General features: G+C 42.1%; 3 protein-coding genes across 6 annotated transcripts in view; 1 reads left to right on the forward strand and 2 right to left on the reverse strand.

Moving 5' to 3' along the window:
- LOC109906495 (insulin receptor substrate 1-B-like) overlaps positions 1-9429 on the reverse strand; it is a 53970-nt gene extending 44541 nt beyond the window's left edge. The window contains exon 1 of the mRNA XM_020504204.2: positions 8199-9429. Coding sequence (XP_020359793.1) covers positions 8199-8547 — 349 coding nt within the window. The 5' untranslated portion in view covers positions 8548-9429. The remainder of the gene's footprint in view (positions 1-8198) is intronic.
- Positions 9430-13068: 3639 nt separating this feature from the next.
- agfg2 (ArfGAP with FG repeats 2) lies at positions 13069-24472 on the reverse strand. Of its 2 annotated transcripts, XM_031792005.1 has the most exons (14): positions 23858-24426; positions 22911-23004; positions 21744-21859; positions 21337-21484; positions 20809-20941; positions 20470-20574; positions 20282-20314; positions 19333-19569; positions 18647-18719; positions 17453-17496; positions 17099-17191; positions 16552-16671; positions 15925-15995; positions 13069-15056 (listed from the first exon to the last, which is right to left on the reverse strand). In XM_031792005.1, the coding sequence occupies exons 1-14, from the start codon at positions 24022-24024 to the stop codon at positions 15009-15011; spliced, it is 1482 nt and encodes a 493-aa protein (XP_031647865.1). In that variant the 5' UTR covers positions 24025-24426; the 3' UTR covers positions 13069-15008. The 2 variants fall into 2 exon arrangements, with proteins under 2 accessions (XP_031647865.1, XP_031647866.1); XM_031792006.1 differs by lacking the exon at positions 20282-20314 and having other exon boundaries at positions 23858-24472.
- On the forward strand, positions 21335-58236 carry acap1 (ArfGAP with coiled-coil, ankyrin repeat and PH domains 1). Of its 3 annotated transcripts, none has more exons than XM_020504211.2 (23): positions 21335-21573; positions 40410-40467; positions 41011-41130; positions 41772-41825; positions 41993-42051; positions 42179-42362; positions 42897-42941; positions 43104-43199; positions 47711-47785; positions 48962-49074; positions 51071-51122; positions 51244-51344; positions 51455-51566; positions 51928-52130; positions 52209-52278; positions 52725-52819; positions 53850-54046; positions 54261-54311; positions 54479-54657; positions 54775-54884; positions 54968-55078; positions 55177-55238; positions 57324-58236. In XM_020504211.2, exons 3-23 carry the CDS (start codon positions 41032-41034, stop codon positions 57419-57421), a joined length of 2166 nt encoding a protein of 721 aa, XP_020359800.1. In that variant the 5' UTR covers positions 21335-21573; positions 40410-40467; positions 41011-41031; the 3' UTR covers positions 57422-58236. The 3 variants fall into 3 exon arrangements, with proteins under 3 accessions (XP_020359800.1, XP_020359801.1, XP_020359799.1); XM_020504212.2 differs by lacking the exon at positions 21335-21573 and adding an exon at positions 24449-24547; XM_020504210.2 differs by lacking the exon at positions 21335-21573 and adding an exon at positions 35217-35995.
- The last annotated feature ends 6580 nt before the right edge of the window (positions 58237-64816 follow it).

The raw sequence follows: 64816 nt of genomic DNA on the forward strand, positions 1-64816 counted from the left end.
AGCCCCTGTTCTCACATACACTGACAATAATAACGTAGCACTGTGACGTAATACTGTATCTACCTCTCAATGTGTCAGCTTTGGCTCAAAACCTCAGTTCAAGCCATAGCATGTCACCAAGCACTGCTCCACACCTATAGGAGCAAGGAGACCTACATGACTTGAAAGTGGCAGCAGCACAGTATTTGCTCGACTGAAAAGGTATCTGGGTGGGTGTGAATCCTTCTGCCCTCCCAACTGTACAAGTGGGGGTTCACGTTACACCCATACACTTTCAGCTTACTGGACGGAAACCCTGAAGACTAGATGGTCACTGACACAGAGACTCAGCCCATTTTTCCAATGGCATCATTTAAAATGGGAGGAGCTTGTTGTCGACTCTTCCAAGCACTGTATGATACACCCGTTTACTCTATATGGGTTGGAATCCCAAGGGTTTTGTGTGAGTGGGTGTGCAGTGTGAGTGGCCCCATACACCTCAAAAATTATTTTGTCAAACGTCTGCATGAAAGAGATGGAAAATGTTGAAACCGCATGAGCTAGACCCTATATGCAATATGAGCCGTATGGGTGTAGATTGATGTAGCTGGCTGGCGCTGGGGTTGACTGAGAAATGTCTAAACTTCAGACCAGTCAGAGAAAATAGATTTATAACACAACACTAAACAAACAGGAGGAGAGGGTGGCAGCATTCTGAGTAATGTTGAGTTAAGCTGTCATTCAGTAACAGAGAATTCAGTGACACAATTGACACAAGATATGTCAAAAGACAGATGTCAAAATGTTTGACCAGGCGAAGAGTCGACAGGGTCGTTTATTTGGTTTGCTCTGCCGATTGTTTATTGGCTGACAACTACAGAGAGTGAGAAACACCCCCTCTCCTCCCTCTCTTCTCCCTCCCTGCTCCCGGTCTCCCTAATCTGGCAACCACATCCCATACCCACTCCATGCGTAGTGCTGTGTGTGGGGGAGAAACTGTTGACATAGATCCAGGATCAGTGAGGCATACAGTGACTTCAAAAAGTATTCACACCCCTTGACGTTTTCCACATTTTGTTCTGTTACAAAGTGGGTTCAATTGTATTTTGTTTTTGTCAACGATCTACACAAAATACTCTGTGAAGTGGAAAAAAAATTCTAACATTAATATATCTTGATTTGATAAGTATTCAACCTCTTGAGTCAACAACTCCAGCTAAGATTTGGCCTTGTGTTTTAGGTTATTGTCCTGCTGAGAGGTGACTTAATCTCCCAGTATCTGGTGGAAAGCAGGCTGAACCAGGTTTTCCTCTAACATTTTGCCTGTGCTTAGCTCCATTCCGTGTCTTCTTATCCAGAAAAAAACTTTCCAGTAACTTTCTTAACGATTACAAGCACACCCATAACATTATGCAGGCACCACTATGCTTGAAAATATGGAGAGTGGTACTAAGTAATGTGTTGTATTGGATTTGCCCCAAACATACACTTTGTATTCAGGACAAAATGTTAATTGCTTTGCCACATTTTTTGCAGTATTACTTTACTGCCTTGTTACAAACAGGATGCATGTTTTAGAATATTTATATTCTGTACAGGCTTCCTTTTCACTCTGTAAATTAGGTTAGTATTGTGGAGTAACTACAATGTTGTTGATCCATCCTCAGTTTCCTCCTATCACAGCCATTAAACTCTCTAATTGTTTTTATGTCAAAATTGGCCTCATGGTGAAATCCCTGAGAGGTTTCCTTCCTCTCCGGCAACTGAGTTAGGAACGACGCTTGTATCTTTGTAGCAACTGGGTGTATTGATACACCATCCAAAGTGTAATTCATAACTTCATCATGATCATTCAATGTCTGCTTTTTTTTTTTTACCCATCTACCAATAGGTGCCCTTCTTTGTGAGGCATTGGAAAACCTCCCTGGTCTTTGTGATTGAATCTGTGTTTGAAATTCACTGCGTGATTGACTGACCTTACAGGTAATTAATTGTACAGTACATTTGGAAAGTATTCAGACCCCTTGATTTTTTTGCACGTTGTTATGTTACAGCCTTATTTTAAAATGATTAAATGTGTTGTTTTCCTCATCGATCTACACACAATTCCCCATAACGACAAAGCAAAAACAGGGTTATAGAAATGTTTGTAAATGTATTAAACCTAAAAAACCTAAATACTTTATTTATATCCAATAGAAGTCATAAGTTTACATACACTTAGGTTGGAGACATTAAAATTCGTTTTTCAACCACTCCACAAATTTCTTGTACATTTTTGGCAAGGCAGTTCGGACATCTACTGTGTGCATAACACAAGTAATTTTTCCAACAATTGTTTACAGACAGATTATTTCACTTATAATTCACAATTCCAGTGGGTCAGAAGTTTACATACACTAAGTTGACTGTGCCTTTAAACAGCTTGGAAAATTCCAGAAAATTATGTCATGGCTTTAGAAGCTTCTGATAGGCTAATTGACATCATTTGAGTCAATTGGAGGTTTACTTGTGGATGTATTTCAAGGCCTACCTTCAAACTCAGTGCCTCTTTGCTTGAAATCATGGGAAAATCAAAAGAAATCAGAAGAAAAATTGTAGACCTCCACAAGTCTGGTTCATCCTTGGGAGCAATTTCCAAACGCCTGAAGGTACCACGTTCATCTGTACACACAATAGTACGCAAGTATAAACACCATGGGACCACGCTGCCGTCATACCGCTCAGGAAGGCGACGCGTTCTGTCTCCTAGAGATGAACGTACTTTGGTGCGAAAAGTGCAAATTAATCCCAGAACAACAGCAAAGGACCTTGTGAAGATGCTGGAGGAAACAGGTACAAAATTATCTATATCCACAGTAAAATGAGTCCTATATTGACATAACCCGAAAGGTCACTCAGCGAGGATGAAGCCAGTGCTCCAAAACTGACACAAAAAAGCCAGACTATGGGTTGCAACTGCACATGGAGACAAAGATCGTACTTTTTGGAGAAATGTCCTCTGGTCTGATGAAACAAAAACAGAACTGTTTGGCCATAATGACCATCATTATGATTTGAGGAGAAGGGGAGGCTTGCAAGCCGAAGAACACCATCCCAACCGTGAAGCATGGGGGTGGCAGCATCATGTTGTGGGGGTGCTTTGCTGCAGGAGGGACTGGTGCACTTTACCAAATAGATGGCATTGAAGCAACATCCCAAGACATCAGTCAGGAAGTTAAAGCTTGGTCGCAAATGAGTCTTCCAAATGGACAATGACCTCAAGCATACTTCCAAAGTTGTGGCAAAATGGCATAAGGACAACAAAGTCAAGGTATTGGAGTGCCCATCACAAAGCCCTTACCTCAATCCAATAGAAAATTTGTGGACAGAACTGAAAAAGCATGTGTGAGCAAGGAGGCCTACAAACCTGACTCAGTTACACCAGCTCTGTCAGGAGGAATGGGCCAAAATTCACCGAACTTATTATGGGAAACTTGTGGAAGGCTACCCAACACGATTGACCCAAGTTAAACAATTTAAAGGCAATGCTACCAAATACTAATTGAGTGTACGTAAACTTCTGACCCACTGGGAATGTGATGAAAGAAACAAAAGCTGATCTAAATCATTCTCTCTACTATTATTTTGACATTTCACATTCTTAAAATAAAGTGGCCAAAGACAGGGAATTTTTACGAGGATTAAATGTCAGGAGTTGTGAAAAACTGAGTTTAAATGTATTTGGCTAAGGTGTATGTAAATTTCCGACTTCAACTGTTAGTCTTCAGACCCTTTGCTATGAGACTCGAACTTGAGCTCAGGTGCATCCTGTTTCTATTGATCATCCCTGAGATGTTTCTACAACTTGATTGGAGTCAACATGTGGTAAATTCAATTAATTGGACATGATTTGGAAAGGCACACACCTATCTATATAAGGTCCCACAGTTGACAATGCATGTCAGAGAAGAAATCAAGCCATGAGGTCAAACTAATTGTCCATAGATCTCCGAGACAGGATTGTGTTGAGGCACAGATCTGGGGAATAATTCCCAAAATCTTTTGCAGCATTGAAGGTCCCCAAGAACAGAGTGGCCTCCATCATTCTTAAATGGAAGAAGTTTGGAACTACCAAGACTCTTCCTAAAGCTGGCCAATCGGCCAAACTGAGCAATCGGGGGAGAAAGACCTTGGTCATGGAGGTGACCAAGAACCCAATGGTCACTCTGACAGAGCTCCAGAGTTCCTCTGTGGAGATGGAAGAACCTTCCAGAAGGAGAACCATCTCTACAGCACTCCACCAATCAGGTCTTTATGGTAGAGTGGGCAGACAGAAGCCACTCCTCAGTAAAAGGCACATGACAGCCTGCTTGAAATTTGCCAAAAGGCACCTAAAAGACTCTCAGACCATGAGAAACAAGATTCTCTGGTCTGATGAAACCAAGATTGAACACTTTGGCCTGAATGCAAAGCGTCACGTCTGGAGGAAATCTGGCACCATCCCTAAGGTGAAGAATGGTGGTGGCAGCATCATGCTGTGGGGATATTTGTCAGCGGCAGGGACTGAGGGACTGGGAGACGAGTCAGAATCGATAGAAAGATGAACGGAGTAAAGTACAGAGAGATCCTTAGTGAAAACCTGCTCCAGAGCACTCAGGACCACAAACTGGGGCGAATGCTCACCTTCCAACAAGACAACGACTCTAAGCACACAGCCAAGACAACGCAGGAATGGCTTCGGGACAAGCCTCTGAATGTCCTTGAGTGGCCCGGACAGAGCCCCGTTAGAACATCTCTGGAGAGACCTAAAAATAGCGGTGCTGCGACGCTCCTCATCCAACCTGACAGAGCTTGAAAGGATCTGCACAGAAGAATGGGTGAAACTGCCCAAATGCAGGTGTGCCAAGCTTGTAGCGTCATACCCAAGAAGACTCAAGGCTGTAATCGCTGCCAAAGGTGCTTCAACAAAGTACTGAGTAAAGGGTCTGAATACTTATGTAAATGTGATATTTCCGGTTTAAACCTGTTTTTGCTTTATCATTATAGGGTATTGTGGGTAGATTGATGAGGGGGGAAAATCTATTTAATCCATTTTAGAATAAGGCTGTAATGTAACAAAATGTGGAAAAAGTCAAGAGGGCTGAATACTTTCTGAATGCACTGTATGTGGGACAGAGATTAGGTAGTTTTTCATGTTAAACACTATTATTGTACACAGAGTGAGTAAATGCAACTTATTATGTGACTTGTTCAGCACATTTTTACTCCTGAATGTATTTAGGCTTGCCATGACAAAGGGATTGAATACTTACTGACTCAAGACATTTCAGCTTTTCATTTTTTATTCATTGGAAAAAAAATAAAATTCTAAAATCATAATTCCACTTTAACATTACGGGGTGTTGTGTGTAGGCCAGTGATGAAAAATCTTAAAATTCAGGGTCTAACACAACAAAATGAGTCAAATGTCCAGAGGATGAATACCTTCTGAAGGCACTGGATGTAACATATTGCATATAACATATGCACGGCAGGTAGCCTTGCGTTTAAGAGTGTTGGCCACTAACTGACAGGTTGCTGGTTCGAATCCCTGAGCTGACTAGGTGAAAAATCTGCCGGTGTGCCCTTGAGCAAGGCACGCAACCCTAATTGCTCTGGATAAGAGCGTCTGCTAAATTACTAAAATGTAAATGTAAACATATTGTTGCTGTTTTTGGTGCCCAATTGGTTACAGTTAGGACTGGAGTAGGGAAAACTGATCTTAGATCTGTACATAGGGCCAACTAAATCCCGAGACAGCCTTGACCCCTTTGCACAGGTCATAGGCCTAAGACATTAGTTAAAGTAACTGTCCAGTGAAAATCTAATTTTAAAAGTTCATATTCTGTTAACTCATATCCAAATAATGTTGACTTATACCCAAATAATGTTGACTTATACCCAAATAATGTTGACTTATACCCAAATAATGTTGACTTATACCCAAATAATGTTGACTTATACCCAAATAATGTTGTCTTATATCTAAATAAAGTTGTCCTACGCTACTATCTGTGGCCAAAGAATACATTTTAGGGGGGAAAAAATACTTTAAAAACCCCACCTCAAACTTGTATCTCCAACAGGCCGTTTAAAAAATGCTCGCTATTTTCTAATCGAGTAGCATATCATACTCCTGAGGGCAGATGAGCTGGCCAATCACCATTCTAGAGTAGGATGAGCTGGCCAATCAACGGTCTACTCGCATGAATCATTTTAAAGACTGGTATATGCCCACACCATTCTGTTGTTGGGGTACACACACACCCTTCCCACACAGAAAAGATGCTTTTTAATTATAGGCTATATTTCATAGAAACACTGGACAGTTCCTTTAAGGCACAGGTTAACCAAGTCAAAAGAGGTCCAATTCTATGTCAACCTCTTGATCACCGTTACCTGTGGAGAATGTTTAAGACATGTTCAACACAGTAAGAGGCTTCTGCTTTTCTCTCTTGTTGGTTGCGGCAGCACCTACTTTCCCCCCTCATTGTAGTCAGCTCTTTTACATAACATAGGCCAGCAGGTCAGCTGTAAGTACCTTGAACCCAAGATTGCATCATGTGTCCTCCCCACCCCCGTCACTGGTCTATGAGCTTTCTTTCCCATGATGAGACTGCAGAAAAAAAACGGGTGATTGCAGCCACTGGCATGATAGTTTTGTTTGCACAAAAGGTTTGCTCAACTGCTGATATCAGGAGGGATTTGAAAGCATGTATAAATTGAAAACCGATGCCCTTTGTTACTGTATGTGCATAATTGCAAATGTGAATCAATAATACCAAAAAAACTCTGAAGGGAAGATGAGTGTGCCTATTGGTACTTGTGCACACTACACAGGTATCCAACCATATGGATCTTGTGCAAACTTGTTCATGCTGTTGGTTTTGCGTGTATCCTCTACTGTGATGTCTTGTCTTGGCAAATATTGTCATGCCAGCAGAAAATAAAAACATACATTTAAGCAATAAGGAACGATGGGGTGTGGTATATGGCCAAAATACCACACAAGGGCTGTTCTGAGGTACGACGCAACGCGGAGTGCCTGGATACAACCCTTATCGGTGGTATATTGGCCATATATCACTAACCCCATTGGTGCCTTATTGCTATTATAAACTGGTTACAAGTGTAACTAGAGCAGTAAAAAGAAATGTTTTGTCATACCCGTCCGATACACCACGGCTGTCAGCCAATCAGCATTCAGGGCTCGAATCACCCAGTTTATAATTACATTTTAGTAATTTAACAGACGCTCTGGCGACTTACTGTAGGGAGTGTTCATACTTTGTTCATACTTTTATCGTACATACTAAGTAAACAGAGAATCAGGCTCATAACAAAAAAATCTGGATGCGTTTGCGCAATGGCCAGGGTTGACTCGGCAAAGGAAGAAGCAGGAGGAGGGTTGGCTGTAGAACATTGTCTCCAATATAGCCTACTCTTGATACAGGCAACGTTTTAATGAAACTACTTGCTTAACCCGTCTCTAAACCCTGTACAAACCACAAGCTTTTGGTCCATATGTGAACTTTTGGCGCAAGTAGACTATCTATATGGGTGTGGGGGGAAAGTATGATAACGTTCTCAGGGTGTTGGCAAGGATAAGCACACACCGCAACTTGGAACATACGATTTGCCGTTTCTGGGGGACCTTGGCTAAATATAATTATTATGCAAAGAAGTATGCACTGTAATTTTACATCATATTTAAATGATGGTCCATAGGCAGCAACACACATTAATAAGTACAGTAACCTACCACACACTGTAATGTGGATATATCTTGACATCACTTTTCTTTCAAACGCAAAGAGCATGCCTCAAACTATTACGCTAAAATCGTGTGCCGACATGTTTTAAAACATCGCTGGTAGTGAGCAGTGGGACGTTCCTCTCTGCTGACGAGCAATGTTAAGTTACTCCCGTTATGCACATTTCTGGATGTCCTAAAAATAGCCTAATAACAATAACCATATATATATATATTTGAAATGCCTAATAACAATAACCTAATAACAAATAACCTAATAACAATGACAGCCGTGGTATATTAAACCAGCACGTGTCGTGTTTATAAGCTGCATTTGAGCAAATTGCTGCAGTGGGCTACATCGCCACGTTCAGATGTAATACTATGGCCACTTCGTTATAACGATAGGCAGCCATATAGAGCTCGTTGTAGTTTGCTTACTTACTTTTGCATTGCAGCTCCACCATGGCCTGATACCATTCGTCCTGGTCCGCCTCGTTTTCTGCCGCGATGGCAAAGCTCTCCGCCCGAGTGTACAGCACTAGCATGTGCTTGTTCTTGGCATCAGCCCGCTTATTGATGTTGAAACACGTCTCCAGCACCAGGGCTTTCTTGGGGACGGGTGTCTTTCCTCTGAATTTCTTCTCGCTCTCGTAGTATTCGAGCCGTGCCGGGCCCCTCTCCGAGGCCGTCCGGAGCACGAAGTATCGCCGGTGCATGGATTTCTGCTTGCGGAGATAGCCGCTCTTTCGAACGTCCTCGTAGATTTGCGGCTCGGGTGGTTGGCTCTCCATTGCGCTCGAGTTACCTTGTTTTTCTCGAACCTAAACTTAATATTTTCAACTCAGCAAAAACACTCTCGCAAGTTAACTGTAGAGGGTAATTCAAACATCCTTCTGTGCCGTTCCCCTCCCTCCCTTTAACACATGTATGCAAGGGAGAGAGGTCCTCTGGTCCAGTTTAGTCTTTTAAAATTTTAGCTAAATATCCCCTTTCTTTCTCGTTGCAATAACTACCTTGTTCAACTCAGCAGTCTCTCCTTTAGTTTTCTGCACGAACACACTGGCGAGCACATTCGGCAACTGCGCGAAAGCGCCAGCTACTACTGTGTAGTAGTGATGAGTCGTTCGCGAACGAACGGCTCTTTTTTTGGCAAACGTTGGGAACCAAATCGCATCTCGTGAAAGAGCCGTTCATTTGGCTCCCTGATTTGCATACTACTACTATTACTACTGCTTTTACAACTAAGTTACACAATCATTATCTGAAGATGGAGGATTTCTGAATGCAGAAACAATAAATAGCGGTCATTCTGGTCCACTCTAATTTTTGCAGTGCATTTAAAAAAAAAACGTTTTGCAGGCGATCTAACAATTGGATAGGTAAAAATGTAGTTGAACTTGCATATCACGATCTCACATAGGGTCATGGTAACTTACAATTTTGTCTTTGCATTGGAGATTTGTCATTTTTTTTCGTGGTTCTAGGTCGATTTTCCAGCAGTTTCAATGAAGAGCCGTTTGGGAGGCAAATTATGCGGCTCTTTTAAACTGAACGGAGCCAAATGATGCGGAATGCACATCGCTACTATGTAGCTAGTAGGCAGAGCGCTTTAATCCATGTACTGTAGCTGCAGCAGTATACGGACTACTTCGCTGTAAACGCTGTCCCCTCCGCTCCTGTCCCCTCCGCTCCTGTCCCCTCCGCTCCTGTCCCCTCCGCTCCTGTCCCCTCCGCTCCTGTCCCCTCGCTTAGACGTGGAGCTACTATGAAAAGTTGTCAGTCAACACTTGTCCATAGTATGTGAGATCATTTAAGAGGGAGAGAGAGGCAGAGTATACAGAGAGAGAGAGAGAGAAAGAGAGAGAGATGAATTCGAATCGAATGAATTTCCGTTTGGTTCTTAGAGGAATGTCTATGTGTTCCTCAGCCAATATTGTGGTATTTGCTAAGTTATTTTGAAGATCACATCATGTGCTGCACGGTTGAACGATTGGGACATTTCATAACAAGAAATACAACACTCAAGACTCAACAAAAATACAACCCTCATCAAATTGCATCCCGATGATGGAAACTCTGAGCACATTTGGCTTGATTGAACTTTTCAGTTGAATCTTTTTACAGCTGTTGGTGCGATCAATTGAACTGTAAATGGGAACATTATACATGCTGTTTATCGGCATAATTACATGATTCAGTCATGTGAATGTATTATTTATGAAGATTGTTTATTGTATTCTTTTAATTACACATAGTTAATAATTATAACTAGCAGCCTAGCGATTCATCTTTATTTTCATTATTACATTGTAGATGTAGAATTATGCTATATGGCCCTACCTGCTTGCCCTTTGTGCTGTTGTCTGTGCCCAATAATGTTTCTACCATGTTTTGTGCTGCTGCCATGTTGTCTTGCTACCATGTTGTTGTCATGTTGTGTTGCTACCATGTTATTGTCATGTTGTGTTGCTATCATGCTGTGTTGTCATGTGTTGCTGCCTTGCTATGTTGTTGTCATGTGCTTTTTGTCCTATATTTATATGTTATATATATATATATATATATATACGGGGGCTGAGATTTAAAAAAAATAAAATAAATACAATTAAAATAAAATATATATATATTATTATTTTTTTAAATCTCAGCCCCCGTCCCCGCAGGACGTCTTTTGCCTTTTGGTAGACCGGCATTGTAAATACCAATTAATTCTTAATTGACTTGCCTAGTTAAATAAAGGTTAAATAAAAATGTAAAAAATGGACATGGTTTGAAAACTATGCAACATACGCCGCCTGGTGGTTAAATGTTGTCATTACCTATTTAAAGTTGTCACAAGGGAAGTTTTAAATAGTCTACTCATAATTGACTGATAGCCAGAAGGAAGGAATTACTTGGGTGAATATTTGATTATCCAAATTGTTTGTTACAAATTATGTATTACAAAACGTTTAGTGAAACAAATGAAACATTTTACACACAAACAGAGAGAGAAAAGAAAAGGCAAGAAAATAACTTTAATTCTTTAACCAGGAGCTGGGCATTCGCCTGGGTTGGAATCTGAGCCATGCACTCTTCAATATTTACATAAACGAATTGGCCACTATTCTAGAAAAATAGTGTCTCCACAATTTAGAGGTTTAATGCCTGTTCTTCACAGATGACCTGTACCTGCTGTCACCCACAGCACATGGCCTACAGCAGAGCCTGGACATGTTAGAGTAGTACTGCCAGACCTGGACCCTGGCAGTATACCCCAAAAATATGAACAATTATGATTTTCTAGAGAAGATCTAGATCTCAGGGAGTTAAACCAAAGTTCTCATTTGGTACAAAATATATAGAGTAAATATATAGAGTAAAGTATAAAGAGTAAATAAAATATATAGAGTAAAGTATATAGAGTAAATAAAATATATAGAGTAAAGTATATAGAGTAAAGTATATAGAGTAAATAAAATATATAGAGTAAAGTATATAGAGTAAATATATAGAGTAAAGTATATAGAGTAAAGAATATAGAGTAAAGTATATAGAGTAAAGTTTATAGAGTAAAATATTTAGAGTAAAGTATATAGAGTAAAGAATATAGAGTAAAGTATATAGAGTAAAGTATATAGAGTAAAGTATATAGAGTAAAGTATATAGAGTAAAATATATAGAGTAAATATATAGAGTAAAGAATATAGAGTAAAGTATATAGAGTAAATATATAGAGTAAAGTATATAGAGTAAATTAAATATATAGAGTAAAGTATATAGAGTAAAGTATATAGAGTAAAGTATATAGAGTAAACATATATAGAGTAAAATATATAGAGTAAAGTATATAGAGTAAATATATAGAGTACACACACTACAATTACTTACGTTTAAAAACAAGCTCAACTGGACACCTACAGTATATGAGGAAGTGAAGGAACTGAGATAGAAAGCACGCAGGGCATTCTACGCCATTAAAAAAAAAATCTAATTGAAATACCTATTCAAATTTGGCTAAAACTAATTGAATGTGTCATTGAACCAATTGCACTTTATGGCAGCGAGGTATGGAGTCCACTTGCAAAACAAGATTTCACCCTTTTGGGACAAACACCCCATTGAAACCCTGCATGCAGAGTTCTGTAAGATTCTCCTACATGTCCAGAGGAAAACTACAAACAATCCATGCAGGGCAGAATTAGTCAATAAATTAGTATTCATAAATAGAAACAAAAAATAGCAATTCAGTTTTGGAAACATCTAAAATACAGTGAGCCCCTCTCAAATCATTACCAAGCCTTGCAAATCCAAGAACTGAGCAAAGAAAAGAGTACCCTCATCCAGCTGGTCCTAGGGCTGAGTTCACAAACCTGTTCTACTAACACACTGAAGCCTCAGGAACAGAACATCCAATCAATCAGAATAAAACAAATTCCAACACAGTCAAAACAAAACTACATTACTTATTGAGAAACACAAGCACAAAACAAAATGCAGTGCTATCTGGCCCTAAATCGACAGTACACCGTGGCTAACTATTTGACCATGGTTACTGATCAAAACCTTGACGAAGTACAGGCTCAGTGAGCACAGCCTTGTCATTGAGAAGGGTAGACACAGGAAAACCTGGCTCCCTGTAGAGGAAAGGCTGTGCAACCACTGCACCACAGCAGAACCCGAGAGACAGAGCTGCATTTCCTTACAAAATGTAAAAAATATAAAACAATTAGAGTGTAATTTCCACAAATTTTCGAGGTTTCAAAGAACTCTCTGATGAGGATAGGCTACCCGTCCTGTTGGGGGAGGACGCAGAGAGCTGTGGGTTGGCAGCGCACTACATTGCTGCCTGCCATAAAATGAGGGACAGGGTCTGACAGACCAACCAACCTGTGTCCTCTATGCTTTTGTTATTGTTCAATGTCTGGTTATTTTGACCTTTTGTTATTGTTCAATGTATGGTTATTTTGACCTTTTGTTATTGTTCAATGTATGGTTATTTTGACCTTTTGTTATTGTTCAATGTATGGTTATTTTGACCTTTTGTTATTGTTCAATGTATGGTTATTTTGACCTTTTGTTATTGTTCAATGTATGGTTATTTAGACCTTTTGTTATTGTTCAATGTCTGGTTATTTTGACCTTTTGTTATTGATGTTACTGTTGTCCCGTTGACAATATTGATTGTTATTATTAATTATGTTAATATTTGAAATGTCTAAAGTAAGCTTTGGCAATATGTACATTGTTAAGTCATGCCAAAAAAGCAAATGGAAATGAATTGAAAAATTGAGAGAGAGACACACACACAACGAATAAAGAACTAGACACTGTTTAAAGAAGCAACCAATATTATTTGAATTTATGAACACGGACATTTCTCATTACAAATACTTTCTCGATGGAACTCTTGAAAAAAAATGAGAAAGAAAAAAAATGAATTTCACCTCCATGTTGTCACCCAAAAGAACGAGAAACATTTGGTCCATTACAGGGAGAGAAGAAACACACACTGTTATTGTCTTGAAAACAGCTTTTACATTCAATAAGCATCTCCTCTTGCTGTCCTCCCAGCGCATGCAGCCTGAGACTGAAACACAAACCATTTACAAAAAACAACAAAACATTTTTTTTTTTAAACAATACAAATGTGTTTTCTACATTCGTACACAACAGAGGAAACAGGTGGGAGGAGCTGTAGGAGAACGGGCTCATTGTGACAGAAACCACATGTTTGAATCTGTGCCATTGATTCCAATCCAGCCATTACAATGAGCCAGTCCTTCTATAGCTCCTCCCACCAGCCTCCTCTGATATGCACGCAGCACATGGGGGGGGGGGGGGGGGGGGGACAGGCTTGCCTGAATGTTTTCCAATCTACATGCATTAACAGAATGTTGTGTTAAGGCTGGCATAACCGTCACTAAGAAAAAAAAATGCTTGCTTGTCATAATTTCTTTGCGCTTGTCATATTGTTCAGCTCTGAAAGCCTTGAAGAGGGATGTCTCCATTCTGTGACTTGATACACACTGACTGACTGGACTGGCTAGCTTTGGGGAGTTTTTCAATGTCCTTATCAGAGGTGTTTCCAAAAAGTGAGCAAAATATGATGATTTGGCGTGCTGATGGGGCTGCTGTTGCACAAGAAGCAGTACATGGGAGAAACAGCTAATGTCGGGTGTACACTGCACGACTTTTACAATCCTAACATCGCTCAGCCTCTCACATTAAACAAACTTTTTCCCCCTGTAGTTTTTAGCCTTGCCAACGTAGCACAAATGGGTGTGACACACGCCGAGATTCTTCACTTGGTCGTGAGGATTCTCGGTACCACCCCGCTGTCTCATCAAAACATTGACGTGATGATGTGATTGGATTGTTAATGTTACTAGAACGAGCTGTGGCTCAAAAGCAGCCTCGTAAACGTTTTCAGTCAGACATTCACGCTTGCCATACAGAGTTGAAATATCTAGCCAACATTTTGAATGGAATAACATTGCTTGTGAACTTCAGAGCTGTTTAACAATTTGACACTTTGGCTTTGGTTAAAGGCAAGTACAAATGCATACTAGTAGTCATGGCTTCTGCTTGAGAGTCGACACATTCTGGGTGATGCGAAACAACGTCATCATCTAACTGGCTTCTTCTCTGGCGAGCTCTCATTGGCTCTTGCTGATCACCATTCTCCGAACTTGTCGATGCACATCTCACACTTCCAAGAGCATTGTAGATCTTGTGCCGACAAAAATCAAACGTTTGAAAATATCGGGATGTCTGGGACTGCTCAAAGACGGGATCGGTAGCCCTGAGATTGCATCTCTGACCCGCTCACATTAAAGGAGTAGGCAACGACAGTTTGTCTCCGATCTCAAAATCTTGTCTGGGACAGCTAAATCGGGGCCAAAATCATGTAGTGTACACCCAGCTTAAGTGTGTAAGTGTGTGTGTACGTCTTGGTGATGACACGCACAGATCCCTGAGGTGGATTCTATTGCCATATAAACACCCTTGGTAAATGGTATGTGGTAAACACACACACACACTCAAACACACTGGCGCGCACATGCACACATTCCATGGATAAACGTTACAGTACAGATACTCCACACGCGCACGCACGAACACACACACACACACGTAGAGGGGAGAGGGGCCTGCATGAACGTCCCCCCCCCCCTCTCTCTCTGAAGGGGCATTGAAATGGCAGCAGCTCTTCAAGTTCACCGGTCTTCAGTCCACCCCTCCATGTCGGTCGTAGCCCGGGGCGCCGGGATCAGATGAAAGGGTTTCGCGACATTCCTCTACTCGGGTAAACATTCCCCTGAGAGAGGGAGGGAGCGAAGGAGGGAAAGAGGTTGGGAGAGTGAGAGAGCGAAGGAGATGGTGAGGGAGAGTGAGAAGGAGATGGTGAGGGAGAGTGAGAGAGCGAAGGAGATGGTGAGGGAGAGTGAGAGAGCGAAGGAGATGGTGAGGGAGAGAGCGAAGGAGATGGTGAGGGAGAGTGAGAGAGCGAAGGAGATGGTGAGGGAGAGGGAGAGAGCGAAGGAGATGGTGAGGGAGAGAGCGAAGGAGATGGTGAGGGAGAGTGAGAGAGCGAAGGAGATGGTGAGGGAGAGAGCGAAGGAGATGGTGAGGGAGAGGGAGAGAGCGAAGGAGATGGTGAGGGAGAGAGCGAAGGAGATGGTGAGAGAGAGTGAGAGAGCGAAGGAGATGGTGAGGGAGAGAGCGAAGGAGATGGTGAGGGAGAGTGAGAGAGCGAAGGAGTGGTGAGGGAGAGTGAGAGAGCGAAGGAGATGGTGAGGGAGAGTGAGAGAGCGAAGGAGATGGTGAGGGAGAGTGAGAGAGCGAAGGAGATGGTGAGGGAGAGGGAGAGAGCGAAGGAGATGGTGAGGGAGAGTGAGAGAGCGAAGGAGATGGTGAGGGAGAGTGAGAGAGCGAAGGAGATGGTGAGGGAGAGTGAGAGAGCGAAGGAGATGGTGAGGGAGAGGGAGAGAGCGAAGGAGAGCTCCTACTGTAAATGTACTGCTCCAGAAAAGCCCTCAAACACCAATGAACCGTTCATTCCTGTTGAATTAAGCTTCAGCATAATAATTAAGCAGCTCCCATCCAAATCCCCAGCAAACACTGCTCAACCTATTGAAGTGCACTCAATGCTCATTGTGGTTGTGTTGCTGTAGTGTGGTACTCACAGTGAATGGGTTCACTGACATTGGGCAAGGAACTTTGGGCTGAGAGTCCGGCGCAGGGAAAGAGGCAAAACCTAAAAACACAACAACACCCCCAAAGCCAGAGACACATTAAGACCAAATACTAATACATCAAATACTATATACTAGTCTGACAAATACAGAACCAGATGGGATTTGCCATTCAACACACATTGAAATCAACCAGCACCCAACATGAAAGGGAGGGTAAACAAAGAAATATAATTACTAGAATGGGCAACGCCCCACAAACCCTGGCAATATCACTAATTCAACATTTCTGGGTTGTAACTCTATATTTAGGGACTGAGTTGGTGCTGTGTAAGCAGGGGAGGGAAGATGCTGGTAATCATCATTAGCTGTGGGGTGACATGATACGCTGCTGTGGTAGCGCAGACATCAAACACCACAGCACTGGCTAACTTTTGTGTTTCTTGGCAAAGCATGTACTGTACTTTGTATATGCAGAACGCAAAACGGCAAGTGCTATTTTCGTGTGGTCCTGTACTGGATCGTTGGAGGACATTCTCGCAATTCTGTTGGAAGAATAGAATAGGAAAGAGCAGAGCTTAGAAGAAGAGAATGGAACGATTGTTGACTTCTACTTGCCGTTGGTTTCCTGTTTGTTGGCATGCTCATGAGGAAATGCATTCTGGGTAGTGGGAGCTGGGAAGGTGGCAGACGGAGGAAACACTGAGGTGGGAGAGGTGACAAACCCACTGGAGTCACCTGGAAGAAACACAACACTGGGGTGTCATCTTGTGTCCTCCAATACACCGCGAATCCAGGGGCCTTGTATATGGAGCAGATGTTATTCTCAATTCTCCATTATAACCGCTTGTTAATGATGTCTAAACTACAGTACTAACTCATGAACACGGTCTATAAACTACTTATATACAGTTTAACACGTTAAAGAGTACCTTCATGTAAACTGTTACTGGAACATTCTTGACCTTTTCCCCCTGGGACGTCCCAACTCTGACGTTACCCAATTGAAGTTGAAATGTCAAAAGGTTAAGGTAATTGTTGGGGTTAGGTAAGGGTTATGGTTAAGATTAGGGTTAGGGTATGGTTAAGACTAGGGTTAGGGTTAAGGTTTAGGGTAGAGACGCCCCAAGGACGCTGGATTGCACTAGCCCTGCGGGAAACTTACCTCCTGAGGTGGAGCTGTGGAAGGGGTTACTGGGAGAGAGGGCAGGCTGCTGCTGCTGAGAGCTGGAACAGGAGCTGAACGGGTTGGGGAAATCTGAGACATGGAGGTAGAGAGACAGAGAGAAAGAGGGAGAGAGACAAAGAGAGACAGGGAGAGAGAGAGACGGGAGAGAGACAAAGAGACAGGGAGAGAGAGACGAGAGAGAGAAAGAGAGACAAAGAGAGAGAGAGACAGGGAGAGAGAGAGACGAGAGAGAGAGACAAAGAGATTAAGGGATTTGGTCATGTCTTTTAAAATCTTTCATGAGAAATATACACCCGCGTGATTAATTCATCTTTTTGTAACACTGCCTACTTGCAAATGTTTGGGATCCCGTCACGGCATCCACGCCTGGAGAGCTGAAGAAAGAAGGAAAAGAAGAGACGAAGGAAGGAAGGTGAGGGTGAGGGAAGACCAACTATATACAGGGCCTTCAGAAAGTATTCACACCCTTTGACTTTTTCAAAATGTTGTCTGTGTATACAGCCTGAATTTAAAATGGATTGAATTGAGATGTTGTATCACTGGCCTGCACACAATACCCCATAATGTCAAGGTGGAATAATGTTTTTAGACATTTTGACAAATTAATTACAAATGAAAAGCTGAAATGTCTTGAGTCAATAAGTGTTCCAGGTTATCCAATGCCTTGCACAGAACAGCACCTACTGGTAGATGGGTAAAACAAATATTGAAAAAAGCAGACACTGAATATCCCTTTGAGCATGGTGAAGTTATTAATTACACTTTGGATGGTGTATCAATACACCCAGTCAACACAAAGATACAGGAGTATTTCCTAACTCAGTTGCCAAAGAGGAAGGAAACTGCTCAGGGATTTCACGAGGACAATGGTGACTTTATAACAGATACAGAATTTGTTACAGTTCTGAGTTAAACAGGCTTGAAAACCTACCGCACGACTTGAAAATGGCTGTCTAGCAATGATCAACAACCAACTAGACAGAGCTTGAAGAATTTTAAAAAAGCTCTTAAAGACTTATCTAGAAAGACTCACAGCTGTAATCTCTGCCGAACATTTATTGACTCAGGGGTGATGAATACTTACGTAAATGAGATATTTCTCTATTTCCTTTTCAATGCATTTGCAAAAATGTGTAAAAAAATGTTTTTCACTTTGTTCTTGTGGCGTATTGTGTGTAGATGGTTGAGAAAACATATATATTTTATCCATTTTAAATTCAGGCTGTAACAAAATGTGGATTAAGTCAAAGGTTATGAATTATTGTATTATGGTATTACTACATGTATGAACATAAAAAAAACTAAAACAATCCATTTACAATTGCAGTTGTCTCCAGCTCTGGTGTAGGACTGTCATGAATTACTAAACCAAGGGCATGCAGATATCCTGAGCAAATAAATAATCTTTAATAATCTTTTTGTATTGGGACCGGCGCATTTGCAATGCACGTGTACAGAGTTGACACATAGTCAGTTAACTTAATATGAACGTTAAGTGTATTTGCTTGACATTGCATTCATTACCTGGCAGGAGTAGAACTGGAGGACAGGCGCTTCCCAAAGAGCGTGTTATACTGGCGTAGTCCACCGGGGGGTGCTAACAACAGACATTAAAACAATAGACAGACCATAAGCACAGGGCTTTAGCTGGAGCTTAATTCGAGAGATCAAGTGTAATTACCTGGTAAGAGTACTTTAAATCACTTAGACATAGGATGCAAAGTTTCCACTCTGAGAGCTTGAGTCGTCAAGGTGTAACTGTATTGAGTGTAGAAGTGTAAAAACTGCTCTAGAGTTCACATTAAACTATGACACAGAAAAACAATACCTATATGATTGCCTGGGGGAGAAGTAGTATGTATTGAATCATGGGAATAAGACAATATATGTTTAAACATGCCCAAAGCATTGTTCCTGCACATTTATGTTAGCATTAGTTATGTTAGCATTCAGTAGCATTGCTAAATCAACACTGGAACATATTTTCAGTGTTCAAGTCATTCTGCTACAACCCAGCAGTGTAGCATTCAGGGCTGAAAGCACAATGGGAATAATAAACATTATGCAATGTAGCTGACAACAACCTTTTATCTCTGTCTCTCACATGCATGCACACACACACACACATGCACACGCACACACACATGCACGCACGCGCACACACACACATACACCCCCCCCCCCCCCCCACTCACTCCTTGTACCCTTACCTGTAAGTCCTGGTCCAGTTGCAGGTCCGGGTGATGTGTCAGGGAAGACACTGTTCAGTTGGGACAGGGCAGCGTAGCGGTCCTGGTGGTCTGTGTGTGTGTTGGGGCCGGGGGCTGGGGGGGCGACGCTGAGGGCACTGCGACTGTGCTGTTGGCTGAGCCCTCCAAAGTCCACACTCAGAGACTTAGGGAAGGCCCTGAAGGGAGCTGAGCCCCCCGAGGAGGCCACTGTACGACCTGGGAGAGCCAACAAAAAGATGTCCGATATAAGGAAGGCTGGGGGTGAGTCTGAAATGGCTCCCTATTCCCTCTATAGTGTACTACATTTGACCAGGGCCAAAGTAGTGAACTATATAGGTAATAGAGTGCCATTTCAGACACAGCCCATGCATTTGTTTTTCTGACCATATGACCTGACCAGGCAATAGCCTCAACAGTCCAATATGGCAAATTTAACCTCAGAATTCCTTATTGGGGCAATACTAGCTTTGCATAAACATTTAGCATGCTACATGTATTAGCAGCCAGCAGGATTTGGACTGAATCATAGCCTACTTTATCATACACTTCTTCATAGCATACTTATTTGGAATGTCAATGTGCATGATAAGAACTGTGACCCATATAGCTCACTACACTACTGCACCACAGCATGGTGGAATACCATTGGGCCCCCGTTGAAAGGAGCATTGGCTACTCTCTAAAAATAGTTTTAAATGTCTCTCTCTCTCTCTCTCTCTCTCTCTCTCTCTCTCTCCATCCCTCCCTCCCTCTCAGAGTACAGTGTGTCTCTCCTTGACCAGGCCAGGCTTGAGATACACATTTACTACTGTTTTACAGGAAATTATGCAGTATGCACAACCACCAAATCTATTCTATTATTTTCTATTCTATTCCGCTGAATAACCATTCAGCACAATTTCAAATACTGTACAGGTTAGTGCCTTACCTAAAGTGAAGTTGTTTTTGAAAGTGCTACTGGCTAAGGAGGTAAACATGAAGAGAGAGAAGGAAAAAGAGAAAGAAAAAGAGGGACCAGAGATGGGGAAGAAAATGAGAGATATGTAGGTAGAAGAAGACACCAGGAGTATATTTCATAAGACAACCAATCAGACAAGAGGTCAGTGTGGTCTGTACCTGAGGGTCGAGGGAGGGCAGGGAAGGAGGGGGCATGGTTATGATTTCCCATAGCCGAGGAAAGAGAGCCTGGACGTTGTCTTTCTATACCACTCAGTAGAGAGTCTGAGAGAGAGAGAGAGAGAGAGAGAGAGAGACAGAGAGAGAGATGAGACAAGGAAAGAGAGGACAGAGACAGAGAGAAGGAGACGGGGAGAATAACAGAGAGAGAGTGAGAAAGATAGAGAGACAGACATAACAATAGAGAGAAGTGGAAAGAGAAAGAAAAAACAGGGTCAAATCATGTTGCCTCAGGTGCCATTATTCATAGTACCAAAAAAAGATGGTGAACAGTTCTACCTTTCATAGGGGGGTCTCTGAAGCTCTGGGAGCGCGAGGGAGCACGGGCAGTGAACACGTCAGCCCTCATGTCCGCAGGGGAGATAGCGGGGACTCTGTCCCCCCAGGACGAGAGCTGGGACTGGAGGAGAGGCTAGACAGGGAGGGAACAAGACAGTCACCACACAGTGGGTGGGTGTATTTCCCCTCTGCGTTACATATCCTCATATAACCCTTCATCTATTATGAATCACTTTATCTTTGATGTGGAGACGACCTGGAGTGGGTTCTCTCTGTGTCGTAGGACCTCACAGTATTCACCTCTCTCTACCTCTATTACTCTTGTCCACAGTAACACCTCTCTCTGCCTATCTCTTTTCCTCTTTCTCTCTATCTATCACTCTCCCTCCCCTTCTCTATCTCACGCTCTCTCTCTTTCTTCACCTTCTCTGATTTAATTTGATTCAATGCAGTTTTACTGACAGGAAATACAGCTCTGCCTCTCTCTCTCTCATTTCCTCAATCTCTCGGAGGTGTTATGTATCTCACCAGTGTGCGTAACAGTCTGGCCGAGGGTGGCATGGCGTGGGACTGGGCCTGGGCGGGTGTGGGGCCGTGAGAGATGGGCAAGGCCTGTACCCCAGGAGGGCTCCAGGGTCCCTCTACCTCCCTCCTGTTCTTGTTCTTCGAAAAATGCCTGGAAATAGTTACATGTTGCTGTGACTACGTTTGAGGAAGAGATTCTATCTCAATGAAACTAAACTAAAAAAGAAAACGTTTCTCACAGTAAGTAAATCCACTGTCCTAAAAATTCCACTAATTCTCGTCAATGTGCAATTACAAATGAGTTACTATGGAGCTTTGATCAGATTAGTTCAGAGAAGGTGGTACATCTGACATATGGATATCTTTCTGAATATATGATGATAATATTTCATATTTATTGATTTCCTCACCATTTCTTCTTCTGGTATTTGTCCTGGAGGAACTCCTTAAGTTTCTGGGAGTCCCTTGTGTCGAAACAACCTTCTGTCTTTGGATCAAAGGCACACAGCCAGGTCCTCCTCCCCACCTACACACACACACACACACGCACACACGCACACACACGCACACACGCACGCACACACGCACACACACACACACACACGCACACACGCACACACACGCACACACACACGCACACACACACACACACACACACAATGATACAGAACATAAACAATACACATGCCTTCCCACACATTAATTACATGTTTTAGTCACAGTACTGCATCTCACTGACATGAAAATGAATCACCAAGATGATTAATCATGACTAAATCTGACTGAAATATCCAGACTTTTCTACCTGATATCTGCGTTAGAGCAATGAATCAGACACTCATGCATACACTCACACATGTACACACAAAAATTATATTATTGGGCATAAGCAATGCATTAGACACACACACACACACACACACACACACACACACACACACACACACACACGAGGTGGTTTGGGTGTAACTGTGATGTTGCGTTCTGTTCACTGCACAAATTGGGCAGAGCAGCTACATTCCTCCAGAACCCGTCTGCAACCACCAAAACAGTGCCATTATCTGGTCTGACTGATTAAGGAGGGGGGCATCAAGCATCCCCTTTTATCTCAAAAAGAGGGATAAGAAAATAGAGGAGATTCTACAACAGACTGGTCTAGAGAGGTGAGGGTTTGGATCTAATATTGTCTAGTTCACATAAAAAAAAATATTATGGGAGATGGATTAATCTACCTCACGTCGCCTCAATCCCTCTCAGGATGGCCTCGGTAAAAGGATGTACATGTATCATTTATGATATCTATTTATAATACCTATGGTATATAATCTATTCTTGCTCTATTTATCCTGGAACATCAAAAATGTATAGAATACTGAATGTTACGAGTCCAAGTATGCATCACAATTGTGTTTTGTTCACCTTTTCCTGACGTTAAAATATTGAAGTATCCAGCCGGGGCACTGAAAATTACCCCCAGAATTGTAATGAGGAAGGTGAAATATAGTTGGAATACTGTTAGGTCCCGCCTACAAGCCCACCTGACTGTCAATAATGGATGCGGCCCGTTTGTCACTCACCTCGTTGCCATGGTTTTGCAGAAACTCCACTTCCTGTTGGGAGAAGGTTGTCATGGAGATAGACTTGACTCTGTGGGGAGGGTTGAGTCCTCTCCTGAGGCAGAGAGATTGGAAAAAATAAGAAAAATAAATAAATGAGAGATGGAAGATGTGTAAAAGTGGGCACTTCACATTTGTTCTGCCTATAATCACATAAATCACTGAAGAGGAACACTCATGATAGAGAATTGAAGAGGAACGGGATGTTAGGGGGGATTTAAAGTGTTCGATAAATGGATGCCATGACAGGTGACTGTGAGAAAATGCGAAAATTGTCATAGTGCAAATGTATCCAGTGTAGAGGTTAGACATACAAAACATGACATAATAGTTTGCTCATTCAGTGTGCAAAGGGTTTAAAGTTTAGGCTATTCTTCTGTGCTCGTGACAAGAGTCTAAACCTGTGCTGAAATCTGGCCACTGCAAATTACAGAACCTTGCGACATGCTACAGGCATAGCCTATAATGTGTTGAGGACCTGAGCTGGCAACGGTCTGCATGCAGAATGTTACATGAACCAGAAAGAGACACCAAACCTGGGCCACGACGAAAGGAAACGTAACACGGCGCGGTAAACGGGCCGCCTGAAAATGTTAAAGTAGTAGTAGTACAATTAACTGTAGCCATGGGAAGTTAACAAACCAAGGGACGACCTCGTAAATGAATACAGGGCGCATAGGCCACGTTAGGCTACAGTTTCACGTTTCAGTTCCTTCTCAATGCTCAAACATAACAGCATCTTCAAATATGCTCTGCAGATGCAGCATACTGGACATTATTATTGGTTAATAATTTGCATGCAATGGGCTTATTTTATTTATAGGCATATATAATAGCCTCATGTGCGCAATAAGCATGTTATAGAAGCTATCAAAATATATATGTCCCTTGTGTATCCACCTACTTACAGCATTCCAGAGCACGACGTGCACACGAAGCAGCCCACGGTGATATCGATGTAAGTCACCCCCGGTTGACTGCACTCGAAGCAGTGTTTGTTTACTACAGCCTGGGCCAGCTCCCGGACCTTGCGGGCGCATATCTCTTGGCTGTCCCGATGTTTTCGGTTCGACATACTGCTGTCTCGGCCCGCTCTCGCCCGCTTTTGGTCTGGCGGAGAGGACTATAGCTCGTATAGTGGTGAGCCGATTACCACTGGCCCTCTACTAACCTCCCTTATTCCTCCCTCCGTTTACAGTATGTTACTCACGCCCGCATTATGAAAACGATGATTATGCGCCTCGCGTTTACGCGATTTGAGACCGATCTTCCTACATGCATGCGTCGGGCTATTTTGTGTCTTTAGCGGAAGTCAGAAATGAGGGCTTATCAAGCTGTCAATGACTTTTACTACGTCGTTATTATTTATCCATTGCTGCGGTATTCTCTTCTGGAGTGGAGAAAGACATCTGCCTCTCGCTCTAAATCTCTCTCTCTCTGCTCCGCTCCCTGCTTGCCATACGCACACACCCCTTTGGCATTATTGCGCTCGTGTCTGTCGTTCCATGAAGACGCGGCCCTTTGGAATGATGACAGATTTTTGAAACCCAGATTGCCAGCTAAGGCAAGGACCAGAGGACCACACATACCATAGAATGGTAAATAAAATAACCCACACAAATAAACCAACATAGACGAGAGAGAAACATTTCACCATTCTAGTTTTATGAAATGATATTCTATACGCTGAAACAAATAGATGTTGATTAGTATTATTTGATCAGAGCTGTCTGATGTGAGTTTATTTTCATAGTAACTCAGGAACAGACCTTTAACGGCTACATCACGCCCATTGCATGATGACGTCCGACATGAAAAATGTTTGTTTCATCTGTTTTCAATTTGTTAACCCTTCACATCACTCTCTAAAACCCATCGATATAGAACAGTAACATACAAATAAATAAAAACATAGGCTAGGCTATACAGGTCCAAACGGGTTTGCCCTCGCGCCATTACGCACATGTAGTCAACTAATGTAGTCAACAGACTGAAGATACATTCCCTACGCAAAATAAATCTCTCTTAAACACTTTAGATTGGGTTCAGATTTGACACTCGGAGCAGATCAGACAGTGCAAGTAGGCCTAATGTAAGGACTTATTCTGGTCACAAGTGAGAGCCATGCGTGGTCAGGTCAGGCAGTGACTGACTTTCACTTGTCATGTGATCCTCCAAGCATTTCTGATGGTGCTGTTGTGGAGTTATTGACAATGTATATACATGTGTGTCTGTGTGTGTGTGTGTGTGTGTGCGTGCATATTTAACTGTCTCTCTGTACATGTACAAACATACACATGTGTTGGGCCAGAGAGACAAAAATGATGGGGCTAGAATAGACCATCAGCCACTGTGATGATCTGACTAGGCTAGTCAACCACAGACTAGCTACTGTGGCAATCATACCTCTCTGGTTGCATAGCACTGTATGTTGTGATAATGTTGAGTTAGAGCTATTTTCGTGTTGCTCAAGAATATGTTCTGTTTTGAAATGTGTGTGTGTGTGTGTGTGTGTGTGTGTGTGTGTGTCCCAATTCATATGGGATTTATATGGGATTCATATGGGATTTATATGGGATGGAGGGAGTAGCTAGCACTTACCAAGCATAATTATCTCACATAAAGACCTATTGTACATTCAAACTACATTCACTCTCACTAAAAGAATGAATCACACAATTGACTGGTCATTGGAAATACACATCCAAGAGTGAATCATTGGGAGCTTTTATGTAACTGGGACCTGGTGAGAGCCTCAAGTTCATTTGGTGCAAATATAAATGTGATCACAACATAAAAGGCATATGGGCATATAGGGTCCTTTCTGAGATGTGTACCCTTGCTATGAATAAGCCCAGGCATTTCTATGTAAAAAAAAGCCCCATGAGCACTAACAGATGAAGTCCATAGGAGTACATCAAATTTGGTGTCAAATGAAAAGTCTATCTTTTTATGCTTTATTAAAACCATTCAGATTCTAAGCCCTGTCTAAGCTATATGGAATTGTTTTAAGAAGGTCATACCAAGGATCATTTAGCTATTTTATTTTCAAATTCAAGACCCCTTGAAGCATCCCTAGTATATATTTCCAAAAACGATTTGATGAAAAATTATTTTTGGCCTTAATGCTATTAGCCCATAATAACGCATCGAATAACAGATTCATTACATGGAACAAAAGATGGTTCCCCCCAAAGATCTAAATAAAGTTTGTTCTGAAGTGTCTCTCCTATATCTGAGAGATATAAGAAAGATTAGGAAACATTTATCATTTTTTTGTCCATGTGTTTAACCCCATCATTTTGGCATTAAACTGTCTCCATATACAGTACCAGTCAAAAGTTTGGACACACCTACTCATTCAAGAGTTTTTCTTTATTTTTACTATTGTCTACAGTCGTGGCCAAAAGTTTTGAGAATGACACAAATATTAATACAAAGTTTGCTGTTTCAGTGTCTTTAGATATTTTTGTCAGATATTACTATGGAATATTGAAGTATAATTACAAGCATTTCATAGGTGTCAAAGGCTTTTATTGACAATTACATGGAGTTAATGCAAATAGTCAATATTTGCAGTGTTGACCCCTCTGCAATCTGCCCTGTCATGCTGTCAATTAACTTCTGGGCCACATCCTGACTGATGGCAGCCTCTTCTTGCATAATCAATGCTTGGAGTTTGTCAGAATTTGTGGGTCTTTGTTTGTCCACCCGCCTCTTGAGGATTGACCACCATTTCTCAATGGGATTAAGGTCTGGGGAGTTTCCTGGACATGGACCCAACATATCGATGTTTTGTTCCCCGAGCCACTTAGTTATCACTTTTGCCTTTTGGCAAGGTGCTCCATCACGCTGGAAAAGGCATTGTTCGTCACCAAACTGTTCCTGGATGTTTGGGAGAAGTTGCTCTCGGAGGATGTGTTGGTACCATTCTTTATTCGTGGCTGTGTTCTTAGGCAAAATTGTGAGTTGAGCCGACTCCCTTGACTGAGAAGCTACCCCATATATGAATGGTCTCAGGATGCTTTACTGTTGGCATGACACAGGACTGATGGTAGCGCTCACCTTGTCTTCTCCAGACAAGCTGCTTTTTTTCTGGATGTCCCAAACAATCGGAAAGGGGATTCATCAGAGAAAATGACTTTACCCCAGTCTCAGCAGTCCAATCCCTGTACCTTTTGCAGAATATCAGTCTGTCCCTGATGTTTTTCCTGGAGAGAAGTGGCTTCTTTGCTTCTTGACACCAGGCCATCCTCCAAAAGTCTTCGCATCACTGTGCGTGCAGATGCACTCACACCTGCCTGCTGCCATTCCTCAGCAAGCTCTGTACTGGTGGTGCCCCGATCCCACAGCTGAATCAACATTAGGAGACAGTCCTGGCGCTTGCTGGACTTTCTTGGGCGCCCTGAAGCCTTCTTCAAAACAATTGAACCGCCCTCCTTGAAGTTCTTGATGATCCGATAAATGGTTGATTTAGGTGCAATCTTACTGGCAACAATATCCTTGCCTGTGAAGCCCTTCTTGTGCAAAGCAATGATAACGGCACGTGTTTCCTTGCAGATAACCATGATTGACAGAGGAAGAACAATGATTCCAAGCACCACCCTCCTTTTGAAGCTTCCAGTCTGTTATTCGAATTCAATCAGCATGACAGAGTGATCTCCAGCCTTGTCCTCGTCAACACTCACACCTGTGTTAACGAGAGAATCACTGACATGATGTCAGCTGGTCCATTTGTGGCAGGGCTGAAATGCAATGGACATTTTTGGGGGGATTCAGTTCATTTGCATGGCAAATAGGGACTTTGCAATTAATTGCAATTCATATGATCACTCTTTATAACTATCAGGAGTATATGCTAATTGCCATCATACAAACTGAGGCAGCAGACTTGAACATTGATATTTGTGTCATTCTCAAAACTTTTGGCCACGACTGTACATTGCAGAATAATAGTGAAGACATCAAAACGATGAAATAACACATATGGAATCATGTAGTAACCAAAAAAGTGTTAATCAAATCAAAATATATTTTAGATTTGAGATTCTTCAATGTCACCACCCTTTGCCTTGATGACAGCTTTGCACACTCAAGGCATTCTCTAAACCAGCTTCACCTGGAATGCTTTTCCAACAGTCTTGAAGGAGTTCCCACATATGTTGAGCACTTGTTGGCTGCTTTTTGTAAAAGACCAAGTCCATAATATGGCAAGAACAGCTCAAATAAACAAAGAGAAACGACACTCCGTGAAGGTCAGTCAATCCAGAAAATGTCAAGAACTTTCAACGTTTCTTCAAGTGCAGTTGCAAAAATCATCAAGGGCTATAATGAAACTGCCTCTCATGAGGACCACCACTGGAAAGGAAGATCCAGAGTTACCTCTGCTGCAGAGGATAAGTTCATTAGTTACCAGCCTCAGAAATTGCAGCCCAAATAAATGCTTCACAGAATACAAGTAACAGACACATCTCAACATCAACTGTTCAGAGGAGACTGTGTGAATCAGGCCTTCATGGTTGAATAGCAGCAAAGAAACCATTACTAAAGGACACCAATAAGAAGAAGAGACTTAGGCCAAGAAACACAAGCAATGGACATTAGACCGGTGGAAATCTGTCCTTTGGTCTGATGATTACAAATTTGAGATTTTTGGTTCCAACCGCCATGTCTTTGTGAGATGCAGAGTAGGTGAACGGATGATCTCTGCATGTGTTGTTCCCAATGTGAAGCATGGAGGAGGTGTGATGTTGTGGGGGTGCTTTGCTGGTGCCACTGTCAATTATTTACTTAGATTTCAAGGCAAACTTAACCAGCATGGCTACCACAGCATTCTGCAGTGATATGCCATCCCATCTGGTTTGCTCTTAGCGGGACTATCATTTGTTTTTCAACAGGACAATGACCCAACACACCTCCAGGCTGTTTAAGGGCTATTTGATCAAGAAGGAGAGTGATGGAGAGCTGCATCAGATGACCTGGCCTCCACAATCATCTGATCTCAACCCAATTGAGATGGTTTGGGATGAGTTGGACCGCAGAGTGAAGGAAAAGCCCTCAACAAGTGCTCAGCATATGTGGGATCTCCTTCAAAACTGTTGGAAAATCATTCCAAGTGAAGCAGGTTGAGAGAATGCCAAGAGTGTGCAAAGCTGTCATTGATTTGTTTAACACTTTTTCTGGTTACTAAGTGATTCCATATGTGTTATTTTTTATGTCTTCACTATTATTCTACAATGTAGAAAATAGTAAAAAATATAGAAAACTCCTTGAAGGAGTAGGTGTGTCCAAAACTTTTGACTGGTACTTCCATTCACTGTTTCAACGTGTATAGGGGACCTTCAGGCGAGTCTTGTGAGGCCTGTGGGCGTCCGAGAGCAAAACATTGAAGTCTCACCTTCACACAGACCTTTGCCACATATCATATTTATGTGTCCAAACAGTTCAGATGCTACAGACAGGAGTTGGCAGATCAGCTCTACTGACTTCAGACGAGTCTCCTGACACTTGTAGAGGTCATAGAGAAAACACGGAGAAAGAACACCATCGTGTTCACGAGAGTCTCATCTTTCCATAGATGTGTCATAATTGTAGACCAAACCATTCTGAAGCTACAGACGATTTTGTAAAAAAATAAAAAAAGATTTTCCGGATGTCTCATGCTCTAACAAACACCGCTCTGGCCCTATCACCTTTTATCGTACATGCGGAAGTTCGACATAGGCAGACGCGGTGGATTGAGAGCATCCAATGCAAAAAGTCTTTGTAACCACGTCAGATCTCCACCGTTATATCCAGTATCAGAAAAAAACTCTAGGCTGGGCAGCACCTCATACTGGAGAGTTGATCTATCTACAGCTATTCATTTGGTTAAATTCAGGGCTTTAACCAAGCTTAGCTTTGATATTTGTCACTGGCTACTACCAATGTGCTATCATGAGAATGATTATTGAGAGATCTCTTAAAAGCTAAATACGTCCACTGTTGCATTCGTTATCATTCCAAAAGGTAGGTTTAATAGAGCAAATGAAATGTAACTATGCTATATAGCATTTGCAAAGTCATCAACAGCTATTGTTTCAGTTCAACCCAGGGTTCAACTAACAATAGACAATACACTTGGTCCTAGGGTTTCAAGCTTTGGTTGATTTCAAATGTAATCTTCAAGTTAATTATTAACTAAACCAAAAATCAAAGTTAACATTAAGCCAGGGGCTCAGAGGAAACTATCCAAGCAGTAGATATTATACATCTCCTTTAAATGTTGATCATTGGTTGTGTTGTTAACCAAACACAAGTCAATATTACTTTTGTAATACACTAAATAGCCTAAAGTTAAGGCTATCTTACAAACTAATGTAACATTCTCAGCCTCCTTCACTCATGCTGCCAAACATACCCTCGTAAAACTGACTATCCTACCGATCCTTGACTTCGGCGATGTCATTTACAAAATAGCCTCCAACACTCTAGTCAGCAAATTGGATGTAGTCTATCACAGTGCCATCCGTTTTGTCACCAAAGCCCCATATATTACTCACCACTGCGACCTGTATGCTCTCGTTGGCTGGCCCTCGCTACATATTCGTTGCCAAACCCACTGGCTCCAGGTCATCTATAAGACTCTGCTAGGTAAAGCCCCACCTTATCTCAGCTCACTGGTCCCCATAGCAACACTCACCCTTAGCACACGCTCCAGCAGGTATATTTCACTGGTCAATCCCCAAAGCCAACACCTCCTTTGGCTGCCTTTCCTTCCAGTTCTCTGCTGCCAATGACTGGAACGAATAGCAACAATCACTGAAGCTGGATTCTATATCTCCCTCTCTAACTTTAAGCATCAGCTGTCAGAGCAGCTTCCCGATCACTGTACCTGTACACAGCCCATCTGTAAATAACACACCCAACTACCTCATCCCCCATATTGTTATTTATTTATTTATTGCTCTTTTGAACCCCAGAATCTCTACATGCACATCATCATCTGCACATCTATCACTCTGGTGTTAATGCTAAATTGTAATTATTTCGCCTCTATGGCCTATTTATTGCCTTACCTCCCTAATCTTACTACATTTGCACACACTGTACATATATTTTTCTATTGTGTTATTGACTGTATATTTGTTTATCCCATGTGTAACACTGTGTTGTTGTTTTTGTCGCACTGCTTTGCTTTATCTTGGCCATGTCGCAGTTGTAAATGAGAACTTGTTCTCAACTGACCTACCTGGTTAAATAAAGGTGAAATACATATATATATTTTTTAAATCAACATTAAAATGAGTAAAACATCTATGGCCATATTTTGAAGTTACTGTAACTATAAATGTCTTCTCATGTAATCATATAAAGTGTGCATGTTCAAGATAGCTTGAATAGGTCATCGCAGGTCTGTGGAGATCTGTAATAATCTGTGCAGAATAAAAAATAAAAAATAAATAACATATCTGAAGTTGTATTCCCGTAGGAACTTTGGTTGTGCTTTTACATGGTTGAGATCATTGTGATAACACATTGGGAATTCAACAAACTTCTGTCTGACATTTTGAGTGAGCCAATATAGGTTGACATCTCATTGGTCAATGTCTCTACCAAATATTACACACATGTCCACATTGAAATGACGTGGTATCCAACTAATATCAACAGTTATATTTAGTTTTGCAGAAATTATTTTTTCTTTTGAAAGTTTAAGAAATATTGCCTCGTGTTTTGTCATTCTGTTTCCAAAAACCCACATATCTTTAAGATATTTTCAAATGTCGCTCCATCATGAGGAGAGAGGATAAGAAAAGTTCACAAGAGTAACGAGTAATGTTAGACCTACCAATTAGGTATTGTGTTTTTACTGATAAATCACTTGGTTTATGATTTATTAAATGATTAAAATGCGTCATTCTGTTACCAAACCATTAACCGAATTACCAAAAAATCTGTAACAGAATTGGCTACAAAGGGAAATTCATAGTTGTCACAAACCACCGTTGGGTCACCTGCTATACAGTCCTTCCTTCCACTGGCGTACTATTATGTTCAGCTCATAACTGTTTTCTTTCTCTTTCACCTTTTTTACATTTTTATTTCATTTAACCAGGCAATTCAGTTAAAAGCTAATTCTTATTTACAATGACTGCCTACCCCGGGCCAAACTGGGCCAATTGTGCACCACCCTATGGGACTCCCAATCACACCCTGTTGTGATACAGCTTGGATTCCAACCAGGGTGTCTGTAGTAACACCTCTAGCACTGAGATGCTGTGCCTTAGACTGCTGTGCCACTCAGAAGCCCTTGTTGAAGCAAGAGTGTGAAAACCATCTGTACAACCCCTCCCTCTCTCTCTCGCTCTCTCTCTCTCTGTGTCTCTCTTCCCTCTTCTCTTTCTCTCTCTCAATTCAATTCAAGGGCTTTATTGTCATGGGAAACATATGTGAACATTGCCAAAGCAAGTGAAGTAGATAATAAACTCTCTCTCTCTCTCTCGTTAATGTCACCTCTCCTGGCTCTTACTAACACCTACCCATAAGTCCCCTCTCTTCCATTTACTGTAACTAGCCCTCTCACCAACTGAGCACTGACTGAGTGGTGCAGTGGTCTAAGGCACTGCATCTCAGTGCAGGTGGCATCACTACAGTCCCTGGTTTGAATCCAGGCTGAATCACATCCGGCTGTGATTGGGAGTCCCATAGGGAGGTGTACAATTGGCCCAGCATTGTCTGGGTTTGGCTGGGGTAGGCTGGGGTAGGATGGGGTAGCATGGGGTAGGATGGGGTAGCATGGGGTAGGCCGGGTTTGGCCGGGGTAGGCCGGGGAAGGCTGGGGTAGGCCACCATTGTAAATAAGATTTTTTTCTGAACTGACTTGCCTAGTTAAATAAAGGTTAAATACATTTTAAAAATGTAAATGTCCATGGATGTTGAAAAGTAATTGAAATTTGTTCTGTCCAAATCTGAACCAATCATAGACGACCGTTTCACAAGTTTGGACAGTATAGTAAAGTAGAGTAGAGAGAATAGGTCAGTAAAATACAATAAGGTACTGCACAGTACCCCTAGAATTTAGTACAGTATAATTTACTGTATTGTACAGTACAGTACAGTGCTGAACTATACTCTATGGTACAGTACAGTGCTGAACTATACTCTATGGTACAGTACAGTGCTGAACTATACTCTACTGTGCTGTATTGTACTATATTCTATTGTACTGTACTGTGCTCTTCTGTGCTGTACTCTGATTGATACAAATTTGGTCCAGTCCGGGCCATCCAAATTTGGTCTTGTTTGGGGCGGAGCTCATTAGAATAATAGCCAGTCTGTAGAATAATACCCATACAAGGAAAGGAGGATAGTACATTTTTCTACCTACTTATTCAGGATACATCACCATTAACGTCACCATTAACGGAAGGATGTTCATAATTATGCATGTCTTTATTTATGTCTTTATAATGCAGATCAGGGACCCATGATGTCATTCTGTTACCATCATTCTGTTACTGAGTGTTAATGCACTTTACTTAGGCCTACTGTAGTTCAATAACCAAAATACATTTTTGTTAAACTCAAGTTGTCATATTTTAGCTGACACCCCATTCTTGATGCAGACATCTTTGAATCTTAATTTGGGGTAGATCTTTTAACAGAGTTTTTGGAAAACATGGTCACTAAAAAACTAAGGGAGATTTTACCATCACTCTACCAAACATTACTTCTGCACTGTTCTTCAGGTAAATGTGTTTTTGTAACATTTTGTGTGGAAATTGTTAAAAGTAGTCCTCATGCATGGAGTTGTATGGTTTGTTTTTGCATTTGATGGTTTTGTTTGGAATACTTTTCAAGTCTCAGCTTAATTCTGTTACCATGGAATTGCCCGCCTACAAAAAAAAATCCACATTTATGCAACCATTGTTATAATAACTACCTCTTAGAATAAATTGAATATTTAAATTATCCCAGGTGCAATTTCTCCCTCATAGAATCATACCCCCTTCATGTTAACCATTTCCTTACCACCACATCACTGCCCACTGTCTTTTTGCTGTTAGTCAGAGAGGAAGAGGCGAAGCGAGAGGTTTTACTCTGCCCAAAATCTGAGGAATATGTCCAGTACCAGTCAAAAGTTTGGACACACCTACTCATTCCAGGGTTTTTCTTTATTTTGACTATTTTCTACATTGTAGAATAATAGTGAAGACATCAAAACTATGAAATAACACATATGGAATCATGTAGTAACCAAAAAGTGTTAAACAAATCTAAATATATTTTATATTTGGGAATCTTCAAAGTAGCCCCACTTTGCCTTGATGAGAGCTTTGCACACTCTTGGCTTTCTCTCAACCAGCTTCATGAGGTAGTCACCTGGAATGCATATCAATAAACAGGTGTGCCTTGTTAAAAGTTAATTTGTGGAATTTCTTTCCTTAATGCGTTGGAGCCAATCAGTTGTGTTGTGACAAGGTAGGGGTGGTATACAGAAGATAGCCCTATTTGGTAAAAGACCAACTCCATATTATGGTAAGAACAGCTCAAATAAGAAAAGAGAAATGCCAGTCCATCATTACTTTAAGACATGGATGTTAGTCAATACGAAAAATGTCAAGAACTTGTGCAGTCGCAAAATCCATCAAGAGCTATGATGAAACTGGTTCTCATGAGGACCGCACAGGAAAGGAAAACCCAGAGTTACCTCTGCTGCAGAGGACAAGTTCATTAGAGTTACCAGCCTCAGAAAGTGAAGCCCAAATAAATGCTTCACAGAGTTGAAGTAGCAGATGCATCTCAACATCAACTGTTCAGAGGAGACTATGTGAATCAGGCCTTTATGGTCGAATTGCTGGAAAGAAACCACTACTAAAGAACACCAATAAGGAGAAGAGACTTGCTTGGGCCAAGAAACACAAACAATGGACATTAGATGTATTGATTTATTTGATTTACCCTTGAATGAGTAGGTGTGTCCAAACTTTTGGCTGGTACTTTTGGCATAGACTTTCCCATTGAAGGATTCCACCATTATGAAGTAGTCAACTGGGTGGGGATCCCTATCAGCTGGTAGCAATCAGCCAATGGAGAAGAAGAACATTGACTACTTTAAAATGTAGATGGAGCCTCAATGGCGCTGCCCATGTTATCACTGACGCTGTAGTGGCACAGATACAAAGATCAGTCCTCTATCTAGCTCTATGGTTTGTTGTTTGTGTATCTGCCCTCTAATTGGCTAGAATCGTCCCACCTGATCTGGCCTCCTCCCCCATGCCTTCCATCTTTAAGGACATGTATTTCCAACGTTAGCGCTGTCACTCGAATTTCTTGTCAATATATTAAACAATCTGTGTTGGTTCATACACTTGCATACCCGGAAATAGTGTGAGTGGGTGGACCGGCCGGGTGAGAGAGATAGAAAAGGATTGTATCGTTACAGCGTCACCTTCGCCACCCTGGGGGGCTTCGAGTGGAAATTCCATTGATTGTTACATTTTATTTGCAACAGCGGTACATGTGTTTTTATTGATGTTGGATTATTCACCGTGGAATGATCAACCCTTGCGATAAGTTTTTGGGGCATTTTTTCGTAATTTTCGTGACGCAAGGGCACATCAAAGTACAGAGAAAAGGGAGCTAACATGAGCGAAGTGGAGAAACGTGTTTATCATGAACTAATCGTTTGCAGTTATTTGATTATTTAAATTGTTCTAATCAATTCAGCAATAACATATTAGTCCAATAAGAGAGGCGCGATTCGAGTGATTCACTGACACCTAATGTCATGATTTGATGTCGAGAAGAATATAATTCAAGAGAACACAGGTTATTTATGGAAAAACCTACAAACAATGCAATATACTTTTAATATGTAAGATATTATATCTTACATATGGCTATATAACCTATATTTTATTTTCGCACCCACTGTCCCATGTCATTCAATACCAATAGAAATAGTTGCGTTTGCGTTGTTGGTGTAATTTGTATCAAACCAACTGAAGGATGACTGTCAAACTGGACTTCGAAGAGTGTCTCAAAGACTCCCCCCGATTCAGGTAAATCTAGATTAGCCATTGAATAACATTTTTTTTTTTATGACTTAGTCAACAGTCTACATATATGCATTATTCATTCGGTTACATTGTAAGGTGAGAGCTATTTTGTGAGTGGTGCATAAATGTATGTGACTACCATTTTATTACAGTTCAAATAAGTTAGAATACACGATTTAAAGGGTAGGTCTACTCTTATGTTTTTGCAATACATTATTCAGATAGTTTCAGAAATGTCACATGTCCACAGAGGGTAAAATGATGACAAATGAGGCTTGCATCCACCCTGAGGAAATAGAGAAGTGATGACATTCATTATTATTTTTTTAGGTCAAAGCTACCTGAACAATATTATCCTGAGTTGGCATATGGGCCTAGAGTGTGTTAGGCTACACCATTGTAGTTCAGTCAGCACAACCACATGATGAACTTGTCAAACGAGTGTCAGCCCTGCAGATAGTTTGGGGGTCTTGCCTCTTGCCTGGGGTCACATTTATCACTGTGATGAGTCGAATGAGTTTCTTTGACCATTGACACTGTGGCGGGACACTGCCTTTTCTCATTGTTTTGGATGGTTTTTGAGTGCTGGAATGAAAGAGTATTTCTACAATTTTATACAACTAACATGACTCTTTAATTTGTAGCACTAGTGCTCCCAACTTTAAAAAGTTAGTTAAAACAGGTGTGATACAGATGTAACATCAGCCATACCGGACGCAAAACACTAATGTTGACTTTAGCACCAATGCACCTAATACATGACTAGCAAATCAAAATTCTAGGTCACACAGCACACTATTTAGGAGCATAGATGGTTGTAGGTCAATGTAGGAATGCAGCACACCAACCTCCGCTTGGCCTATTCTCTTTCAGAGAGTCAAAACTGTATTTATTTAAACTCTAAAAGAAACGCAACATAAGACCAAAAGGGAAATGTATTTTGGGGTTTTGAATGTAGCTAATAAGAGGTTTGTTGCATTGGGCGTGCCTCCCTTTCTTTTAGCTGGCAGATCAGAAGACGTGACAGTGGTTAGACTCTCTTACCCTCTTGCCCTTTCTTTTAGCTGGCAGATCAGAAGACGTGACAGTGGTTAGACTCTCTTACCCTCTTACCCTTTCTTTTAGCTGGCAGATCAGAAGACGTGACAGTGGTTAGACTCTCTTACCCTCTTACCCTTTCTTTTAGCTGGCAGATCAGAAGACGTGACAGTGGTTAGACTCTCTTACCCTTTCTTTTAGCTGGCAGATCAGAAGACGTGACAGTGGTTAGACTCTCTTACCCTCTTACCCTTTCTTTTAGCTGGCAGATCAGAAGACGTGACAGTGGTTAGACTCTCTTACCCTCTTACCCTTTCTTTTAGCTGGCAGATCAGAAGACGTGACAGTGGTTAGACTCTCTTACCCTCTTACCCTTTCTTTTAGCTGGCAGATCAGAAGACGTGACAGTGGTTAGACTCTCTTACCCTCTTACCATTTCTTTTAGCTGGCAGATCAGAAGACGTGACAGTGGTTAGACTCTCTTACCCTCTTACCATTTCTTTGTCTCTCGGACTCTGCTGTTTTATCTTAATTCTTGTTTGATTAACCCTGCAAGGCTTTTTAAATATTTTAAATATATATTTTTCTCACTCTTTCTTTCTTTCTCTCTTTCTCTTCTCTCTCTCGCTCTCTTCTTCATTCTTGGCTCACGGTCCCTCTGGGAGGAACACGCATTGACGGAAAGTTTGACATGTTTGCGGCAGTCATTGGTGCATTCTGCAGCGGTGAGGTCTCATTTGACAGAGAACACAGAGAGAGAGAGAGAGGAGGTTTTAGATGTAGGCTGTGGTCGAACTCTGGTAGGCCTTCATATTCACACACCGCTAGTGTGAAGGACTGGAGAGGGAGGAGAGGGCGACATTTGGAGAAAAGAGGCTTTGAAAGAATAGAAAAAGAGAGAAGTGAAAGAAGGATAGGAGAGAGAGAGAGACACATCTCGGGAAAGATGAATGAAAGTGGAAAAGAGAGGCTACCGCAGTATACAAACGTCTGCCTCCCGTTGCTAGGTAACCGGGGGCGGCCTGGGGTTGTGGAGTGGAACAGGAAGTGAAGGGAGAGATACTGACGTGATAAACAAGAGACAGGAAGTGTGTTTTTTTGGGGGTGGATCGCTATGGAAACTTGAGGCCTCTCTCAGGCACACTTACTCATACAAATGCATAGGCAGTTTAATCACCTTAGTATCATCTTGCGCACACACACACACACACACTTTCAGAGGGTAATAAATATGATGTGTGTCTAATGACACAGGCTTTGTTCCGTCCTCATCAATTCGATCTTTGCTCTTATTCAACGTTTTCTTTTCTACTGTCTTTTGTCCCCCCATCAAACCCTTTGTCAGTCTTGTATTGGTACCCCTGTCATGCTAGTCCCATTTCAATGTCAACCGTACTGAGCTAAATAAACTGCAGCCACTGTCTCTCTCATAGCTCTCTCTCTCATAGCTCTCTCTCTCGTAGCTCTCTCTCTCGTAGCTCTCTCTCTCATAGCTCTCTCTCTCTCATAGCTCTCTCTCTCTCATAGCTCTCTCTCTCTCATAGCTCTCTCTCTCTCTCATAGCTCTCTCTCATAGCTCTCTCTCTCTCTCATAGCTCTCTCTCTCTCATAGCTCTCTCTCATAGCTCTCTCTCATAGCTCTCTCTCATAGCTCTCTCTCTCTCTCATAGCTCTCTCTCTCTCTCATAGCTCTCTCTCTCTCTCATAGCTCTCTCTCTCTCATAGCTCTCTCTCTCTCTCATAGCTCTCTCTCTCTCTCATAGCTCTCTCTCTCTCTCTCATAGCTCTCTCTCTCTCATAGCTCTCTCTCTCTCATATCTCTCTCTCTCTCTCTCTCTCTCTCTCTCTCATAGCTCTCTCTCTCATAGCTCTCTCTCTCTCTCTCTCATAGCTCTGTCTCTCATAGCTCTGTCTCTCATAGCTCTCTCTCTCTCTCTCATAGCTCTCTCTCTCTCTCTCATAGCTCTCTCTCTCTCTCTCATAGCTCTCTCTCTCTCTCTCATAGCTCTCTCTCTCTCTCTCATAGCTCTCTCTCTCTCTCTCATAGCTCTCTCTCATAGCTCTCTCTCTCTCTCTCAGCCTCTCTCTCAGCTCTCTCTCTCTCGCTCTCATAGCTCTCTCTCTCGCTCTCTCTCTCTCGCTCTCTCTCTCATAGCTCTCTCTCATAGCTCTCTCTCTCATAGCTCTCTCTCTCTCATAGCTCTCTCTCTCTCTCGCTCTCAGCTCTCTCTCTCATAGCTCTCTATAGCTCTCTCTCTCTCTCTCTCTCTCAGCTCTCTCTCTCTCATAGCTCTCGCTCTCTCTCATAGCTCTCGCTCTCTCTCATAGCTCTTAATTCAATTTCAATTTAAGGGACTTGATTGGCATGGGAAACATGTTTACATTGCCAAAGCAAGTGAAATAGATAATAAACAAAAGAGAAATAAACAATAAAATATTAACAGTAAACATTACACTTCCAAAAGAATAAAGACATTTCAAATGTCATTATGTATATATACAGTGTTGTAGTGATGTACAAAAGGGAAAATAAATAAACATAAATATAGGTTGGATTTACAATGGTGTTTGTTCTTAACTGGTTGCCCTTTTCTTTTGGCAACAGGTCACAGATCTTGCTGCTGTGATGTCACACTGTGGTATTTCACCCAATAGATATGGGAGTTTATCAAAATGGGATTTGTTTTTGAATTCTTTGTGGGTCTGTGTAATCTGAGGGAAATATGTGTCTCTAATATGGTCATACATTTGGCAGGAAGTTAGGAAGTGCAGCTCAGTTTCCACCTCATTTTGTGGGCAGTGCGCACATAGCCTGTCTTCTCTTCAGAGCCAGGTCTGCCTTTGGCGGCCTTTCTCAATAGCAAGGCAATGATCACTGAGTCTGTGCTCTCTCTCTCATAGCTCGCTCTGTCACTCTCTGTCACTATCTCTGTCACTCTCTCTCTCTGTCTCTCTCTCCCTCCATCTGCTGCGCTCCTTCTCTCGCTCTCTCTTTTTTTGTCTTTGTGCTTTCTCAGTGTCTCTGTCTTTGGTGGAAGGCAGCAGAAACCACACCGTTGGGCCGTTGACGTGAGAACGTCTGTGAGTCAGTATCTCCTCTGTTCTAACAGTCACAATCTCCTTCCACTGCCCTTCTGACAGGCCCATTTTATAAACCGTACCAGATATCATTTGAAGCGTCATGTGTACTGTTGGTGATTGAACTCTCATGACTTCCGATACCACAGTCACAGACATTTCTACTGTAGATCGGCACTGTGCAAAGCAGCTCAACCTTCAGACCAGGATGGTGTGGAGGCGTTGGACAAGACCCTCTGTCTGTGGTGGTGTTGCTTAATGTGCCGAGTAATGTGGTGACGTGTGTCTGTGTTTCATCCAGGGCTGACATTGAAGTGGTGGAAGGAGATGTCAGTGAATTGGAGACGCGATTAGAAAAGGTGAGAGTCTCTCTCACACACACACACACACACACAAAGTTCTCTCCACTTTTCCGTTATGCTCCCAGTATCTAACCACTACTTCTATAAACATACACCCAGCCATCCAGACCGTAGAGGAAGTAGCTGGACAGGGTCAGTTTCTTCCTCTTAGCAGTGACTATGAACTGTGACAGACATGGTGTTTCACCTGAGTTGAAGGGAACTAACTCCAGTGCTGCTTCCCCACCCCATTGTTACCAGAGGAAAAAGTAACTGACCACACATTGTACTGTCAATCGTACTGTCAAATTCCCTGAAGGGATTGGTGCGCATAACAATTTCAGATGCATACTTTGGTCATCAATGTTCCGATTCCTGTCTGTGAGTCTCAACCCGTCCCGAGTCTGGACAGTGGTCATATTTGTCGGCGATGTCATGCCGTGTTGCCCCATGTCATATTGAAATGTTGTGTCATGCTGTGTGCGTTGTAGTGTGTTTCCACGTCTTTTGCAACATGGAATTGTGTTGTGTTGAACCCTGACACATTGTGTTATTGTGTAGCTGGTGAAGCAGTGCCACTCCATGCTGGAGGCTGGCAGGGCCTACTGTCAGACCAGCAAGAGCTTTGTCACAGGGATCAAAGAGCTGGGCCACCACTGTTCTGGGGACAACATGATGGGGGTGAGTCTATAGAGATGCAGGGAGCTACACTCGAACCACTGATTTGGGATCAGTGTAGGAGGGGCCAATCTGTAGATAGAGCTATTACATAGTGTTGTGGTTAGTGTTATATGCTTAAGAAATAAGGCACGAGGGGGTGTGGTATATGGCCAATATACCACGGCTAAGTGCTGTTCTTAAGTACGACGCATCGCAGAGTGCCTGGATACAAACATTAGCTGTGGTATATTGGCCATATACCACACCCCCTTGTGCCTTATTTCTATTATAAACTGGTTTCCAATGTAATTAGAGCAGTAAAAATACATATTTTGTCAAACCCGTGGTATACGGTCTGATATACCACGACTGTCAGCCAATCAGCATTCAGGGTTTTAACCACCCAGTTTATGTCTTTATCATAGTACATTCTTATGAAGGGAAGGGTGGCAGGTAGCCTGGCGGTTAAGAGCATTAGGCCGGTAACCAAAAGATTGCTGGTTCAAATCCCCGAGCCGACGAGGTGACAAATCTGCTGATGTGCCCTTAAGACACTTAACTCTAATTGACCTTCTGCTAAATGACTCAAATGTAAGTGGAAGTTGTATTCATCAATGGTTGAATACAATAAGTTAAACTCATTCCGTGTTCTTTTCTCGTAGGAGTGTTTGGAGAAATTCTCCCAGAAGCTGGAAGTGATTCTGGAAGCTCAGGGGGTGAGTTGGACTCCTCTACTGTGCATCGCTTGCCAACAACATTAGTTACTGTAGCAACCACTTTTAAATGTCAGGTGTCTGAGTATCCCTCTCCTTTCTCTTCCTCTCGCTCCATTTAACCCACCCCCTTCTTTCCCTCTATTTCTCTCACACTCTTTTTCTCCTAGGAAGTGATTGAGACCACACAGAAGTCGGTGAAGTTGAAACTGCAGAGTTTTGTGAAAGAGTGAGTGAGTCTGGCACTCCTTAATAATTTAGTATTGTTTCAAACCACTACCATAGACTGGTGTCACAGCACCCCCCAGTCACACCCACGTCCATTCATCCCTCTCTCCCCCTCCCCCTTCTCCCAGGGACGTGCGTCGGTTCAAGGATGTGCGTAAGGAGTTTGAGCGGGGCAGTGAGAGTCTGGAGGCGGCGTTGGGCAGGAACGCTCAGGCCCCCCGGGGGAAGCAGCACGAGGTGGAGGAAGCCAGCCATGCCCTCCTCAACGCTCGCAAGACCTTCCGTTCCGGGGCCCTCGACTACGTACTGCAGGTGAGGTCATCAAAGCTGGATGAGAGTGTATTTTGGGGAAGGACCAAACTTGGTTAATTGATGGTAAGGATGCTACAGACAAAATATTCACTTACACACTCGCATGCACGCGCTCACACACATTGGACCTGGTTTGAAGTGGTTTGCCTGGAATTGAGTTACATACGACTAGTGTTGAAACTAACAATTGTAGTCTCCAGCTCATGTTGGAATCTTGTTCATTACACTGCTTGCTTTCTGTTTGATGATATGCCACTACTGGAAGGCCTCAAACCAAATACTAGAGAGAATTTTACATAAGAGATTTGTCAGGAGGACCAGGACATGTTTCGAACAAATGGCATTGATAAAATATGCAACAGCACCTCTGCTTAGTGACATGTGTTTTGCTGTGGGGAATGCTAACAGCATTGCCTTCGGGTTTCCCTGTAGCAGGCCGGTAACTATTAATACCCAGTGGTTAGAACTAGCTGCAGTCATACCAACACACATGTTCTGTCTCTCTCCTGTTCACTCACTCGTCCTCTTTCCAAGATCAATGTCATCGAGGCCAAGAAGAAGACCGACATTCTGATGGCGGTGAGTTTCATGACGTGGGAACTTTTATCGTCGGAAATATTTCAAGTGTCGCGTGGTTGAGTCCGCATGTGGGTGTCTAATGATTTGTTGACTTGTCTTTGGGGCTGCATGTATTGTTTAGTCTTGAGTGTATGATGAAGTTTTATTCTGGGTTTCTGTCAGATGGTGTCTATGATGGAAGCCCAGTCCCAGTTCTTCCAACAAGGTCACCAGTCCCTCTCTGAGCTGGCCGACTATCGACGCACCCTGAGTGAAGAGGTAACAAGTGGGGGATTTTACTTTTGGTGGGGGGGGGGGGATTTTATTAGGATTCCCATTAGATGTTGCAAAAGCAGCAGCTACTCTTCCTGGGGTCCACACAAAACATGAAACATGACATAACACAGAACATCAACAGACAAGAACAGCTCAAGGACAGGAGTGAGCCGGAAAGGGAGAAGTGTGTTGGATAAACCAAATTCATGAAGGAAGTATACTACCGTTCAAAAGTTTGGGGTCGCTTAGAAATGTCCTTGTTTTCCATGAAAACATACATGAAATGAGTTGCGAAATGAGAAGGAAATATAGTCAAGACGTTGACAAGGTTATAAATAATGATTTTTAATTGAAGGACACAACTGTTATTTCAAACTTTGCTTTCGTCAAAGAATCCTCCATTTGCAGAAATTACAGCCATGCAGACTTTTGGCATTCTAGTTATCAATTTGTTGAGGTAATCTGAAGAGATTTCACCCCATGCTTCCTGAACCACCTCCCACAAGTTGGATTGGCTTGATGGTACTTCTTATGTACCATACGGTCAAGCTGCTCCCACAACAGCTCAATAGGGTTGAGATCCGGTGACTGTGCTGGCCACTCCATTATAGACAGAATACTAGCCGACTGCTTCTTCCCTAAATAGTTCTTGCATAGTTTGGAGCTGTGCTTTGGGTCATTGTCCTGTTGTAGAAGGAAATTGGTACCAATTAAGCGCTGTCCACAGGGTATGGCATGGCGTTGCAAAATGGAGTGATAGCCTTCCTTCTTCAAGATCCCTTTTACCCTTTACAAATCTCCCACTTTACCATCACCAAAGCATCCCCAGACCATCACGTTGTCTCCACCATGCTTTGTGATCCAAACACCTCAAACTTAGATTCGTCTGTCCATAACACTTTTTACAATCTTCCTCTGTCCAGTATCTGTGTTCTTTTGCCCATCTTAATCTTTTCTTTTTATTGGCCAGTCTGAGATATGGCTTTTTCTTTGCAACTCTGCCTAGAAGGCCAGCATCAAGGAGTCACCTCATCACTGTTGACATTGAGACTGATGTCTTGCGGGTACTATTTAATGAAGCTGCCAGTTGAGGACTTGTGAGGCGTCTGTTTCTCAAACTAGAGACACTAATGTACTTGTCCTCTTGTTCAGTTGTGCACCGGGGCCTCCCACTCCTCTTTCTATTCTGGTTAAAGCCAGTTTGCACTGTACTGTGAAGGGAGTAGTACACAGCGTTGTACGAGATCTTCAGTTTCTTGGCAATTTCTCGCATGAAATAGCCTTAATTTCTCAGAACAATAATAGACTGACGGGTTTCAGAAGAAAGGTCTTTGTTTCTGGCCATTTTGAGCCTGTAATCGAACCCACAAATGCTGATGCTCCAGATACTCAACTAGTCTAAAGAAGGCCAGTTTTATTGTTTCTTTAATCAGACAACAGCTTTCAGCTGTGCTAACATAATTGCAAAAGCATTTTCTAATGATCAATTAGCCTTAACATTTTTATTTTATTTTATTTCACCTTTATTTAGCCAGGTGGGCTAGTTGAGAACAAGTTCTCATTTGCAACTGCGACCTGGCCAAGATAAAGCATAGCAATTCGACACATACAACAACACAGAGTTACACATGGAATAAACAAAACATACATTCAATAATACAGTAGAAAAAAAAGAAAACAAAAAAGTCTATATACAGTGAGTGCAAATGAGGTAAGATAAGGGCGTTAAGGCAATAAATAGGCCATGGTGGCGAAATAATTACAATATAGCAATTAAACACTGGAATGGTAGATCGGCAGAAGATTAATGTGCAAGTAGAGATACTGGGGTGCAAAGGAGCAGGATGAATAAATAAATACAGTATGGGGATGAGGTAGATAGATGGACTGTTTACAGATGGGCTATGTACAGGTGCAGATTAAAATTATAAACTTGGATTAGCTAACACAATGTGCCATTGGAACACAGGAGTGATGGTTGCTGATAATGGGGCCTCTGTACTCCTATGTAGATATTCAATTTAAAAAATCTGCCGTTTCCAGCTGCAATAGTCATTTACAACATTAACAATGTCTACAATGTATTGCTGATCAATTTGAAGTTATTTTAATGGACAACACATGTGCTTTTCTTTCAAAACAAGGACATTTCTAAGTGACCCCAAACTTTTGAATGGCAGCATGTTGTTCAGATGTTGACATTAGCGAGCAGAGAGAGTGAAGTAAAATAGTTTAATGAAAGTGAGTGGAAGAGGAGGGGAATGACTTCTTCTCTTAGATCAGCGTTCCTTTTCTCCCCAGGGCACTTTGTGTTTTACATTAGAGAAATGGCACGCCGCATTCCCTCCCCTGTAAAAAAAAAAAAAGTATAATTTTTTTATTGAGATAGCCTCTAATAAAAAAAACACCACCAGCTTGATTTAGTTTAATTTGAGGGGCCTAGGAATTCGTTTGTTTTGAAGCAAATTTCAGGCTATTTTCCATAGTTTAACAAGACTATTTTAGATAGGATATTTAATGGATAAGGAAAATAAAGGCTAGACCTGATTTCCTCAAATGGTATTCCGCTACCAAATATATGATTTCTGTTTTTAATTTAATTATACATATTCTCTTTTACAGAAAGTTAATAGCTCAATTGATTGCGACAGTCCCACATTGTATAAGGGGACTTCCCAAGCAAAATCCAATTTCTTTGGCTCCTCGACTTTAGAAGGTCGAAGCTCCGCTTCTGAATGTCATAGAAACAAACCAAAGATATCGCGTCTTCCTCCTCCGCTTGTTTCTATCCTTAAGCATAGCAGATTTATGCGTAGGTTTAGATCAGTATAAACAATCATGAATTGTAAAAAAATAAATCAAGGAAGGTCATGCACCCCACACAACGTTGGCACACGCAATATGTGGGGCGTGACCCATAGGTTGGGAACCCCTGTCTTCAACGGAAGGTTTATTCTAGCAGTTGATTCCATGGATTAATTAGTACACGAGTCCTAATAATGTCCCTCTCGTCGTGACAGGAAACAGTGTGGGCACCATCAACAGGAACTATTTCACATGACTTAGAAAGTGTGTGTGTGTGTGTGTGTGTACATGTGCTTGCATGTTTTCATCTTGTCATACAGTGATGTCAGTGCTACACTGGATGGGCACTGTGGCATAACTGGACGTGCTGCCATACATGGAGCTCTAGGACTGCAGTCAACAGTAGACTACAACTAACCCATGTGTTAATTAGTCTGCACATCCGAGAGCAGCTCGAAACCGGGAAACAAGTCACCTTTCACCGAACCATTTTAAAGCCACAAAGACTGATTTTAGCTCTTCCTGCTGTTACAGGAAATGGTGAAGGATTGCGAGGCAGAATGAGAGAGGGAAAGAATGAGAGCGAAGTTGCTTAAAGGCGGCTGGGTCATCTGAAATCTTTATGCGTAAGAGAGAGGGAGTGAAAGTAAAACTGCTATACGAAGCTGCTGGAGAGTTTTCCTCGATCCATCGGCCAGAAGTTGGGAGAGGTTCAGCACTTCCTCCTTCCTGTTTTCCCCAGAGGAGGAAGTCTGGAGTGAAGGACTCCCTGACCTCCACCTGAACGCTGTACAAGCCTGAAGCCCTTTACTTCCTCGCCTGATTTTCCTCAACAGTTTCTACATGAATCTTTACAACTCTATATCCAAAAACATACTGTCCAGTATACCGTGTACATTATTATCTTTATTTAGTTGCCTGGCTGAACGGACCGATCATGCTGAACCGCTGTGTTTATTTATTTACCTTTATTTAACCAGGTAGGCAAGTTGAGAACAAGTTCTCATTTACAATTGCGACCTGGCCAAGATAAAGCAAAGCAGTTCGACAGATACAACGACACAGAGTTACACATGGAGTAAAACAGACATACAGTCAATAATACAGTATAAACAAGTCTATATACAATGTGAGCAAATGAGGTGAGAAGGGAGATAAAGGCAAAAAGGCCATGGTGGCAAAGTAAATACAATATAGCAAGTAAAACACTGGAATGGTAGTTTTGCAATGGAAGAATGTGCAAAATAGAAATAAAAATAATGGGGTGCAAAGGAGCAAAATAAATAAATAAATAAAATTAAATACAGTTGGGAAAGAGGTAGTTGTTTGGGCTAAATTATAGGTGGGTGTGTGTTATTTAGGATGGTGTGCATCATTTGAAATACTGGATTCTTGGGCTGTGGCCATAATAGTATCGCAATATTTGTTTCAATGGCTAAAATGAGAACACAAAGTAGACAAGTCTTTGGTCTTTTAGAAACCTGTTGTATGTAAACATTTTTGTTGCTATGTCTTGGAAAATGAATAAATGTGACTCTGGATGACAACATAATGATGCTTGTTTCAAACGTTAGGGCTGTTTTCCTAAATAAGTAAGTATGGTAGCAAGGAAACAAAACAGTAACGAGTATCTCGATACTGGCCCTATTGGATTTTTAAAGCTTTAAAATCAAATTGATTGTGCCTGACTTTCTCTCTCTCATACACAGCACACTCAACTAGTGTTGAATTCCGCAAGGGAGAAGAGAGACATGGAACAGAGACACGCTGCCATTAAGAAAAAGGTAAACACGGCTGGAACCAAACACTACAGTAAAGAAAGAAGCTAATCACAGACCGCCATGATGGCTTCCATGTGATTACGCTAGCTCTCCATCCTCTGAGGATATACCGTGCCTTCGGAAACTCTTCAGACCCCTTTACTTTTCCCACATTTTGTTACATTACAGCCTTATTCTAAAATGGATTAAATTGTTTTTTCCCCTCATGAATCTTCCCACAATACCCCATAATGACAAAACAAAACCTGTTTTTTTGGTTATATATATATATATATATAAAAAAAAAATGGAAATGCATGACACTTAAGTATTCAGACCCTTTACTCAGTACTTTTGGCAAACTCCAAGTGGGCTGTCATTTGTCTTCCATCTGTCCACTCTACCATAAAGGCCAGATTGGTGGAGTGCTGCAGAGATGGTTGTCCTTCTGGAATGTTCTCCCATCTCCACAGAAGAACTCTGGAGCTCTGTCAGAGTGACCATCAGGTTCTTGGTCATCTCCCTGAACAAGGCCCTTCTCCCCCGATTGCTCAGTTTGACCGGGCGGCCAGCTCCAGGAAGAGTCTTGGTGGAAGAGTCTTGGAGGTTCCAAACTTCTTACATTTAAGAATATTGGAGGCCCCTGTGTTCTTGGGGAGCTGCATAATTGTTTTGGTACCCTTCCCCAGATCTGTGCCTCAACACAATCCTGTCTCTGAGCTCTACAGACAATTCCCTCGACCTCATGGCTTGGTCTTTGCTCTGACAAGCACTGTCAACTGTGGGACCGTAAATAGACAGATGTGTGCCTTTCCAAGTCATGTCCAATCAATTGAATTTGCAACAGTTGGACTCCAATCAAGTTGTAGAAACATCTCGGGGATCATAGCAAAGGGTCTGAATACTTAAAATGTTTCCTACAACCTGTTTTCACTTAGTTATTGTGGGGTATTGTGTGTACATTGAGGGCCCAAAAATGTAAATCATTTTTAGAATAAGGCTGTAACGTAACAAAATGTGGAAAACATCAAGGGGTCTGAATACTTTCCGAAGGCCATGTAGACAGGAAGACCTTACGACATAATTTTCTTTCAAACACAGCTTGGGATCAACTGGTATCACTGCATTACAATTATATTTATGTCCTGATACTAACATCCCTTCCCTACAGTCATGTATATGTTTGTGATGTGTTGGTAGGATGTCTCGTATGATAACTCCTTAATGGATTTCTGTGCTGATGCACCCAACGGTATCGCCATGGAGGGCTACCTGTATAAGAGAGCTAGCAATGCCTTCAAGACCTGGAGCAGGTATGTTACCTTTCGATTTCTCTTTCCCTCTCTCTTCCTCTGTTTCTGTGCTGTATGTTGTTCTCCCCCTCTTTCGCTTTATCTCTCTCCTCTCTCTCTCTCGCTCTCTTTCTCTCGCTCTCTTGCTGTCGCCATCACTCACTTGCCACGTTCAAAACAGCTGGGAACTCAGACTTGGAATTCCAACTCGGGAACTCGGGCCTCTTTCTAGAGCTCTGACTTCCCAACCTGAAGACCACTGACCTCATGGTCATGATTTGACTTTGTATTATGAATCCAGACTCTCTCTCTCGCTCTTATCAATTCAATTCAAGGGCATTATTTCCATGGGAAACATGTTTACGTTGCCAAAGTAAGTGAAGTAGATAATAAAAAATAAAAATGTTCAGTGAACATTACACTCACAGAAGTTCCAAAAGAATTAAGACATTTCAAATGTCATTATGTCTATATACAGTGTTGTAACGATGTGCAAGTAGTTAAAGTACAAAAGGGAATATAAATAAACATAAATATGGGTTCTATTTACAATGGTGTTTGTACCTTTTCTTGTGGCAAAAGGTCACACATCTTACAGCTGTGATGACACACTGGTATATCACCCAAATTGGGTTTGTTTTCGAATGCTTTGTGCATCTGTGTAATCTGAGGGAAATATGTGTCTCTAATATGGTCACACATTTGGCAGGAGGTTAGGAAGTGCAGCTCAGTTTCCACCTCATTTTGTGGGCTGTGTGCACATAGCCTGCCTTCTCTTGGGAGCCAGGTCTGCCTACGGCGGCCTTTCTCAATAGCAAGGCTATGCTCACTGGTCAGTCACAGTAGTCAGGTATTCTGCCACTGTGTACTCTCTGTTTAGGGCCAAATAACATTCTAGTTTACTCAGATTCTTTTGTTAATTCTTTCCAATCTGTCAAGTAATTATCTTTTTTTGTTTTCTCATGATTTGGTTGGGTCTAATTGTGTTGCTGTCCTGGAGCTCTGTGGGGTCTGTTTGGACCAGCTTTTTTAGGGACTCTTCTCCAGGTTCATCTTTCTCTAGGTGATGGCTTTGTTATGTAAGTTTTGGGAATCACTTCCTTTTAGGTTGTTGTATAATTTAACGTCTCTTTTCTGGATTTTGATGATTAGCAGGTATCGGACTAATTCTGCTCCTCGTGCATTATTTGGTGTTTTACATTGTACACAGAGGATATTTTTGCATTATTCTGCATGTAGAGTCAATTTGGAGATTGTCCCATTTTGTGAAGTCTTGGTTGGTGAGTGGACCCCAGATCTCACAATCATAAAGGACAATGGGTTCTATAACTGATTTCAAGTATTTTTTTTGCCAGATCCTAATTGGTATGTAGAATTGTATGTTCCTTTTGATGGCGTAGAAGGCCCTTCTTGTCTCAGCTCATTCACAGCTTTGTGGAAGTTACCCGTGGTTCTAATGTTTAGGCTGAGGTATGTGTCGTTTTTTTTTGTGCTCTAGGGCAATGGTGTCTAGATGGAATTTGTATTTTTGGAACACCATTATTTTTGTCTTACTGAGATTTACTGTCAGGCTCCAGGTCTGACAGACTCTGTGCAGAAGATCTAGGTGCTGCTTTAGGCCCTCCTTGGTTGGGGACAGAAGCATCAGATCATCAGCAAACAATAGACATTTGACTTCAGATGCTTCAGACTGTTCTAGTGCCCTCGCCAATTCGTTGATATATATGTTGAAGAGGGTGGGGCTTAATGTCTGTCTCTCTCTGTGTGTCTCGTCTGTCTCTCTGTGTGTCTCGTCTGTCTCTCTGTGTCTTTCTTTTATTTATTTATATATTTATTTAACAGCCCTGCCTATATATATATATATATATATATTCACTGTCTTTTCTTTCCACCCATTATTTGGTCCTCTTCAGCTCTAGTTGTTTTGTGCCCAGAGAGGTTTTTAATGGTTCAGCCTAGGAAGGTGATTGAATAATGCATTCTCATCTCCTTTTGATCTCCTGTCTGTTGACTGTAGGCGCTGGTTCTCTATCCAGAAAAATCAACTGGTCTATCAGAAGAAATTCAAGGTGAATTTTTGAAAAGCCACTGCTTTACTTTTCAATGCATTTTTAATAGCAATCCATGCAGACACAAAGAGAATAAAAAACACACACACTTTCACAGCCTGTGTCCTATTCCCTCTCTCAGGAGCAGCCCACCGTGGTGATGGAGGACCTGCGTCTGTGCACAGTGAAGGTCTGCGCTGACAACGAGAGACGTTTCTGCTTTGAGGTGGTCTCACCATCCAAGTGAGTGTACTGTCTGTGTGTGCTGATGTTGCCATTGATGTTAGTTTTGGGCGTGTGGTATTTACTGTGTGTGTGTGTGTGTGTGTGTGTGTGTGTGTGTGTGTGTGTAGGAGCTGTCAGTTACAGGCGGACTCAGAGCGTCAGCAACAGGGCTGGATCAGTGCTGTCCAGAACAGCATAGCCTCAGCCTTCCAGGAACGCAGAGAAGACCCACACAGCCCAGTGAGAACACACACACCTTATTCACTCTGTCGGGGAGTAGTGACTACATGTAGTTCAACTAGTAATGTGACTACATTTTGCAGTAGCTTGGTTGTAGTTAAACTAAATTCAAATCTAGGTAGTAGTGGTTTCAGTAGTTATTGATATTTTTGCTATGTAGCGGTATAGCTAACGACTGGAACTACTTTTGTTGCTAACATAAAATATTTGTCAACAGCCCTGCCTAATTGTCTTAACACAAAGCAGTTTGGATGCATTGAACTACTTTTCCAAAAACTCTCTCTCTCTCTTTCTTTGTCTCGTTCTCCCCCCCTCTCTCTCTCTCTCACACACACACACACACACACACACACACACACAGAGGGAGCGTTGCAGCTCAGTGTCGGGCAGCCCAGGAGGAGGGGTGTTTGGGGATCAGGAGAAGACGGGGGGCCGCGAGGCTCTGGATCAGGTCCAGGGCATCCCGGGAAACAAGCAGTGCTGCGACTGTGGAGAGCCTGGTCCGGACTGGGCCTCTATTAACCTGGGGATCACCCTCTGTATCGTCTGTTCTGGGATACACAGGTAGGATATATACACACACACACATACATACACATTAATATGTAACTAACTCCCTTCTTCTTGGTGTCCTGCTGACAGGAGTCTGGGTGTCCACTTCTCCAAAGTACGCTCCCTCACCCTGGACTCCTGGGAACCAGAGCTGGTCAGGGTAAGACTATGTACATGCTCTAAGCAGATATGGCTTTCTTGAAGAAAATATTATCTTAATTCATAGCTTTTTTTCATACAATGTAAAGACAATTCTTAAAGCTGCAATACATACTTTTTTGGTGACCTGACCAAAAGCACATAGAAATGTGAGTAATAGATATGTCATTCTCATTGAAAGCAATTCTAAGAAGCAGTAGATATGTTCTATGTGCGCTATTCCTATGCTTCCCGGTCTTATGTTACATTTTTGCGTCTTTTAATTTCAGTTTTATACAACAGCTTCAAACAGACGGTACAATGAATGAGTCACGTGCTTGTTTTGTCATACAAAACTGAAATTAGGCAAAAGATTCAAATTTTTGCAACCAGAAAATTTCTGCATATTGCACAATTTTTTTAAAAGTAAGTAATTATGTCCACCCTCTCTCTCTCTGTGTGCTGTAGTTGATGTGTGAGTTGGGCAACACAGCCATCAACAGGATCTACGAGGCGCGAATTGATGAGATCACCATCAAGAAACCCCACCCATCCAGTCCAAGGTATGAACCCTCATCTTCATTCCTCATGTCCTGAGTCATAACCCGTCAACGGCACGTTAAATCTCACTCGGACATTAAAGATTTCCCAGCATTAGTGTGATTTGATTTAAATGTTTATAAAGTATAGTGGAACAGAACGTTCAGATATAAATATATTGTACAGACCGGACATGATTATTTTGTATACAGAGTAGTTTATATACAGTACCAGTCAAAAGTTTGAGTGTGCAAAGCTGTCGTCAAGGCAAAGGGGGCTACTTTGAAGAATCTCAAATATAAAATATATTTAGATTTGTTTAACAGTTTTTTTTATTTATTTATTTATTATTATTTATTTTTTTACTACATGATTCAATATGTGTTATTTCATAGTTGTGTTGTCTTCACTGTTATTCTACAATGTAGAAAATAGTAAAAAATGAAGAAAAACCCTGGAATGAGTAGGTGTCCAACCTTTTGACTGTTATACCAGGTGCTTGTTCACGTTGCAGATAGAAATGGCCTCTTCATCCCCCTCTGGTGTCATAACTTGAAACTACAGGGAGATTTTAACTTTTTTTCGTATTACACTACACATGCATACTGCTAAATGCAGGCAAATTTGACGAAATTAGTTCTGCTCAAATCTTTAATCAAACGCTTTCATCGGTTCAATGATCTGGCTTCCTCTTTTCCTCTCCTTTACTGCACCCCAGACAGGAAGTTGCACAGGTACACGACGACGGCTGTGGTTTGTGTTGTAAACTAAACTGTCCCCCGGAAATGTGCTGTGCAGTTGCATGGTTTTTTGTGTGTGTGTGTGTTCAGGATGTACAGTAGAGTGCATGCAGTCAACTGTGTTGTCAAATAGTAGTACAGTCAGGCCTGGTTTGAATTGAACTGAATTTACCTGCTGTGTCATATGGTTTTATAATGTGCATTTTGATGTAAAACTTTTTCTCTATAAATAAAAATGCTTTTATGCAGAAGGACCTGACACTTTTTTCATGTCATTTTTCTCTTTCATATTCTCTCTCTGTCTCTGTCTCAGGGGTGATAAGGAGTCGTGGATTCGTTCTAAGTTTGTGGAGAAGAAGTTTATCCAGAAGCTCCCGGAGACGGGTCGGAACATTCCACTGCGGCGCTCCAGCGCCCGGAGGAACCGAGCAAACACCCAGGAGAGGCCAGTCGGCTCACGACCACCACTCAAACCCAAACCCAATCGGGCCACCCTGCCACGACTCCCAGGTACTGGACGGAACATACACGCTTGTCTGATTTACACTATAGGGCCAAGCCGAGCTGTACCGGGCTGGCCTACAGAGTTCTTTTAGCAGATCAGGTATGCAACTCATTCTGTACAGATATGTTTCTGCCTGCAGTCTACTGATGGACTGTCTTCTCTCTCTCGATCGCTCTGTCTTTTCTCTCTCTGTCTCCTCTCTCTCTCTCTCTCCCTCAGGGCTCAACCAGAGTGATCTTCTTCAAAAGAACAATACAGGCATTCACAAAGGTGACACACACACATTTACATTTGAGTCATTTAGCATTTATGCTCTTATCCAGAGCGACTTACAGTAGTGAGTGCATACATTTTCATACTTTTTTCCCACACACACCAAAACAGACTAAACAAACTAAAAAGCACATTAAACCCCCTTGTCATCCCTCCATACACAGATGGTGAAGATGATGAAGAGGAGGACCTGTCTGGGCTTCATCCCGGGGCATTGTTATATCGGTCTGCAGCGCTGCAGCATTTCCCTGTCATGGCCGACGCCCTGGCCCACGGAGCTGACGTCAACTGGGTCAACACAGTCGAGGAGTCCAGCACCCCACTCATACAAGCCGTCACAGCGGTGAGTGAGCGAGAGATCACTGTGGCGAGGACATGAGTGGGTGTGTGTCTACGTTCAGAAGAGAGAGACGCTGGTTTGTGTGAATTCTTACCTATACTCTGGCCCCTGTCTCTCCAGAACTCCTTGGCAGCGTGTGAGTTCCTGCTGCAGAACGGTGCCAATGTCAACACAGCAGACAGCAATGGGAGAGGACCCCTACACCACGCCACTATACTGGGACACACTGGGTAGGACAGACGCATGCATAAGCATACATACACACACACACACACACACACACACACACACTAACCTGGTCTCTATCTCCCAGGCTGGTGTGTCTGTTCCTGAAGAGAGGTGCGGACTACAACGCCAGAGACCACACCCAGAAAGATCCCATCACTATTGCCGTGGAGACCGCCAACGCTGACATCGTCACCCTGTGAGTATAAGTATTAGTTGATTTGTTGACACTAGATTGATTTGATTGATTGATTGATACAGCAGAATTTCCTCACCATCCTTCTATCCCCATAACAGGCTGCGAATCGCCAAGATGAACAAGGAGATGCGGGAGATGGACGGAGCCTTTGGCCAACCAGGTCACTCAATGGGACAGGGAGTGGGCGGGACAGGGAGTGGGATAGGCCAAACAAGGAAGGGACTTCAGGCCTTGAAGAACCAACTGAGTGGATGGGCACTGGGCGGAGGGCAGAATGAGTAGAGAGAGGGGGACTTGTATCATACTTGATGGAGACGACAGAGGAAGGAAAAGGGGTACTGCTGAGGTGCATAGGCTACTCGGCTAACTAGACATGTTCCCAGAACCCCAATACATTGGGAATAGAGTTCTCTGAACTCTGAAACATTGTTAGAACGTTTTAAAGTCGAGCATGATATGCTCTGATAGATTTTCTGGAATCGTTGCTAGACCCTTCTAACAGTGTTTTCAGAAAGAACATTCTCAGAATACAATTTTGACAAAGAGGTCAGGGGAACGTTCTTCGGAACGTATATGTGGAAGGTTCTTGAAACTGAGAATTGTTACTGGCTGTGGACGATTTGCTGTACCTCAGTAGAGGGAGTAGACTAAATGAAGTTTGATTAGAAGGATACACTAGAATACAGGGTAAATGTATGAACAAGCAGCTTCTATACTGTCGTCTTTCTGTGGGAAGAGGTGGCCATTTTGGATATATAATTCTAAAGGTGAATTGAGAGGACATACTGTAGAAGAAGAGGATGTTTTAAAGAGTGTTTATGTAATGACATGTGAGTCCACGTTGCACTTCGATGTACAGTGAATGAACGCACTGTACAGCCCATGTTGGCTCTATGTAGATCACCGTATGATAACACTGGGCAATGGTCATGTTTAACATCTATTTATATCAGTGGAGGCTGGTGGGGGGAGCTAGAGGACGGACTCATTGTAATGGCTGGAATGGAATCAATGGAACGGAGTGAAACGAGGTTTCCGTATGTTTGATACCGTTCCAAAATTCCATTCCAGCCATTACAATGAGTCCGTCCTCCTAATAGCTCCACTCACCAGCCTCCACTGATTTATACTTCTATGTATTACAGTGTATGTATGCATGTATTGTATGATTACACAGTATGCTGCCTGAAAAAGCAGGAATCAGATTGTTTGGGTGCAGTTGATGTACAGTATATGTCTCTCCATGTACATTTTATGCACCTTGCGCAGTCTAATTTAGTCTGCTGTGTGTCATTGTCATAAGCTCACTCTAACACCAAATGCTTTTTTTTTTTTTTACACTTGAGGGTTTTCCCCATTACACTGTTTGTCCAATCCCCAGGCTTATTTTAACTTTTTCAAACCAGTTCCTCGTTTGTCACACCTAAGCGGTTATTGTCGTGTTCAACCTGTTTCAGTTGTGTACGCACGCTGCCACTGTTTAGCATTGCTTTTGCTCGACAATAACACCAATGATACCGAGAACATGAAGCTGTATAGACCGGAATGAGCCACTCTGTCCATTTGAAGTTGAGTGTTTTCCAAACGGCTCCTGGTCCACTAGAGGGTTGGGTTGTGGCCGGTCTTAGGCTGCCATTAGGACAATCCACAATGAACAATGCTTAAACATTTGGGAAGCACTGGTCTAAACCCTAGCCAGTGGGCCTAGCCGGCGCAACAGATTTGGGCTGGAAGGGGAACAGTGGACTCAATGTGGAGAGCTTCAACCTTACTGTGCTGTTTGTATGAGAAAGAAAGTGTACCATCTATTCCCCCATGGCCAAACTGTCAGCCAAGTCAAAGTTATTTACTCCAGTACTGACACATTATTTCAGTTTCTAATAGGCCTATTTCCTAGTTTGACTCAAATAATCTGTCTGGCTCAGGAGGAGTAGTGCTGTGATTCCCATGTCATGTGCTCTGAGATGCTCAACTTGTCTGTCACTCTGATGTGCACTGCTTCATTGTTGTCGTGTGAGCCTTTTGTTTGTCCAATGAGGCGGCTGCCTGTTCTGCACTGCTTGCACAGTGTGTCCCCTGATGCCCCTGCTTAGCAGTGCTACAGGTAAACGGCGTGTGCGTGTCTGCTTATAGTAGTAATTGGGATACATTGAGGGAGAGAAAAGGGGGTGTTTTTGAGGACAAATGTACAGCCATTTGGTGAACGTAAAATGTTAATGTTCTTCTCATGTCTTGTTTTCCTCAGGTGATGAAACGTACCAGGACATCTTCAGGGACTTCTCTCACATGGCCTCTAACAACCCAGAGAAGCTGAAGCGGCGCAGCACAGATTTTAAGACTTGACCTACCCCAGCTGCTGTTTCTTTCACATGCTGTTGTTATGCTGTTTTCCTTGTCTTACACACGCACACATTTGCTGGCCACCTGCTCTGCGTTAGGTCGTACCTCAGCTGGTCATTACTCCTAGTAGAGCCTCCAGTCCCATCAGTAATGTCTTTGTTTGGCTGCCAGAGACAAGTGGCTATATGTGGTTGTAGGAGAGAACAAGATGTACAGCCTAATGACAGCTAATACAGTAGAAACTTCCCATTTTAAATGATTCATTTCGCTTTCCCGTAGTCTTGAGGGCCATCCGTCCTAATCTCTTCTTGTTGACTCGGCTCCAACTAGGTCTCCCAGAACTAGAACAAAAAAAAGTAGCCTTTTTTGTTTTGTATGAATTTTGATTGAGCCCTCAAATGTACTGTACAATGTGACAAAACAATATGAGAGCAAAGGGTCAAATTGTTGTATGTGCTCTTGTACTTCATCATTTCTGATGTGTTGTTTTTGTATTGGCTGCCTAAGGTACCAGAGCTGTATTTCATACGGATGATTAAAATACCAGTTCATTTAATATACCCAATTATCAAGCAGTAAAACATTTAATTCACTGCATCCTCCAGAAATGTAGCAACCACTCGTCATTAAAATGTATTGTGTTCAATTCAATGATTCATCCCTCATCCAGACACGCAAATAGTTGGATTATTGGTCTTCTCGACCATACGGTTCCTAACCACAGGGTTATTGACCATCTATATCCACTAGGTGGCAACACCATGTAATTGCAGTAACCTCTGAACAACATTGAAGAGAAAATAAACACTTTAAACCAGCAAAAAACAGAACGGAATTGAATATTCCTAAAATATAACCAATGTTTTGTACACAAGCCTACTGGCTAGGTGGGTACTGTCGATTGAAGAAGAGAAACCTGTAGGCACATAAAGTCCTGTTTGTCTCGAATGAAAAAAAAGATTTCCAGACAGCTTACCTGAAACAGTTCTTTCAAAATGCCTGAATAGACTATATAAGGTGACTTGCAGAATGTCAACGGGTCTACCTTTGACCTATTGGCAAGTCACCAATGTCAACTATGAAACATTACTGAGACAGCAGCTACGGAGCAATACTGTAGAGAGTACAAAGGAACGGTGGGATCCTTATCCATTTACCAAACATGCCTTTTGTTACCTCATATCTTAGTGATTACGCCTGGGAAGAAACACTTCATTTTGCTCAACTAACCATTGCCATAGTCTCAACTAGGGTTGCACATTTTGGGGAATATTCAGAGGTGGAAACTTTGTGGGAATTAACAGGAAAATATGGGAATTAATATTAATACCATTTAAAATGTAGATGTTTTTTTTGCATTGGATATATTTACCATATAAGGAGACGAACATTATTATTATTTTTTTATTTTTTATTTTTTTACAGGGACAGTGCACATTAATCAACATTTCAGTAAAAGTGCCGGTTTTAGCCAGCCGGCTAATTTTCAACCGCAGTCCCTGGGCAGGTTATTAAAAACAATTACAATATAGACAATAGCAACATAGAACAAGCAAGACATAGCAACATAGGACAAGCAAGACATAGCAACATAGGACAAGCAAGACATAGCATACAGACAGAGCAACATAGGACAAGCAAGACGTAGCATACAGACAGAGCAACATAAAACAAAAAGCAGCAAGACATAGCATACAGACAGAGCAACATAGGACAAGCAAGACATAGCATACAGACAGAGCAACATAGGACAAGCAAGACGTAGCATACAGACAGAGCAACATAAAACAAAAAGCAGCAAGACATAGCATACAGACAGAGCAACATAGGACAAGCAAGACGTAGCATACAGACAGAGCAACATAAAACAAAAAGCAGCAAGACAAAATTCATAAAAGCAACAAAGTGTTTCCACACCTCACAAGCTACAGACAACAGACAACATGGAGAGCGGCAACACACAGCTAGGGACCATGTTCACAAATCTGATTGACCTTTAGCCATGTCTTCAAGCATTTTGTGAAAGTGTGATATGTGGTGCAGTTGTGTGTCTGATGGCAGTGTATTCCAGACATGGGAAGCTCTCACAGAGAATGCAGATTTACTAAAGGTGCTTTTCCTTAGCGGAACTATACAGTCACCTCTCATGGCAGACCTTGTGGATCTGCTGCCATATGTCTGGGTTTTCTGTTTAACAAAAATATTGAGTGGAGGGGGAGCCAGGCCATTGAGGATCTTGAATACAAGACATGCGTCGGCACAAGATTTTCCCAACTCAAGAGCTCATGCTTTCTAAGGATGTGACTGGAGCTTCTCGCCTGACACATAGACATCTGGCTCAGTAGCATCTGTTGCCCTCTTTGTGAAGAACATGCAAACAGTTTTTTTCACATTGAGATGCAAACACGAGTCACTGAGCCACTTTGTAACCTGGACCATTACAGTAGTGAGTTCTTGTGCAGCTTGTTGTTTGCTCTTTGCATGCACATATATCACTGTATAATCTGCATACATTTGAACTTCAGACCCAGTACAGACAGAAGGCAGATCATTAATGTACAGGCTGAACAGTATTGACCCTTGGGGCACGCCCACATCATAGCTACGAGTGGGCGACAGCTCATTGCTCACTCTGACACACTGAGTTCTGCCTTCAAGGTATGATTTCATCCATCTCAAGGCATCAGGGGAAAAGTTGAACTTGGACAATTTTGTGATGAGAATCTCATGGTTAACAGTATCAAAAGCCTTCCTTAGGTCCAGAAACACAGCCCCAACAGCACCCCCTTTGTCCATCTTGGACTTCACATTTTCCAGAATAAAATGTTTCTTTATCATAAGTAGACAATTTCAAATGATTAAATCCTTCCAATAGAGAAAACAAAATGTGGTTATGAATTTAACTTTAATTAAATGAGTTGACTTCACATGGGATGATTTCACTGAACAACAAAAGAAAGGGAATATTGAATGATCCCCAATGATCCATCGCATCTCCTAAAAACATTTTCAACATACATCTGTAAAATGATAGTCAAGAAACTAAAGCTGTGGTTGTCTTCCTCTCATGCTTCCATGTCTTCTCCCAGGACATCCTCAATGTCCACCTCTTGAACATCAGACTGAGGCCTCATCCTTGTTGAGGATGGCTCATTGTCAGGCTCAAAAAGACTAAAATTGGCAAGGATGACCACCAATTTTTCAACCCTTGTATTGGTCAGCCTGTTGCTCTCTTGTAGAGTGTATCCATTGTTTTCAGTGCCATGATGTCCTTGAGGAGCAGATTCAATGCATGGGCAGCACAGCCAATGGGTGTGATGTGAGGATAGGACTCCTCCACTTTAGACCAACTAGTCTTCATGTTCGCAACATTGTCTGTCACCAGTGCAAATACCTTCTGTGGTCCAAGGTCATTGATGACTGCCTTCAGCTCATCTGCAATGTACAGACCAGTGTGTATGTTGTCTCTTGTGTCTGTGCTCTTGTAGAATACTGGTTGAGGGGTGAAGATGTGGTTAATTATTCCTTGCCCACAAACATTCAACCACCCATCAGAGATGATTGCAATACAGTCTGCTTTCTCTAGGATTTGTTTGACCTTCACTTGAACTCTGTTGAACTCTGAATCCAGCAAATGAGTAGATGAAGCATGTCTGGTTGGAGGGGTGTATGCTGGGCAAAGAATATTCAGAAATCTCTTCCAATACACATTGCCTGTGAGCATCAGAGGTAAACCAGTTGCATACACAGCTCGAGCAAGACATTCATCGGCATTTCTCTGACTATGTTCCTCCATTGAGTCAAAAAATCTTCAGATTCTTGGAGGACCATGAGCTGTTGCGATAGATGAGGTGTCTGCTTCATCATTTTCACCTCGAATAGAAGTAGAGGGACTTTTGTTGCTTGTTGTGAGCGCTAGTTAGTTAACTACCATGTGGGTTTAAGCTAGTTAACAAAAAATGATGTATGACATAAAATATATTCACCCCACCCAGTATTGTAATCAAAAAAACTTACCAGAAAGCATGTAGTCCTTGGCTCAGACAGTGTAGTAGTGTGGGCTCAATAGCATCTCATTAGTGTGTAAGATCTTGAGAAGCAGCTGTACATGTGATGGAAGAGTGCACTGCACGTGATGGAAGAATGCACTTTGCATGCGGAGGGTTGCAATTCCATTGAATTGGGGATAGTTTAACCAAAATATGCCACAAAACCTATAATTGCCTTATGTGTATCCCACAAAAAAGGTTCACAGCAAAATTCCAGAGCTTAAATTTCCATGAAAAATTCGGGAAATTTACCGGAAAGTTTCCGACCCTTTGCAACCCTTGTCTCAACTTACCCCAAGGCAAACATTGACTATATTAGCAAACACAGCTACAGGGATGCACTTTCATGCTAGGTTTAGGACCTCATATTGAATCTTATAAAGACACCAACTGATGTATAGCACAATCTTAAAATTATCTACTTTGGTTTAGATACAAGCATTATGAAATTCGTTTGACATGGTGAAAATCAGAGAATATATTAGGTGACTTGCAGAATGTCAACAGGTCTACCTTTGACCTATTGGCAGGTCACCAATGCAACTGTCTGGGATGTACCCAACTGTCTGTGAAGCATTACTGAGACAGCAGCTGTGGAGCGATACCGTAGAGTACAAACTAACAATGGGCTCCTTATCCATTTACCAAATATACCTGTCGAACTGTGTCAGAAAATGACACATTTCAACTCAAATTCTGAGACTATACAGCCAAAAAAGCATATTATATTTATCCAGAGGTATCGGTAGGTTTAGTTTGTGTGTACAATATTTCTGATACAACAGCTCTGAATTATACATACTATATTGTGCATACGTTTTAACCTATTATGTAATTTGGGGTCCTTGCTCTTTGGAGAATGTATATAGAACAAGATGCATGTTGATTTTGTTTTGTTGTGCTTTGTTAGTTCCAGCCATACAGATGCATTGGAAGTATACGCCTCTGTCTCTAGGGGAGAGGGCTTGGTGGTGCCCCAGTTTTAACCTCTCAGACGTGGAGAATTAAGGCACACATGCAAAGGTTTACGTTCATACTGTTTTCTAGCCACCATACTACATTTAATACCAACTTCCCACAAAATATTTAGCAATTTTGGCTCGCATGCCAAAGTGTACAGTCTGTCCTGAGGTTGTTGTCAGGGTGATTCCGTTTAGCCTTCCAGCCCTGTTCCAATGCTAACGAGCTAGAAACTTAATGCTATCCCCGGGAACCATTACCCTTTTGCCCCTGTGAAAGGTCAAGGGAAGGACATTTGTGGTAGTTTAGCTTTAGTTCAATGGCTAACTGGCAAGGTTTTTTAATGGGTCTACACCATGTCCTTATGTTGCTGATAGCAGCTCATAAAGTCTTTGTGAAGAAGGTTCAGTATGTTCCGTTTTCTGACTTTTTAGACCATGTTCTCAGCAAGTTTTTGGTTTCTAGAAAGTTCCCACCAGGTGGTTTGGGTTTAACAGATTTTTTCCCAATTGGTAAGGCGTGTTCACAATCAGTGGACCCCTGGTTCGATCCCAGTATGGGGACAGAGACAGTGGACCCCTGGTTCGATCCCAGTATGGGGACAGAGACAGTGGACCGCTGGTTCAAGCCCAGTATGGGGACAGACAGTGGACCCCTAGTTCGATCCCAGTATGGGGACAGAGACAGTGGACCCCTGGTTCGATCCCAGTATGGGGACAGAGACAGTGGACCCCTGGTTCGAGCCCAGTATGGGGACAGAGACAGTGGACCGCTGGTTTGAGCCCAGTATGGGGACAGAGACAGTGGACCCCTGGTTCGAGCCCAGTATGGGGACAGAGACAGTGGACCGCTGGTTTGAGCCCAGTATGGGGACAGTGGACCGCTGGTTCGAGCCCAGTATGGGGACAGAGACAGTGGACCGCTGGTTCGATCCCAGTATGGGGACAGAGACAGTGGACCCCTGGTTCGATCCCAGTATGGGGACAGAGACAGTGGACCCCTGGTTCGATCCCAGTATGGGGACAGTGGAGGAAGCACAGCTGGTAGGTTACATATATACACATTTCTCTAGAAAATAAGGAGAGTAATAATTATATGATGATTATGCATCCACCTTTCGGGAACAGCTGTGGTTACTGATAGGCTACCCCTATTCTAGGTGAAATTAGATGACCGATCTATCGATAACTGCCAAAATAAAGGAAACACGAGTAAATGAGGGATACAGGGTATATTGAAAGCAGGTGCTTCCACACAGGTCTGGTTCCAGAGTTAATTAAGCAAGTAACATCCCATCATGCTTAGGGTCATATATACAAATGCCCAGTTGCCCATCTCAACCCAATTGAACACTTATAAGAGATTCTGGAGCTCCGCCTGAGATAATGTTTTCCACCGCCACCAACATAACACCAAATTATGGAATTTCTCATGGAAGAATGTTGCCGCATCCCTCCAATAGAGTTCCAAAATTTGTAGAATCTATCCCAAGGTGCATTGAAACTGTTCTGGCGGCTCGTGGTGGCCCAACGCCCTATTAAGACACTTTACAGGGCCTTCAGAAAGTATTCACATCCCTAGACCTTTTCCACATTTTGTTCTGTTACAGCCTGAATTTAAAATTGATTGAATTGAGAATATTTTGTCACTGGCCTACACACAATACCCCATAACGTCAAAGTGGAATTACATAATTTTTTTTATGGCAAGTCTAAATAAGTTTAGGAGTAAATGGACTCACTTTGTGCAAGAATATTGTTTAACATCATTTTTTAATGACTACCTCATCTATGTACCTCTATGTATCTAGGTCCATCAGTCAAGCAGTGAATTTCAAACAAATTCAACCACAAAGACGAGGGAGGTTTTCCAATGCCTTGCAAAGAAGGGCACATATTGGCAGATGGGTAAAAACATAAAAAAGCAGACACTGAATATCCCTTTGAGCATGGTGAAGTTATTAATTACACTTTGGATGATGTATCAATACACCCAGTCACTGCAAAGATACAGGCGTTGTTCCGAACTCAGTTGCCGAAGAGGAAGGAAACTGCTCAGGGATTTCACCATGAGGCCAATGGTGACTTTATAACAGTTATAGAGTTTAATGGCTGTAAATAGGAGAAAACTGAGGATGGATCAACTACATTGTAGTTACTCCACAATACTAACCTAAATGACAGAGTGAAAAGAAGGAAGCCTGTACAGAATGAAAATATACCAAAACATGCATGCATCCTGTGTAAGGGGTGCGTAACTGGTGGCAGGAAAGTAGAACTGGGTAATAACCGGAGCAGTTTAACATTCAAAACCACCGGCATCCAGAATAAAAAAAATGTATGGGTACAAAACCCATCGCGCACCAGACAATGTGCACAAGCACTTACAA

Source organism: Oncorhynchus kisutch, linkage group LG16, assembly GCF_002021735.2.
Source record: "Oncorhynchus kisutch isolate 150728-3 linkage group LG16, Okis_V2, whole genome shotgun sequence".
In the NCBI taxonomy this organism is placed as follows: Eukaryota; Metazoa; Chordata; class Actinopteri; order Salmoniformes; family Salmonidae; genus Oncorhynchus; species Oncorhynchus kisutch.

Coding starts and splice junctions, on each gene's coding strand:
- agfg2 (XM_031792005.1), bottom strand. CDS start 24,024: ATGTCGAACCGAAAACATCGGGACAGCCAAGAGATATGCGCCCGCAAG. Junction 23,005..23,857: donor ACGTCGTGCTCTGGAATGCT/GTAAGTAGGTGG, acceptor TCTCTGCCTCAG/GAGAGGACTCAACCCTCCCC. Junction 21,485..21,743: donor AAATACCAGAAGAAGAAATG/GTGAGGAAATCA, acceptor AACTATTTCCAG/GCATTTTTCGAAGAACAAGA.
- acap1 (XM_020504210.2), top strand. CDS start 35,943: ATGACTGTCAAACTGGACTTCGAAGAGTGTCTCAAAGACTCCCCCCGA. Junction 52,820..53,849: donor CCCCACCCATCCAGTCCAAG/GTATGAACCCTC, acceptor TCTCTGTCTCAG/GGGTGATAAGGAGTCGTGGA. Junction 54,658..54,774: donor TCATACAAGCCGTCACAGCG/GTGAGTGAGCGA, acceptor CTGTCTCTCCAG/AACTCCTTGGCAGCGTGTGA.